Source organism: Xenopus tropicalis, chromosome 8 (assembly GCF_000004195.4).
Source record: "Xenopus tropicalis strain Nigerian chromosome 8, UCB_Xtro_10.0, whole genome shotgun sequence".
NCBI lineage: Eukaryota > Metazoa > Chordata > Amphibia > Anura > Pipidae > Xenopus > Xenopus tropicalis.
The window spans coordinates 95,376,078-95,437,025 of NC_030684.2; the positions used below are offsets into that span (position 1 = coordinate 95,376,078).

Consider the following 60,948-nt stretch of genomic DNA (forward strand, 5'->3'; position numbering starts at 1 on the left):
CACTAAAGGTCACTAGAAAGACATTGGCACAGAGTGGCCACTCCTCCATATGCTTTAAGCTACCACCCACTGGCCATTCCTTTAGCCAATTTGCTTGTGTTCTGCCAAACAGATGTGCTGTGAACAATCAGATTTTAATTGGGCTGTCGGGTTTAGAATGTCCCTTGGCTAATGGGGCTCCCAGTGATCCTTTCGTTCAGCCCAGCTAATAATCTGATTTCTGCCATTTGGCTACATGTGCGTGTGTGACTGGACTGGCCACAGATCTTTCAATTTAGATTCATCTAGCCATGTATGACCATCTTAAGCAAGTTTCCTTGAGTCGGTGTCCATGCTTGTAAAGCCCTTGACACCATTTAGTAAGTCTTGGCCATATATTGAAGGAGTTTATTTTTGAAGGTGCTGAAAATGTTCTAAAAGAAGTCTAAGAAAGGAAAATGGAAGTGAAGAATAGAGGATAAGAGATTTTCTATTAAAAAATTAAAAAAAAAGTTTTCCATAATTCAAATGAGCCGCATAAAGTCAATCAGTTTTTCTCTTTCTCAACATAGGTTAACCGAAATACTGAATTTGGCATTGAAAGTCATAAAAAAAAAATTAAAAAAGGATTTGTGCAATCTCCTATTCATTATAGTTAAGTTTGAAAGTCATGTGACTTTATATGTTGAGCTGAGTCCAAATCCTGCAAAAAGTGTGGGAATTTATCTGAATTTTGTATTCGGTGTATCTGTACTTTTTTAACAAAGTACTTAAAATTCTTATTAAAGTATTCATGTTCCAAGGCTATGCATTTTGGGGCTTCATGAGTACTTTTCTGCATTAAAGTATATGGCACTTATCCTGAGTGGATGTTAACTGATATTTTGTCTTGAATAAAGCTTAATTATTCAGACCTTTTCATAACTGTAGAGTATGCAAACTCCAGGGCACCAGTGTCAAATGCATGGCCCTCCAGCTTTGTGTACTGTAGCAGAATGCTGGGATTTGGGATTAACAAAAGCTGGAGAGCCATGGGTATGGCTTCTCTGTTTATGTACAAAAGCTATCAAGTTAACATTTAAAGGGAACTTGCAGATGTTCTACATAATATTTTGGCCTTACTGTACTAAAGCAGAGGCATAGTAGCCCTTTAGTTGTGTAAATATCTACCTCCAAAATGTCCATGTAGTTTACCTAACCTATTGTCAACAGGAGCTGCCTCTCTTTTAGGGTGTACCTGCTGGCCCGCCAGCTGCCAGCACTGAACTGGAAGTGCTGCTGTAGTGGAACCACGATAGGGGATTTATATAAGAAAAATAAAAGGCAAGTGAGTGAATAGCATTCTCCTCTTTTTGAAGGTACTCATACTATGGCAAAGTTGCCAGGCATTCTTTATTTGCCATTTAACATATACATAACTGCCAAATCACTGGGTACTTGTAAAGAACTTCTGTTTTTGAACAGAGACATAGTTACCAAACACAGGGTATTTTTAAAGTACTTCTATTCTTGGTCTGATTAGTAAATTATGTGAACCCTGCATGGTTGTACAGGAAACAAAGCCAGTATATATCTGGTGTGATTAATAGTTAGCATTATGTATATTTTATAGAATACACCCACAGATAAACCCTGTAATTAGGGGCAAGTACAATAATGTTATTTATTGGATAGCACTAGTTAATATGCTTCCATCCAGCAATTATCTTTTATGTTTCCCAAGGGGAGATCTGAAAAGTGTAATTTATGTGCATCCAATGGTAACCATTTTATGTGTCAAATCTAAGTTACCTAGGACCAGCACAACCTTACTTTGTTCTCTACCTTATCCTTTTAACACTAGCCATATATATAATGAATACAATTACATAGCCTAATTGCCCTTTTTTTCTAAGAACCATGCAATATTGTCTTCAACTAATTACTAGTAGCATGTAGTGTGGGGATTTCACATATGGTCAGTACTATTAGGTGAGGAGGCAATTGTTCTGAATGCAACAAGATAATTAGCTTTAATATATTGAAAGATAAGCTTATCAGATCTTTAGATTAAATGGAGACACCAAAATCAGTGCTGCAGGAAAGAATCCATTTTTAAAGTACAAGGAGTGATATCCATTTCCTCAAAAATTCCCCTTTAAAGAGGATCAGTTTTAAAGACCTGTGAATGCAGTATTAAAATCTCTGAATGAAAGTATGAAGTATGTATCATTAATCTTAATTTCTGGCCTCACCACATCTGAGCAATTAGAATTGGATATAAAATTGGATGCTAGTTCTTGCAGGGGCACAGAGCACTTAAAACTGCACCACAAATTCTTACTGTGAAACTGGGCAAGCTATGAGTCTCCTCAAACTTACAGCGTACTGTGACTTAAGTAAAAGTTAATGGATGCTAGTGCTCTGTACAGCTGCAGACACGTGCCCAGTTTTATATGCACACAGTTGGAACTTACAGAACACCGGTACACACAGGGCTTAAATAGGAATGTTACCAGGAATGCACCTGATACTGCACTGCAGAGACCTGATCAGAACATACTCTGCTCCTTTCCTGAAACTGTACCCCTTTAAAGGTCAGTGTTGGGGAGAGCAGTCAGATTATATATTTTCTTAACTGGAAAGATATGAGGTGAAACCGTAAGATACAGCAACAGCGAGATTTTATGCAAGTTAGGCTTCCCAGATCAGTCCTTAAAAATTAACTCCTATAAAATATGACTGGTTCACACCTTTACATTTAGAAATATGGTCTACAGATTGTGGTACAAATTCCATGGAGGGCATTTTATACTGCTACAAGTGCTAAAAGGCTACATGCAGCAGATCTCTGGGCTGGTTCAGTAAGACTAACATTTGCAAGGCTTTCATTTCCCTTTAATGTTTAATGCTGTGAAACACAGCAATTATCCACATACCTTGTGTTTGCTTCTGCCTTGTCTTGGTGTATTTTCCCTTAATATTTAACTTTCTATTCTACTGCTTTAAAACTGACATTTGAAAACGGAAAGCAAATTAAATATGAGACAATATATTTAATTATTATTTTTATGTGTATTCAAATCCTTTCCATTTCTAGTTCGTCTCATGCAAATCTGTTCCTAGTCAAACTGGAGAGCTGTGGAATAAAAGTTTAGTGGCAATATAACACAGGTTGCAAAGTTTGCACTGGGTCTAGTAAGCCATAGCAGCCAGTCAGCATATACAATCTACCAACTGTATTCACATTCAGATTAAAAACATTCAGTGCTGTTCCTCATAGGATGTCAGGCCACATCCTTAAATACAATTCAATAAACAACAAAGAAAAAAAGCAAGGACTCGCACACAAGAGTTTGCAATAGGTCCAGTAACCCATAAGAATAAACCAGCAGGTAGCTGGTTGCTGAGGTTTGCTAGACCTGGGCACATTTTGCAGCTATTGGTACATAGTACCTTCCCCTTTAGTACGTTAAATACAAAAAAAGGACTAATTGGTGGTATTTTAGATTTGCTCTGGTTACTACCTACTAATTTAATTTAAGGTAAATGTAATGGAAATTTCTTGTATCCCTCCTGACCCAGTGCTCCATGTAGATATGTGCTTATTCTGCATAAAAAATTGTGCTACATTTCTCCTGTATCGACAGTCAGATTAATTTATGAAACTTGTTATATTGAAATCGTGAGCTGAATCAAAATGAGGTGCTAAGGTACGTTTGAACTTAATTTTAAGATTCTGGAAGAGAGCTGAACATGTGGTTGTGGGAAGTCGGATATGAAGTACTTTGTCAGTGTTACGTGCTAGTAGTTGATATAAGCAGATTTGTAAAAATATATATATGATTTTGTTTTGCCATAATAAAGTGTGTATTATGTGCAGCAAAGGACTATGGGAAGAAACACATTCCTCTGATGCCAAATGAGGAAATTATTCATCAGTTAAAATGTTTTATTTATTCCTTACCTTGTTTATCTTAGAATCTGAACATAAATATATTATTTTGTGTATGTTTCATAATGTGCTATGGCTGGTAACCATAAAATAACTTTTCATTAACTACCATACAGTTTAATGTAAACCTTTTATTAATGGCTATTTTGTAGATATATATATTTGTGTCTCTACCTGGTCAGTGTTAAAAATGCAAACCCAGTTTCAACACATTAACCCCTTGTCCTGCACAGTAAAAGTGTTACATTTGTAGTGTCCCCTGTATTGATTGCAGGTCTTGAATTCTACTCAAAGGTGATTAACTTATAGAGAAAATAGAGTTGCTGCAGGAAGCTGTGAAGTTCTGTTGAGAATTGGCAGTGCCTTTTTTTATTTTGTGTTATTGCTCCCATCTAATGGAACTGTTTTTATACATGTTATCAAAGCTGAGAGTGAGTTCTGTTTCACAAATGTGTTGTGCCCTCCACCCCTATTCACTGTGTAACTGCCGCCATGGAAAGCTGTCTGTGCAGCACGCCACCTCTGCTGGCTTTTCCAGATCCTTACATGAAGATATTTTGCCTTATCTATGGTGCTTTTTCCCCATTGTGGTTTAAATCAATGTAATCCGTGTTCTTAGATGTACCAAAAATGGCATCTGTGTGCTCCATCATGGATCTTTTCACTTTTTTTCTGAAGTTTATGGGGTTGGCATAGATTATCTGTGGAAATGAACACAATGCTCTGAAGGCCAAGATTAATAAATGCTTACATTATTTTATAACAAGGTAACAGCCCTAATGTGAGCTGCTAATGTTACATATTGCAACCCATGAGTATTTATAGCAGCTACAAGAATTAAAAAGAGCCTTGAGTAATATGTAATTGTGTGTATTTCCCGCTAAAGCTGGCCATACATGCACCGATGATAATGTGCGAAACCTAGTTTTGTATGATATTCGGTGCGTGTATGGCGACTCGGCAAGGCGATCGATATCACAAAAGCTTGCGGATATCAGTCGACTCACCAATCGGCTTGGTTAAAAGATTTTGAGCGCCCATTGAAGGCGCCCAAGCAAAATCTACGTTCAGGGCTGAATCGACAGAAGGAGTTACAAATCCTATTCTTTCTACCTCCATATCTGACAATTCAGACCTGAACATCTGTGGAGGGTGGGAATGATTGACCATCGGTCGCACGAAAGATCAAAAATCGCTACGTGTGCGGCCACCTTAACAGTTCATATCTGCAGAGGCTTTTAGTGAGCCTTGTTAAAGGCATACTACATTATAGCAGCAATGCATTCTTAGATGCCTGTCATGACACACTGGGCCTCTTGTCTTGGGCCTTGCTAAGATAAATCGTTCCACACAAGTAGTTCTGGTTTCTGCCAAATCCTTTAGGTCAGGCGTTCCTAGTCATAGTATAGTTAAAAGTAGGAAATATAGTCTGTGCAAGTTTAGCACTATTTTCCAGCCACCTAGCTCAGTGCATGAGTAACAGAGGAAAAGACAGTATTACTGCGTTATGTTCAGTGTTAGCTTCCAGCTAATGTCTGCCCATTACATTTCATAAAAAGCGCTGTTAGTCATTTTTAAGAGCTGTGTGCTGTACTAATTATGAACCTTATAAAAACATCACTGTTTTGGTACCTGTAAGCTAACATCTTAGAAGCCTATGTGGACCAGTGCCGGTGAGTCCTGAGGGGACTTGGAAGGGCATTTGTGCAGCGCATGACAAGCTGCCCTTATATTAAATAACCTAAATGAACACGGCTCCAACAGATAAAAGAATCGAGACAGCCAACAAATTTCCCTAGAACTTGCATTTTGAATAAGAAAACAAAGTATAATTTAATTTCCATCAATATACAATACAAGTGTTACTGCGGTTTCTCTTTAGACTGGACCAAGATACTTGTTAGTTATAATCCTTTTAAAGCAAGATAACAACCAATCAAAAATGAACAGGCACTTTTTCTGAAATGTGTCATTTCCCTTTGGCTGCGACTATGCGATTTAGGGGTGCGTTTACTAACATTTGAGAGAAATATCGCTGGTGAAAATCACTGCTCAGTGTGTAGCATGAGAGACTTATGTTAAAGGTTCCATCAGCATCATGGTTATTCCAATATATATAATGGTGTATTTAGTGCTGCATTGTAGATGTGTTTGTGTCCAAAGATGACTGCTGTGGAATTTAGTTCTATGGCTTTGTCAGTGCCTTCATTGTACTTGTGACCGTTCAGTTTCATCACCCAATGTAATGTCTGTGTGGCTAAATTATAAAATATGTGTTGTCCTACAGGAAATAAGTGCCTCTTTTAGGCTATTCGAGTTCTCAAACCACGCTTACCATGCTTGTCATGCATACAACACCAACTCTGCACCCTTGCTTGACCATTGGTAAGTCATTCCATTGCCCTCTACCACAGCTGCAGAAACCTGTGATCCTATGATGCTTTAAGAAAAAAATGCAAATATTGTTGTTGAGGTTAAAAAAAAGTCAGGTTCAGCTAGCTGCTCAAGCAAGAGATCAATGAAAACCGTCATTTGAGAAACTCTATTTATAAGTATAAATACTAGCAGCTTTGTGTATTCTCAAAATTCATTGGTTCCTTTATTGAAAATATCCGCATCAGGCAGAGAATTCCCCACTGACACAGATCTTACAGTAAAAATTTTTCACATGTTATGATATGGGTCACATTTTTACACAGTAGTTATAACCCCCCGTAAGTGCCTCTTATCTGGTGTAAACAATCCTTACTGGTCCAGCCTTTTTTTCATAACTGGGCCCAATACCCTTTGATAGCTTAGACACCCTTCTCTGGACTGTCTCAAAATGATATCCCTTTGGATTGGATACCAAAGTTGCATTGCACATTCTTCATGGGGCCTTAGCAGTTCTTTGTAAAGGGAAATAATTACTGTATATGAATCTATACCCCTTTTTTAACAGGGCAATATTTTGCAGGCCCTAGCTACTGGTGCTGCAGGCTGGCATTTCTTTCTACAGCTAAGTTTAATATCCATAAATAGTTGTAGATCCTACTCTATTAAGCATCTGTCTGTCTTAATTTCATTAAGGAAATAAGTATAGTAAGCTCATAACTAGCCACTACCATTTTGCAAGTTTGCCCACAATAATGGCACATCCTGTTATTTGCTTTCTCTGTAGCATGTTCTTTCATTACACCCCCCCCCCCCCCCCCCCCCATACACACACAGTATTCTTTGCGCAAATGAGAATGCTGGCAGGTATGTTGTAGATTGGTACCAAGATGAAGAGCTACAGGTTTTTATAGCATGACTTTATTATAAGGTGCCCAAGGCAGCTTGTAAAATATTTCAAAGAGGGCTATGCTATTTTAATAATCATTTTATTTTTTATATGACACCAATTTTTTTCTCACTATAACCTATTGATATTTGTGAATAATAGCACTTACTGTTATGCAGTAACAGCAACCTCTACTACTAACATTTAGGGCTACCAAACCTAATGGTTTTTGTGCAGATACTGTTTCAGTATCCTTAAAGGAAATAATTGCTCAGAACATTTTTCTCTTCCAGCAGCTCATGTATTATTAAAGTATCCAATGGAAGGCACTTTTAGTAGTGTATATAGGAAATGAGCTGGACATTAGAAATCTGAGCAGGTCACCGTGTACCCTTAACGCTTGCTAAAGATTGGGTTATAAATTGAAACTTTGATAAGACCCCTGGTGGCTTCAATATAATTGCAGTCACACAGGCTTTCTCATTAGAAAACTCACATTAGAAACCAGTGAGTGCTAATAAGGCCAATAAGATGATTATATCTGTTCCTAATATAGACTGTAAATGGATGATACTACAGGACTTTACTGAACAGTGCACATTTGCTTTACTGGCAGAGCAACTAATTCATGCATGTGATGAGTACTGCTATTTGATACTGCCAATAAATAAAAACTCTTTATTGCCAGAGTTAATTTTCTGTCGGCTGTTGCACATGTGTAGTTGGGTGATTACTTCCTTTGGCATAAATTTACCTAACAAAGGACAGGATGGGATGCTTTTAGTAGACTGCTCTGTCTGGAAAGGAAATCCATAGAAATAAAACATGCGGTATCCCAAGTCTCATTCTTGTTGGCATGTCATAAAGCTCTCCTGCATCAGCCAACAAATTCCCATGCTAGCTTTAAAGAGCAAATTGCTGCAGGAATATATGAACTGTAATTGCACATGTGTAAAATGGGGTTTTAAACTTCAGCATTGCAGTTACTCTCTGGCCTTGGGCAGTCAAGTAGTAGTTTGCAATATAGATATAATTGGCACAGCTTCTGTTTGTTTTGAATATTGTTGGCCAAGACCGCCACATTTTGCACCATCCATATTATAAAATGGTTGGCAAATGAGAGTTTATTGAAATGCTTCATCCCAAATCCAGATAAAATAGAAAGAGTTGTTCCAATTAACAAACAGCCACAGTTTCCTTTTATATAGTAGAAGTCAAATAAGATGGTAGATTTTGTTTAATATTTACCAAGGTATTTTGTATTGTTAGTCCGATTGTGGAGAACATTTTTTGTGGAATATTGCAGTGATACATGCATGTGTAGGTATGTAGAGTGGAAGGTGCGTACAAATGTACAGACGCTGTTTTGCACTAGCGTGGCGCAATGCATCTCTTTCTGCTCTTGAAAGGGGCAATTGGAAGTGGGCCTGGGCTGTTAAATCCAGGGTACAGGTTGTATGCCCTGAGCAGCACAAAATGTTGTACTAAAATAGCCAGGTGCTAAATTTTTCACTGATTTTGGTAGGCACAATTACATTTGGAGTGTGTCATGACATGCATTGTGGGGAAATGGGGACATGGCATATCATCTTTGTCTTTATTCCACGGAAATTAGGCCAATTATGTTTTCATTAGTTCTAGTTCTGTGGGGTCCTAAGATTTCTTGCTTCTAATAATGCGAATGTGCCCACTCCTGCTCATATATTTGATTATAAATATATGGTGAAGGTCTGCTCTGTGAACAAAATACAACAAAAGGTGACTTAAAGGACATGTTAACCCCCAAAATAATTTTTGCCTAATAAAGAAAACATGATTCTAAGCAACTTTCAAATATGAATTAATTAAAAATTTTCAGTCCTTCAAACGTTATTTGTAAATGTAATTGCTATTGAAAGCAGCATTTGCTGAACTCCTGGTTGTTTCTTTTTAAACAATGTTGCAAAGGTCAGTCTCCTCCAGCAAGGCAGGTCTGTCAGTCTGCTGGCTTGTGTTACATTGTTTCAAGAGTCAGAGCCACCAGGGCATGGAATAGAAAAGGACAGACACTGCTTTAATAGCAATTATATTCTGAGTTGACTTGTCCTTTATAGGTGACGAGTACCACGTGTGTACATATATTTTCCCTTTAATTCCAAAACACCTAATTAGTGCCAATACAGGAGTAAGCCGTGGTTATGTAAAACCGCAGGTAATTGGCTTAGCTCATGGGTTTACCTGGAGCCTAAATGATTAGGCAAAATTTCCGATCTGGGTGTGCCCACATAGGCTTCCCATTCCATTGCTAAGCTGTTTAGTGCCATGGGGTATCGTTTTAGTGAGAACGTTACACGTTCAAGATTGGATGGTCTCTGTGTTTGCCAAAAGGGGGTGGGAATGCTGAGAAGCTTCCATGAGCTTTATGCTGTATGGTACACATACTGTGAGAAACTCATTCTAGGCTTTTCTTTTAATGTGCCTAAAAAAAGCATAGACCATGCAAAGGTAGCAAATTGCACATGGCTGTACTAACACTAAACTTCATTTTATAGAACTCATCAGACTTTGCAAATTGAGTTTTATTTTTTTGTATTTCTTTACTCAACCCTTTTGCTGCTAGAGGGTGCTATGGCCCAGCTCACAGTCGCCGACCCCTCGGCCTACAAAAGGGTTAAGAATGAATGTGTATTCCTCTGGGAGGAATAGAAAGAAAACAGGAGCGTTACTAGTATTGAACAAATGATTCCTCCCTTATTAATATAACACCCCACCCCGTGTGTGTATTTATGGCTATTGTAAGCCTTCTTTTTAAAAAGGAAGAAAAGCTTTTGAATATTATTTTCTTTCTTTTTTTTTTTTTTATTTCTTTTTTTGTTTTCTTTCTTTGCATGCTGAATTCAGGCTTACCTCTGTTGTAAACGCATGCAAGTCCTGGTTTCCTGTATAAAAATTTAGTGCACAAAGAGATATTTTTGGCTAGTTAATGTTGCCATGCAATGCATATTTTTTAAACTTTGTCTTTTATGAAGTTAGCATGTTTGTTACATGTGTTTAAGCTTAAAGACCTAAGGAAAAAAAAACACTAATGTTTGGAGATGCTGTTATTTGCTAGTGTACAGTTTTCAGATGTTGTTACTGGTGAAACACCCTTGTGATTTCAACTTGCTACAATGTATTTATTACTCATTTCCTCCCATGTAATTACAAATCATGGCTATATTTCACATTATATTGAAAGTGAAGGGAGATGATTAATACAAAGTTTTGTAACACTGCTGTGTGCGTGTCTTTTTTTATTTACATGCCACACACAATGTGTCCTTTTCAACATGTATTTAAGTGCTGCTGATATTTGGGTGCAGTGGTTATGTGGTGGACACATCTGGAATTTACACAAATGTCTGCAAGTCCAGATTGTCAGTGCTCATATACAAGCTACATATACAATACAATTTTGTTGATAGAATCACACAGTTGTAACATGCATACATGAAACACATACAAATGGATTTGCAGAGACTCTGCAGCTTCATCCAGATGAACTGAATATAGAAATTGTGGCAGCCCCGTACTTTCCCATGCTGTGTGGAGGAATGTCAGACACTTTAGATGTGGTACCACCGGTTCAAGCAGTCGGCTATATGCTCTGGTATAAATCTGCAATAGATTCTAGTTACTTCGCAGTTAAACTGGCGCAATCAGGTGAGCACTTGGTATTACATTTGTTGCCTTGAATGGGCATTACCTCAGCAACTGGAACTGGATTTAGGTAAATGCAGAGTATTCATGTGCACTGAGGCCGATTGGCAGTGAAGGAACCAGACAGCAGGTATTGGAGCAGAATGTTGAGCTTTGATTTAATTGGAGTTTTTGTACATCAAACTACAGGCCGCCCCTTTAAGGCTCCCACAAAATAAAATAAACAACAGAATAAATCCTACTCCTGTCAGGAGGCTAACTAAACACAAGGTTTTCCCTCTCTAACACGCCAGTCAGTTGTTCTGATCCTGACATAAAGTAACACAAAGTCAGTTCAGTATTTACCTGGTAAATTGTGGCTTTTAGGTCAGAGCAGTTTCTGAGGAGCTGCTCTTTCCTCTCACAGGCAGCCTAATCAGTTGGAGGCAGACCCTTTTACAAAACAGCAGCTAGGTTAATTGGACACCAATGCATCTGCTTGCCTGAAAGCATTAACCCTAGTACTGCTGACAGAAATATTGCTTCCCTTGTCCACAAAATCCCCAATGTGCCTAATGCCTGGTGTGCCTATTGCCTGGTGTGCCCAGTATAGGGTGTTCATGAACCTTCCAGTTCGCTTGCTCCAAGCATTCTTGAATCAAGTTACAGTTTCACATTCCATTAGACATTTCTGAACTGTGTAACATATTTGTTATGATTCACTTTGAAGGGTATAATGAGTCAGTTAAAGAATTTGCCTTTGTATCATTTTATGACTTGTCAGGTAAGTGACCTTCACCACGTCCAGTTCCTTATTCTGGATATCTGTTTTCCAGATATTTTGTAATATGGGCTTCCAGTATGTGCACAGTCTTATCTATGTGATCCCTTGCATGTGATTGTTTGCTTGAGGCAAAACAAAGAGGTGGTTATCTTTACTTGTTTACGATTATAAATTTCATATTAGTTTTATATTTATTTTATAGCAGGTGGCTTAGAATCCACTGTTGCACAGATCTATAAAGAAACTACTACTTCAGAACCGCTGCCATATATTACTGTATATAAATAAGCTGAAGTAGCCCAGAAGGCAGCCATTCCAGTTGAACAGGGCCATGCGGCACCCGTTTAGCAAATACCTGATAAACTATGTAGAATACAATGAGTTTAGGTCTTACACAGGTAGATAAACGGGGGCCAAATGTCATTCATGTCTCTACAGGACTATAAAATAAAATCCTGTCATATAAAACAACATTTTTGTTGAAAAACCATATTTACTATGATTTTCCTGCTGGGGTGCTTTGTAGTTAATTTGGCTTCTTTGTTGAGGTCTAAAGCTGGCCATACAGGGGCAGATTTAAACCAATTTTAATCCTTTAGACCAGTGCTGTCCAACTGGTGACCCCCCCCCCACTGTGTGGCCCCCCCACCTATCTGGCTGCTTTATTGGCTTACCTATGTGTAAACTTTAAATGGCATCAGTAGTGAGATAAACTGGCCCCCTGCATGGTTCACACCTCAGATTCAGGCTGTAATCCCTCTGTATTGTTCAAACATGTAATCCCCTGTAGTGTTCACACCTTTTAATCTCTGCATTGTTATACCCTTGCATTGTTCACACATCAGGTTGAGACTGTAATCACCCACATTGTTCACCTGTTCAGACCTCAGACTGTAGGAGCAGTGCCAGCATTGTGTCATTGTATGGCACACACAGGTAGCACAGGGCAGACAGAGCATGGCACACACAGGCAGCATAGGGCAGGCAGAGCATGGCACACACAGGCAGCATAGGGCAGACAGTATGGCACACACAGGCAGCGTAGGGCAGACAGAGCATGGCACACACAGGCAGCGTAGGGCAGACAGAGCATGGCACACACAGGCAGCATAGGGCAGGCATAGCATGGCACACACAGGCAGCATAGGGCAGGCAGAACATGGCACACACAGGCAGCATAGGGCAGACAGTATGGCACACACAGGCAGCGTAGAGCAGACAGAGCATGGCACACAGGCAGCGTAGGGCAGTTAGAGCATGACACACACACAGTCAGGGCAGACAGAGCATGGCACACACAGGCAGAGGAGGAAACGGCATATGGATTTAAGGGTGTGTCTTAATATGACATAATATAATTCTTTCACATATGAATGATGGTTGATATCCCCGCAGTGAGCACCAAGTATTTGGGGTTTTGCTGTGCTACCACCATTGGGTTAACATGGGTGTGGTTTGAAGTGGGTGCAGTTTAAAAAAGGGGGAGTAGTCAAAACTGGCTTCCATTAGTGGCCCTTCACTATGTATGCTAGAGAAATTCTGTCCCTTGGCACCACAGAAGTTGGACAGCACTGCTTTAGATGGATTTGGCAGCTTATCTGCCTGTGTATGGGGTCTGCTGACAGGCCTCCCCAATTGATATCTGGGCAAAAATCGGGCAGGTTTGATTTTCCTCTTGAATCAGGGGCCACATTAGCTCATTGATACAGTCCTCAGTCAGGTGGCTTCTATGCCCAGTGTTGTAATTTTGATCATTTGACCATAGGGCTTATTTGCTCATTTAGTGACCTCACCAAATGAGCAGTCCCTTACATGTATTGCCACCTTTAGTCACTTATTTTATTGCATCTTTGATGGTTCTACAATTGTTGAGTGGCCCTGAAGACCTGTGTCCGTAAGTATGTCTGGTCTGTTTGATCTTTGGGTTTGAGATGGGAATGATTAACAGATATCTCAGAAAAAAACACACCCAGCTTAGCAACAAAGATATGACAAAATCCAAATCCTGCAAAATTGCTTGGATTCAGCCAAATCATGACCACTTCCATCTACGGAGTATTTTGTGTTTAAGGCTTTGTACTTTTTATATACTGTGTAAAAAGCAGCAGCACCCTACCTGTATTCTATCAGCCCAGCTATCATACTTGACCCCAATGTTATTGTTGGTTAAGAACGATAACAGTACTTTAACAGCTTTACTAGTCCTGCATAACTGAATGGGGCATGAAAGGTAGAGCGGAGAAGCTCCTTTAAAAAACCTACAAATTATTACCATGCAGCTGGCAAGTTGCTACAGCAGATGCCTAAAGGTAAGTGGCAAAAACCAGGGAAATAGAAAATACTTTTTTGGACTTGGTTCTCCAACCATCCTTTAAGAAAGCAATATGACATGATGGTGCTGTGGCCAACTTTAAAGCCACAAATCATTATTACTAAGGCAGTGACCCCCACCCAGTGGTTCGTGTGCAGCATGCTGCTCCCCAACCCCTTGCTCTCAGTGGCCTCAAAGCAGGTTCATATTTTGAGTTCTTGGCTTGGAGGAAAGTTTTGGTTGCATAAAAAACAGATGTACTGCCAAACAGAGCCTCGTGTAGTCAGCCAGTCCATATAGGGGCTACCAAATAGCCATTTACAGCCCATATTTGGCAGACAGATACTTTTTGCTTACTTATGCTTGTGTTGCTTCCCAACTCTTTTTACATTTAAATGTGGCTCAAGGGGGAAAAAAAAGGTTGGGGATCCCTGACTAAGGGGGTTTTGAACCTTATGAAATACAAAAAATACTTTAATCAGTCCTTTTGTACTGTACTGGCCTTTCAGGGCATAATTTTTGTGCACAACCATGTACAATATTGGGCTGTTGGATATTAAATTACATATACTGTATTGGCATTTTTTTTTTTTACACACTCAAGTTACATAAATTTGAATACAGGTCTTTCTGTAAATAATAATTTATGTATTATTTATATTTAAATAATATGTTATTATGTAAAGTACTGTGCTGTCTTGGGGGTGATCTGCACATTCATGCCTAGGCATACTGTGCAATAATATTTTATTAATTGCTGGTCTTTTTAAGTTACTATACATCTTGTACTGCACTTGCCAGCCTGTAATAATTTGCAAAGCCCATCTCATACACTGTACTGTCTCAAAGGGTGCAGAGAGCATCCCCCTATACTGTATGTTTCTGTCTCAAAATAGGAAGTAGGCATGTGGATAAAATAATCAGAAAGTTTGTTTAACCAGATTGGCCAGAACTTTTCAGGTGATCAACTCTTGGTAGCACTATCCACACAATACATTTTATTATAAGAGCTATTTCCTGCATGCAAGGGGAAAGGGGTCTTCTAATACCTTGTCGAGTCTGGTTAAGCTCTTGCTCTGAGACTCGTGCTAAGCCATAAAATGGGACCTGCCAAGCTAGAACTAGCTATCAGATTGATGATTGTCTCATTAGAGAATTACAGGTTGAGCCCAAATGGCACTGCTAGGGGTCACAGCCATCCTTTGCCCTAATTGGCACTGTGCTTTCTCTGGGGCAGGGCTGACCATCTGGAGACTCACAGGGGGGAATTTACAAAAGTGGAGGGAGCCATTTTTTGGAGTAAAAGAGGTGGAAAAACTGGTGGAAAACACTTTCTCCAGATTCACAAACAGAAATCCGCCTAAATTCCGACTCAACCGCCACTTTTCCGTTTTTGGTGAAAGAAAGACAGTTTACAGACACTTTTGTGAATTTGTCGTTTAAACGACATTTATACAACATTTTTGCCCGACATTTTTCCCTGACATTTTCAAAATGGAGTAAAGCTCAGTGTAACTCTGTTAGACCAATTCTAAGCTCTTCTGTTTTGTTTGGTTTCACCCAGGCTCCATTTCACACCTAAGGTAGGGGTCCCATTAGGGGATCATTAACATATTAATGGGGATTAGCAGCCTATTGTTAGGGGACAAGTTTCTGTCTAACCCTAGAACAATAGGTGCAAAAAGCCTCATTAACGTTTTATAAACAAGTAAAACACTGATTAAAAAAAAAAGTTCAATTTATATCTTATGTATAAAAAGTTTTTACCTCACATTTGCATGATTATGCTAGTTTTATAGTTTTGGCTTAATCAATGAGGCAATAATAACATTTTTATTAAAAGGAAAAGTAAATCCTCCCAGGCAAATTTTTAGTTTTAGCAGCAGTGCCCCCTCTTTAATCACTTCAATTTTGCCCCAACTTATCTGTGCCCCCATAGCATGTCCAGAACTACAGAGCTGCCTGACTGCATTGGCCCCCACCTGTTCCCAGCAGCCATCTTGGTGATCAGCAAACAGCACATACACACTGGCACCCAAACTGGGATATTGGGGTACAGGGTTGGACTGGCCCAACAGGACATTGGATAAAAACCTGGGGGGCTCTAGTCCTGTTGGACCCCTATCACTGGGCATGTTGGTGTGGGGGCCGGATTGCTGCTGACCAGTAATGAGTAGGGGCTAGAGAAGACAGTATTTAGAATCTTGTTAGAGAAGTGGAATTACACAGAAATATAGAAACCATATGAAAGCCCAGATTGTCCTGAAAAAATGATGTATAGTTTCCCTGTGCAAACTAAAATTACCCCTCAGGAAATGCCCCTAAAGTGAAATGACAAATGGCATATGAAATGCAAAATCCTGCTGGTAAAATCCTTACCCCAAGGCTCCTGTAGCTGTGGGACTGGGTTTGGTGGCACCGACAGATTTACGAACAGCTAAAGGCAAATTCATAAAAAAAATGTTTGGAAAATGACAATCTGAAAACTGTCTGTTTAAAAGACAAATTCACAAAAGTGGAGTTTGTGAATTAGGTGGAAAATCCGACAAATCTGTCTCCACTTTTATTTTGTCTCAATATCACCACTTTTGTGAATTCCCCCCACAGGCTTGATATGGGCCTTTTAGAGGATTGTAATGGCCCCAGTCTGCTCAGAGGTGCCACAGCCTTCATTATATGACATTTTAATTGAATTTGTCCCTCTACTATCATGTACAAAATAAATCTGGCCCACTACATGTAGTTGGAGCACTGCTCTAGGGCACTGAAAGCTTTACAAGAGCATTTTTGGGCTGAAGAGGGCCAGCACCAGCACTGTATGGCAGTTCCAATTCAAGTCAATGGGAGAAAGCAATGTAGTCCATTTTTCAGCCAGTTATGGGCTTATTTATGAAAGCAAATTTGAGAGGATCTAGGGCAGGAGCTACACAAGCATGAAAAATTGTTTTGGTGATGCCAAATAACTTCTGTGGCCCTGTGAGCAAGATCAATGAGGATGGTGAGTAATATGTTTCTCATGAGCCAATGGTTTGGGATCACTGATCAAATGCAATCAAGTTTGTTAGGTACTAGCTGCTAAGCTGTGTATATGCATAGAAGTCTGATAGACATTGATCAGTGGGTGCGACCAGTGGGGGAAAATACAGTATATATGTCTTCATTGTTTCTGTGCTTTGGTATGACTTCCAAGGCAAAAAGGGCAGACATTAAGCTGGAGAACTTGCTCTTAAAAAATGAAGATCAACATGCCCATGCCATTATGCAGAATGGTTCTTTTGCCAGTATATGAATTTGATGTGTAGGGATTACCTGCTTGCTGCCATCCCTGTGGCCAGTGGGCTCCAGTTATTGCTTAGAGTGGTGTGATGGCTTCCATACAGGTTCTAAACACCTTTGCTCACCAATTCTCTGAAAAAACTTTAATGTGCATTAAAATTAAGGTAGAGATGTGAATGAGTCTAGTGTTCAGCAGCTGAGAAGTTACAGTATCATGCTGCTTTCATATGTTTAAAGCCAATACATTCATGGCATAGCTTCAGCCGAAGTATCCAGCTGACATGGGTAGTGTTAAAATACAGGGCAGACCAGCAGTAATGTGGCCATTTAATAGTTGAGTGTGGAAACAAATCCTAATGTCCTGTTTGGCTAGTAGCCATCATTACTAGTGAGGATTCCCGGAATTGGAGGAAGAGGCTGAATTCCTGCACTGAGGCTCCCTGCAAGTGAAAGGTTTTTTGGTGTTTTTTTTTGTTTTTAATTGTTTTAATCAAACTTTCCATGGTATAAATCTGACCAATCCCCACTAGATGTATCTTGATGAATCACTTAGAAAGAATCTGTCTAGTTTACTAATCTTTTTTTTTTTCCTGATTACTCCATACTTGATTGGATGCCAGTTCTTCAGCCTGGGATAAATTACTCTTAGCTTCCTTTACCGGCCTTGTCTTTTTTTAAATAAATGTTTGTGGAGGGTTTTTGAAGTGGGTTCTCAGAGAATCGTTTTCATTCCTGTTTACAGGCAGAAAGTAGAGAATTGGAAGATACAAGAGCAGTAGTTCTACTTAACCAAAAGGCATTAGGATTAGCTGCTCTCATTAACTAACAGAGGTACAAGTTTGTAAAATCACAGGAATCTGTATTTGTCTCTTGCAATTTGTCTTATTCCAACTGCCACTGTTACAAGCTTCATATCATCATTTTTAGCCCTCCTCTTTGCCTGTGGCACACATGACGTTCCTCTGCTGAATTATTTTACATAGAGGAGCAATGCCCAATATGCCTAATTACATCCTCCCATTGATAATGGGGGGGGGGGGGGGGGGGAGACGACCTAGGAACCCTGACCTAGGGAAATAAATTGGGCATATCCGCCTGCACATGTGATAGTGTATAACCCTAGCCTACATCCGATACTGCCCTTCCCAGAGAATCTGATAATTATACAAAATACTGGGGCGGGGGAGTGTCCTGGAAATAAAAAAAAAAAAAAATTACCAATTCATTATATGTTTTACTTTTACTAAGCATGTTTTACCTGAAGGATTTAAACGTGCATGCCCTCTTTGGTCAGTTGGCCACCAGAACTTACTGCAGAGACACAGGTTGGTGTACTTATCCTACTATATGGAAAACCAGGCAGAAAAATGGCCCCTTGTTTAGAAAATGTAATTCTTGATGTACATGATTATATTATTATTAGTGATGAGGAAATGTTTTCATCAGGCTTGGATTCACTGGTGAATTTTATTTAGAAAACTGCCACAAAAATTTGGCACAACAAAAAATTTGCAGAGTAAGGAAAAAGTTGCGGTTGCGTCAAATATGTCGGGGTTGGGTCAAAAAAAATTGTGTCAACAAAAATTAGTGAGGTTTTGCAAAATGATTCAACAGAACAGATTCGCTCATCACTTATTATCATTATTAATAACACATTTATATTCCAAAGTGCTGTATAACTGAAGGATGTATATATCACACATATAGATTACATAATAAAAATATATAACCAATGCAAGAGGTAAAGAGGGCCCAGCTTCATCTTCCAGTTTAATGACAATCCACGTTATACATTTCCAGCGGGCCTCCCCTTTCTATATTTAGCAATTTATCTGCTTAACATTTTATTTTATGCAGCAGCAGCCTGGATGTTCTGCACTTTTCTTCTTGGTATGTTGAGAGGAGCGCCCCCTGCTGTGGGAATATGGAATAAACTGCAGCTAAAAATATCTCTGTCCATCTGCGCATTCTGTGCATGGCAGAAGTTGTCTTAGCAACAGCATTCGATAAAGTCTCCATAAATAAGAATGTAGATGGGAGAGCACAGGTCGGGTTTGTAACTGCAGAGATTCCCACACCACAAACAGGAGGTGGAATATTATCTGGTGTCTTCAGCTTAAACAGTGAATGGTGGCATTGTACTTTATGGGAGGGTTATATAAAGGCTGGGGGAAAGATCAGGCATTGCTGGGACATAGACATACTTTACCTAAAGGTTTATATTTGGCAACAAAATACATAAACCCCAGAGCCTGTTTACTAAACTAAACTGCCATGGTTGATTTTTTTGGGAGAACATACAGGTATATTTAATTGCATATTATAACTCTCCTACTACACAGTTTAGTAAATTTTCCATGGCTGCCCAGAAAGTGGCATTATATTATGCTCAGGGCAGTAACCCATAGCAACCAATCCACAGGTATCTGTTCACCTGTTTAAAAGCCAACATCTTATTGGTTGCTATGGGTTACTGCACCTGGGTAAACTTAGTGCCTTTTACTACATATGGGGAGTAAGTGGAAATCCTTCCAATAGTAATGTCTGAGTTTATTTCATAGCTCACTTTATCCCCTTTCTACTTCAAGGGATACTGACATGTCCCTGACACATTTATGGCTTTTTTTTACTGGACCATGATGGTATCATGTTATCCTGGTGGTGATTTTTTTTTTTTCATGGTTTCTTTTCCTTGCCATCCTCTCTACTACTGTACCTATCATCTATGGCCGTAGTCTCTTACTTCTCGATCTGTGACCATTATGGCCAGACATAGACTGAATATATGGTTAACATCAGTGCTTTAACCTTTTGGGTCTTGGAATGACCCCCCAATATCCAGCACAGAATGGCTGCAGAATGATGTTGGTGTTGGCATTTGACATACACAGGTAAAGCAAATGGTGGAGGCTCAGTGATACTGCTGGAAGTAGCTAGAGACCCTTGTGTTGCAGAAAGCAACCCCTTGAAAGCCAGCTTTGCACTGTGCTATGAATTAGTTCCTCTAGATGGAGCTCTAAGAGCACAGAACGTTTTGCTACAGTAGAGTAAATCAGCTGCTTCTAAGGGCATATGAAACATTTATATAAAAAAAAAAAAAAAAAAAATTGCTAAACGAGTGCAACATCTATAACCACACTTACACACTCTCTCTCGCGCGTGCAAATAAAGAGCAAATGATGCAAGCTTTGCAGCAGCTGGAGATGGATAAAGGCACTGTAGGGAATCTAGGGGATATAGAAATGACTATAGATTAAAAATGGGTATAAATAAAAAGTGTTGCTATTTTCTTTATCCTCCTACCAGAACATACAACCAATTGAGCTTCCCTGAGCTTCCCTGCTCCCTGCACCTTTCTGCATTATTTACTGGTATTATCCCTGTATCCACACACATTTCATTGGTTACGCTGCCACCTCCCAAGCCCAGACACTGGACAGGCCCTGAATACAAATCCCACCAGTCCTGCCAACAGCAGGTTTACCTGTTGGTGACGGTCCTGCCACTTGCTTAGAGATCTGACCAGCTTCTCCATCTGCATCTTAAGTCTGAGTGCCATGAGTGTTGTTCCAGTCTCACCCATGCCAGCCCACTCCAGTCCAGGGCTGCTTTAATAAATGAGCAAAAGGGGCACACAGAATCTTGGGAAAGGCCTGGTGGGCACTAAAAACACAACACTCTCCCCTCCATACCCGCTCACATGTACTCTCCCACAAGCTGACCCTGTGTTTCCCCCCCCCCCCCCCCCCCCGCTGTCTTTATAGTTACACCACTGGCCCAGAGCCCCCCAGGACTGGAAGAGCTCACCTCTATTCTACTTTCTATAAGAACAAGGCTATTTTTTTATTTTTATTTTTTTTTATATATAAAAAGGTCTCATTTGTGATCTTTGCCCTGGGCACTCCACCCCTTAAGCTGCCTGTGATCTGTATGCAGGCCACTGAGAGTGCCCAGTGAGTAAGCCACCATATGAGTATAGGCAGCAATATATACTTAGAGGCCAGTAAGAAAGTAGCGTTAGTATCTACTATGTGGGAACAGCTATTCAAGTTTCAAGTTTATTGTCATATACAAATAACAATGAAGCATCATTACTGTAATGACATTTTTTTGACCTGTGTTCCTCCCAACTTTACATAGACAAACAAAAAAAAAAATACTACAAATATTAAATATAATAAAAGTGTGCAATAAAGGTACAAGTATTTACAATAATAAAATGCAATGCAATATTTGAAATTGTGCAGTGAGGATTTAAAGTGGCTTTGCTTAAAGTGACACTGGGAAGAGTCCAGTAGTTATGGGGAGTGTGTGTTGGGCAGAATGTCAGCAGTTCAGAAGCCTGATGGCTTGTGGGTAGAAACTGTCTCTGTATCTGCTGGTGCGGGTCTGGATGCTCCTGTACCGCCTGCCTGATGGTAGGAGCGTGAAAAGTCTGTGGCTGGGGTCAGAGAGGATCCGCTGCATCTTCCTCCTACAGCGCTGTCTGTACAGGTCCTGCATGGCCGGCAGTTCAGTCCTGGTGACCGTACATACACTATACAGGTGAAGCTGCATTAGTAGTGACCCACTGAGGGCCCATGTAGGCACAATATGGTGAAAATGGTATAGAGAGCTGTCATGACATTGTACACAGGGGCCTTGAGCAGGTAAGATATTATTCTTTAAAGTGCTACAAAAGTTTAACTTGGGTACTATGTGCATAATATACTATTTATACACGTATTTAATGTATAGATCTCTAAACTTTTGTAGCACTTTAAAGAATAATATCTTACCTGCTCAAGGAGAAGCTATGTAAGAGAGAATAAGGTGTGCACTCTTTAGCTGATGAGAAGGAAATATGAATGATGCCAGAGAGCCCGAGGCCTCCCCCTCAGAGAGGTATAGGGTTGCAACCTGGCCGGTATTTTACCTGCCTAACCAGTAAAACACCTGCCAACACCAGTGCAATGCAGTTGCCTGTAATAACCTTAAGTTCAGTCACTGCCCTGCTCCCAATCCGGCCAGAATGCTCTGCAAACTTAAAGGACCAGTGGTCCAGCTGTACCTTGGGGACCCAATGAAAGAGGGCCTGGGCTTAGTAGGGCCTAGTGACTCAAACACAAGGCTGACTGACCGCTGTGTGAAAACCTGTGACAGTACAGTGTCCCTGAATTGGAGAAAGAGGCAGGGAAGTTAGGCAGCAGGCTAGGGATCAACAGCCTAAAAAAAACTTATTTTATTTCACATTGTAGTAAGGAATCTGTGTGGCAAGTACTACTAAACAGGTTGTGACTGTGTTTCTGAGTCCATTTGCAACATTGAGTGAGCCTTTGGTTTTCTCTCTTCTAATGTGTGTATTACCAGCCCCCTGTGTTGTGACGGTGGTGGATAAACAATTCAGCCAAGCACCATAGGAAGTTACTGGTCACCAGATTGTACGTGGACTTGCTTATTAAATTTACTGTACCTCTGTGTCGGACTGGGGTGCCAAGGGCCCCTCAGAAAACCCTTAGACCATAGCCCTCTCCCCCTTCTCTGTTCACTTACTTTCTTTAGTCTCTTAATTACTTCTTTTTACATACTATTACCTATCCTTTCCTCTATTCCTTCTGTTTCCTCTCATATAGAATTGAGTAATGGTGTAGGTATACATGCAAATGGCTGGGTGAGCAGGAGGGCCCACTGACACCTAGGCCCACTGGGAGTTTTCCTGGTATCCTGGTGGGCCAGTCCGACACTGCTGTACCTTTAGTTCATTAATCCAGTGAGCATCTGGTCATAATTGTGAGGGAATTGTGTTCTTGGATTCTGGTACTTTGTGGCTAAATGCACTGCTCAGTGCCCCCTGTTATATGATAGTTGACCTGTGGGCGTAGAATAGTCACAAAACTGCTTTATTTATTTTTTTGTATACGAATTGCCAAACCATAAAGGATTCTTTATTTGTAATGAGCAAGTCTTACTGAATATGCTCCATTTGATCATGTAAATAATATTAATACAGTGACATCCCAGTATCCTCACAACTATCCTGTATAATCTTTCTTTATTGCTCAACTGATTCTGCAACCTGCTTGTATTCATAGAATTACTTGCGTAAAGCACCTGTCTGTAATTCCAGAGAAACCCAAGGCATGCTTTAATTAGCTTGTTAGCCCGTGGGGATGGAACCCATGGAGAATGCATGTTGGATGGGCAAACTGATTTGCTTGCATACTGGGTAACGGCACAGCATGATATCCCAGCATTTTATCGCCCAAGCAGGTCGGGACTAGGATTCAAAATAGGCCCTGGCAATTCAGCCCAATAGTCACTCTTTATGGCATCTTACATCAGCCTCTCTGGCATTTGCCAGAACCCACAGATTGCCAGTCGGGGCCTGCACCCAAGCATTTTGTAGCTCCATGGGTGGGAGAAAATTGCCCCTTATTTACATTGAGTGGGAATAACCTGCAAGTGCCCAGTGCAGTAAAGTGAGATGTCCTTATCGCTCTAAAATGCATCTTTGAGATATAGGCATCTTGATGTTTGCCTGCAGGGTTTGCAGCATATGGCAATATTATGAGTTCCCCATTTTTAATCATCCAAAAGTGCTGTATTAAAGTGAAGAAGCACCCCCCTAATTGAAATAATGTAAATTGCATGACAAGTGCTGATGATATTAGGCTGAAAAGGCATATATAGTTGATCCTTGTGGCATTCCAACTGCAAATGCCAAGTGTTCCCAGTTTGGAAGGAGCCGCTTTGATATCACTGCTGATTGTGCCTGAGATAAAGCCTCAGTGGGGGTTGTTGGTCTCATCCCTGTTTAAATGGACGGCATTAGTCACAGCAGCTGTTTGCTAATTACCATTTGGTTGTCAGCACTTTTTCTTGGTAATGATGGAGGTGAAAGTCCAACCTTGTTATTACAGATGCTGCTAACTGGGCGCTCCTTTCTAAACTGAGGTTCTGCCAGGCAAAAGCAACTCAGTGCATTGTAGAGATTGCCAGATTTTACTGCAATATGATTGGTTAGATTGATTAGATTATGTGAAATATGCCAACATACAAACTGATGAAATAAATATCACAATCTTTTCATCCTAAGGTCAAACAAGTTAATTGCAAAAGAATGTTGGCACCTACCACATCCCTCATACAAACGGGCAAGGGCCACAAATGTGTATGTATTACACAAGAGCCATGAATATCCCGAAAACTATATGCTTATAAATGATGCTTAGTGATGTCATTCCTGACACAACTCACTGAAACTTGTGTATTATAATAGATAATTTACCCTCTGTTGTACAATATGAGGATATTTGAAATTGCCTCAGAGTTCCATGTCCTGTATAAAAGCTCTCAGCCTTTGTCCTTGTGCATTTTTATGGTCATGGAACTACTTTGTGACTTGTAATATCCTTATATTTTACAGTAGGGGGTACTTTGTTGACTATATATTTAGAGGAAGCACTTTGCTAGTCTTGCTCTACTGCAACAGACTCATGACCTATACACTTGTTCCCCTCCTCATTTTTTTTCCTGGCTGCCTCCTATTCCTAATTGATTGTAAGCTCTTTGAAACAGGGACTTCTTCCTAGCACTTAAGTATTATAATTCATAACTATACCCCATTTGTGTTTATGCGGACAGCATTTTAGCCATGGGGGGGCTGCAGGTCTTTGGGCTATGGACTAGAGAGAGAACAGAGACCTGCAGCAATTCAAATATAGATATGGACTTTGTTATCCAAAATCTGCTGTGCAGCTCCTAATTACAGAAAGCCCATCTCCCATGGACTCCACTTTAATTAAATAATTCACATTTTTAAAAATTATTCCCTTTTTCTATGTAATAATAAAACAGTACCTTGTACTTGATCCTGAGATATAATTAATCCTTATTGGAGGCAAAACAATCCTATTGGGTTTATTTAATGGTCAATGATTTTTAAGTAGACAAAGTACTGGGATCCAAATGATGTAATCTGGAAAAAAAACATGTCTAAAGCATTCTGGATAACAGGTCCTGTACCTGTATAGTGAAGGCAAGGTGCATTTTGTACCCTCTGCTTTCCATATTATAAATGACCCCTTATATAATAGTGTCACACTTAAAGGGTAAGTTCCCATAAACTTTTAATTTGTTTTACATGAGCCTGTTCTAACAGCTTCTCAATTTCAGTGGTTTATGATTTATTAACCTTCCTCTTCAGCTTCTTTCTGACTGCAAAAGCAGTTAAAATACTGTCTGGTTGGCAGGGTCACTGACCCCAACTGTGAAAAAAATAGCTGCACTTTTATATCCATGTAATGTTCTGAATATCTAATAAAATTCAAACAGGCACATTTGTTTATTTTTAACACACACACACACACACACACATATATTCTGACTGGCAGCCTGATGACCCCCTTCCTCTCTGTAGTCACATCAGTCAGATGCTCTTGTGATTGACAGAGAAGGCTGTCTGTGTAGCTGCCGCAGGCTCTTGCATTGGAGCTGATATCCTCGTATGTCAATCACATCACAAGAGCTAAACAGAGTTTTGTTTTTTTCTTTCTTCTAGCAGAACATTGCAAGTAAAATAAAAAACAAGCAAAAAATCAATGTTTCAATGGTAAATGGTATTAGCAGTTTTAACAGGTTTTTTTGCAACAGATTGGAACCGCACTTTGGCTGGTGGCTCTTCCCAGAAAGGTAAAACTGCTAGCAGTGAAGGGGTTAAAGATGAGCCTATTGTCAAAACACTTCATATTCACATCTCAGGATTAAACTGAAGGCCAGGTCCCTTTGTACATCTCCCCTGCATAAGTAGCAGTGTTTGTGCAACTGACAGGCAGGTAAACAGAGGGTGCAGAGGTCAGGACTGCGCCCCATAGGCACAAGGGCAATGCAAAGAGAAATGCAGGTGCAAAAAGCTACATTTTGACGCTTACCCTATAAGCATATTTTGCTTGACACATATTTGTCCGTGTCATTCTATTTTTACCATGCCAAACTTTTCCAGCAACATTAGTGGATTCTAACAGTGTATTACAAAATTGAAAAATTAACCAAATCCCTTTATCTCCATAACTAAGGCCCATGTCCCACCAGGTGTTTTCCCGCCGGAATATCTATGCCAGGTGGAAAAATGCAGATCCGCTTCCCTCTGCCTCAACAATCAGGCAAATTTGGGCCCAAAATACGAAAGGAGGAGGCAGATCAGCTTAGTCTCCTTTGGCGTAGGGTCACCAAGCAGGGAAATCGCTAGCAACAGGCCAATGAGCATCTGTGACTGCACTTACTCAATTACACAATTTATCTGGCGTGCTTTTCTGGGGTTCTTTAGATCTCCTGTAACACTTAAACTGCACTTTGACAGTTCACTGACTTATAAATGTAATTATTTTATTATCATTATTAGCACATATTTATCTTGTGACAATACATTTAGCAGTGCTGTACAATGGGGGAGGTATATATGTAAACATACAAATACTGACCATTGCAGGAGCTAATGAAGTGTCTACTCATTAGAGCTTACACTCTAATAATTTGTCTTTGAGTAGCTCTAGCTCCGCTGCTATTCTTCTGATAAATGGAAAATGTTGCTGGGAGTGACTTCCAGCATGAGTAGCCATGGCCTTTAAAGGCCCTTTCACACGGGACATTTTGTTGCCCCCGCTTAGGGGCTTATTTATCATACTCCAAAGTCACACGAAGTTGCCTGCAGAAGGATTACTGAAGTGATGTGAGGGGCTTTCCACTGGTGACTTCTATTAGTGCCTGTGGAAAGCCTTTTTCAGAGCGGTTATTTGCCCACGATGGCAGAGATCTCACTCTGTGGGTTCTTACCCTTAAACTGTCCAAAGGTCCTGTCCCACCAGCAGTACTGTAAATTGCCACTGGCTACTTTTTTTATCCCGAAAGTGGTAATAGGGGTAATTAAGGAAGGCACTGGGCAGAACTGTAAGAGCTCTTGGTGATCATGCAGGGACTATTTATCTGAATCTCAGGATAAAACAAAGAATGCTGTGCAAGGTGCCGACCGCAGCTCACTGGGTATAGGCCTGCTCTGTCCTTACCCCCTGCTATAGAGCAGTCTGCCCTGTTTCTGAGTTATAGGATGGATGTGGGGTGATACGATTAATGCCAACAAAATCCCCCTTCCACTCCACATAGTTACATCATTGCCTGCACTCAGCATAATGCATGGCTGCAGCCACAGGTCTGGGTGCTCCAAAATGAAGAACAGAGATCTTTGGCAATTCACCTAGGCTGGAAGGCCAAAATATAGCAGATTAAACCCATTTTTGGTACTTTGCACCCAACCTCCTAAGTCCTAAATGACCCCTCATAAGTAACTAGCATGCTCTATGTTCTACAGTTCAGCTATGCTTTGTTTAAAGGGCAGTCCATTTCATCCAGATTGTCTCATATGCTGCTCAAGTCAGTCATTGGTATTGCTTTTAATTTTGCTCCTGCGTGGGGCAAAAAAGAAAGAGAAAGGGATTTGTTTTCATAGGGCTTTATTATTATACAAAAATGCAGATAAACTGCAGACTGTCTCAGGATAACCCAAAAGGTGAATTACCCCTTTAATTTTCTTTCTACTTCAATTTATAGAGTGCCACAGATGCGCAGACCAGGCAGATATATTTGGTGAATTAAAGGAAACGCAACAATGTTGCTGTATTGAAAATGTGATTTATTAGTTACAGGGTTTCTAAGAAGGCAATTCTGCTAAAGACATTATTATATATACAGAACAGTAACTTATGTCTAAGTTGTTGTGCAGTAATCGCTGTGCTGTAAAGTACAGAATGCTCATCACAAATAACATTTCCTTGGTGCAAAACATGGACATTTTCTCACTAAGCTCCTTGGTTCTCACTTAATGCATCCACAAATACATAACTTTTCAGGTGTCATAAAAGGTGTCATATAGGCAGGTGGTGGAATTAGAAAGAGCTGTCCATTTGAGCTTCAGGCTTACAGTTGCCAGCCACTAACTGTCACTAGTAGTTCCATTGGTTTTTGGGGCAATTTCTGCCCCTCTGGCGCCCTAAGGCAGCTCCTGCAATTCCACCCCACAACACTTACCTTTCCTGCACTGGAGGGGGTCCAGGGGGGCACATTGCTAGTGCAGAGAGCACAATTGTGCTCTCTGTGCTAGAAGAGACAAATTACCTTTTGGTTAATATGATACATTAGGGGCCTTCCACCATGTGGGCCAGAAAATCCAGCTCTTGGTACCACAGAAGTTAGACAGCACTGCTCTAGATGGTCAGTTCCTAACAGTACACTTTAATATGCTGCATTGCTTATACATGGAACCTTTTAAACATTCTTAGGGCTGTGACAGACGGGGAGATTAGTTGCCGCATGACAAATTTCCCTGAAATGCCATCACACTGGCTACAATGTAAATTGCCGGTGGGATGGTATACGCGGCGTGGCGATTTGCCGAAATCGCCGAAGTTGCCTTGAGAGGAAACATCGGCGTTTTCGGCACCGCGTATATCATCCCACCGGCAATTTACATTTTAGCTGGTTGGATGGCATTTCAGGGGAGATTAGTCGTCCGTGACAAGGGAGATTTGTTTCGCCGGCGACTAATCTCCCCGTCTGTCACAGCCCTTAGGGTTCATTTGTAAAACTGGCAAATGCAGGAAACAAATATCACAGATGTAAGCAGTTTAAGCATCAGGCTTCCATAAAACCAAATGTCCAGCCCTGAAGGCCTTACAAGCCAAGTACATTATTATCGCTTCCCTTTTTATCTCATTGAAAGAATCAGAAATTTTGCAAAGAGATGTTTAGGGAATGTCACACCCACACAGCAAATAAATCAAGTCACTCTGGTTACACTTTTGAGACAAGCAAGGTCTTATTATTTTCTAGAGAATTTAAAAAAAATCAAACTCGAAAGTTGATAAATCTCCCCCTGGGACTTGAATTTTAATCATGATAAAAGTTTTTTTGCGCTAAAAAAACTCAATTCGAATTATGTTTCAAAAACTCAAATGTCTGGTATTTATTAAGTGCAAAAAACCCAAAAACTCGAATGTAAAAATTCATCATCCAAAAACGTCCAAGTTTCTATAAAAGTAAATGGGAGTTGTCCTCAGTAAAGTCAAGCATTTTCAAACTCAAATTTTTCGAGTTTTCTGAGTTTGGAAACTCTATTGAGGCCACTGGGAGCAACATCAAAGGGGTTGGTGAGCAACATATTATCCCTTAGCCACTGGTTGGGGTCTGGGCTGCCAGATAATGATCATTAGCAATATGAACAAATGCAAGGAAGTCCTGCCCTGAAGGGCTTATCAATTAAGTGCTTCATTATTGATTATTGTTTCCCTATTACATTTTATAGAGAGCAGCAGAAAACTAATATACGTGAAACTCTTGTCTGTAGGCACCTTGCAGTTGTAAATAAGCAATAACTTACTAACAATGACATGTATATATTATGACATTGTGTTTAAACTTAGGATATTTTATTTTTAGTTTTTATTATGCCAAACCCTGAGGCCTTTTGCTTTCATGGTGCAGCTTCCAGCAGACACTTACAGCTAAAGGCTGCTATGTAGGTACAGTATAAAGTCAAACTATGATATCTTTTAGGAACTGCAGTGATCATGGTAAGAGAGAGACCTTTGTCCTTGTTACAACAGTGCGTTGCTCAATGCTCAAATTAAATATCTGGGCTTTTTTTTTTTTTTTTTTTTTTTTAATCCTTACCTTTAGGATTCTGAATCACTCCCATGAATGTTTCTGATAAAAGACTGAAAAGTTAAAATGTTGTGCAAATGAACTGCCCCCCAGACATGGAGCCTGGGGATCAGTCATCACTGAAGAGTCACTGACACGTCACGATGGAAAGTTCAGTGCTGCAGGCTCAGAAGGCACCAGATAAGCCACCAGCTGTCATAATCACAGTGAGAAATGTCACTGACTAATTATACAACTGCCATATTGATGGACACAGGTAGCTGATTTATTTCCTGTACATTCAGTAGGCCTAAGTGATCTGCCATAGAAGCTCCTGAATGCTCTCATGTTCTGTATTATATACCAGGAGTTGTCAAATTGCCCCAGGGGACATGTACTGTATCTCCACAGCCCTGCCCTGCTCCTGGGTGGGTGCTTTGTGTCATCTGTTTTAGAGTAATGATGCTTACTGAATCACCATGTATTTTTTTATATTATAATATGCCACAATATGTTGTATGTTGTAAAATCACATTCTGGTAATTTACACATAGGATTATTTTAACTTTATGTTTTCTATGTTGGTGTAGGTTATTTTTATTTATTGGAAAAAACTGAAAATTGTGCTTGCCTCTAAATTGTAAACCCAGCAAATAAATCAAAACGTTCTTACTCGTGAGCCACAGTCCATTGTAAAAAGACTTGGGGAGCAACACAAGCATCATAAAAGCTCATGGAGGTGCCAAATAAGGGCTAAGATTGGCTATTAGGCAGCCTCTATGCACACTATCAGCTTACAGGGGGCTTTATTTGGTAGTAACTCATGTTTTTATTCAACCAAAACTTGCCCCCAAGTCAGGAATTCAAAAATAACTCCCTGGTTTGGGGGCACTGAGAGCAACATCCAAGGGGTTGGGGAGCAACATGTTGCTTACGAGTCATTGGTTGGAGATCACTGCTGAAAAGTGTAGGACTGGCCAGACAAGGGATGATATAGTTGGCCAGTTGAATATATTGCAAAAAAGGGAAAGACATGTCTTAGTAGCTTAATGCACTTGTGAGTTAACTTTTAGTATGTTATTCAGTAATCAGACTTCAGAAGTCCCACCCCTATACCCCAACACACGGAGAGCAAGGGGCTTGTTTTTCCTCTTACATATGTCTTATATCTATGATATATTCCGGGTCTACTTAAGGGGTCATTTATGTTACCCTGTGCTACAGGGCAAAAAGGTACAAAGGTTCACTTAAATAGCAAGCACTTGTGCCGAGGGGAAAACTGCGATTTGCTTCTCGTGTGAAATTAAAAATCTGTCAATTTGGACAATGCAGAACTCACTGCATTTTCCACTTTCAAAGATATTTACAAGATAAGTAAGCCACAAAGCAGGAATTTTAACAAGTAATGGGACCATGGGTAGTTGTCTCATATTTAAGAGGACCTTCCCAAAACTACTATGCACTTCTCGAATTACTCCATATAAGATGAAACCTGAGTATTTCATAGTATTGAAAGGCTTTGCCTAACAAATGGCAGCAGTAACACCAAGATGCATTAGGGAGGGGCTCCATTACAGGTGTTGCTGCACCTCAGGATGATCAAGATTTTTTCTCTTGGATTATTTATTTTACATACTAAGGGGTATATTTATCATGCTGTGTAAAAGTGAAGTGAAACATTACCAGTGATGTTGCCCAGCAAATAGGTTTCAACAGTTATAAAATCAAAGCATCGCATCTGATTGGCTGCTATGAGCAACATCACTGGTAATGTTTTACTCCACTTTTTACACAGCATGATAAATATACCCTGGTCGAACACATACTCATTACAACCAATTAGCCCTTGGGCTGAACGGACACAGTGTCTACCAGGTGCTACACACAATATAGCTGCCCTCCTATTGTTCCAGTCAGATCAGTAGAAAGTGAAGAAAAATAAAGAGAAGCTACATCTTTTTCTGACCTGCTGATGCACTGTGAACTGGCCAACATTGTGCATCAACAGGGGAAATTTTCTAACCTACCTGACTCCCAAACCAACCAATACCCATAGTACATGGGTATCAGTCAAGCTTGGCAGGGCACCATATATGTACTAATAATTGTACCTTTTTGTACATTATTGGTAGAGGTATGGCCATCCTAACAAAATCTCAAACAAAAGCCCACTTGCCCTTTACTAATCTCCCTGCCTTAAGATGGCCGTACACAGCAAATTTTAGTTGCTGATTCAACTCCATCTGGCCTCGGGGCCTAATGATCAGATCAGTCTGATATAGCCCACCTAAAGGTTGGTAAATCGGAAAAATCTGTTTGTTTGGCAACATCACAAGTGGATATTTCAGTGTATGGCCAGCTTAATTAAGGTGGGCACTAGGGAATTAGCTATTTATATATATATATATATATATATATATATATATATATATATATATATATATATATACAGTATATACCAGTGTCATGCAACTGTAGGTACTGGGCATTAGTAAACATATTACAGGTATGGAATCCGTTATCCAGAAATCCATTATCCGGAAAGTTTTGAATTACGGAAAGGCCATCTCCCATAGACTCCATTATAAGAAAATAATTCTATTTTTAAAAATGATTCCCTTTTTCTCTGTAATAATAAAACAGTACCTGTACTTGATCCCAACTAAGATATTATGAATCCTTATTGGAGGCAAAACAATCCTATTGGGTTTAAATGATGTTTAATTATTTTTTTAGTAGACTTAGGGCTCTGGCACACGGGGAGATTAGTCTCCCGTGACAAATCTCCCTTGTCGCGGGCGACTAATGTCCCCGAAATGCCATCCCACCGGTGAAAATGTAAGTCGCCGGTGGCATGGCATATGCGGCGTCGCAATTTTCCCAAAATCGCGGAAGTTGCCTTGAGAGGAAATCTCAGCCCCACGTATTTCGGGGATATTAGATCTCCATTGTCGCGGGCGACTAATCTCCCCTTGTGCCAGAGCCCTTAAGGTGTGGAGATCCAAATTACGGAAAGATCCCTTATCTGGAAAGACCCGGGTCCCAAGCATTCTGGATAACAAGTCCTATACCTGTACTAGACTGGGGATAAATCCATTTGTTTATCAACAGATAAACTACACAGAACAAATTCTCAGATAACTTAATCCCACAGCTCTGCTTAATCCCGTAGATTTGATAGCTAAGCATGCCTACGTTTGTTAGCCACACACATATGGAGAAACTGATATGGCCAGACATGGACTGGGCATACAAAAAAAAAAAAAAATAGGAAGTCAGACCAAAACATTGAATCAAACAATATAATATAATTTTGAGGAGTTCTAGCCTGCTTCAGGATAGGGCCCACTAGAGAGTATTTTAAACTACTTTGTACTTTTAAGACCTCATCAATAACTAATATCCAACCATGATTTAATCGGTCAGATAGCACTAAAACTGGCTTGTGTATGACTGCATGAGCAAACATTTGTGTTATAAACTAGACATTATAGTACATGGTACAAAGATGTAAGATACATAAAGAGGCAGATTTATCTGTGAGTTTAGAGCTTAGTACATAAAAACTCATTCACATTCTATTCATTTTTACAAATGTATTTATTATTAGGTTGGCAGGAATGTATTATTAGGTAGGAAAGTTGGAACTCACTATTTGATAAATATCCTTCTAAAAATCCCATAGAAATGATTAGAACGTTGGTGAGTTTTTATGTATTAATTAAGCTCTAAACTCACATTTGGATAAATCTGCCCCAAACTATTGAAGCTATGTAGGGTTAATTGTATGGTTTCCAAAATGTGTCTCAGGGATGCATAATCCTTTGATCCACCTGACTGGCAGTCTGATCACAGCCTTAAATCCACTCTGTCACTAACAGATTTTCTTTCTTAAAGCAGCAATATACCCCTTTTTTTCAACATTAGGTCGGTGAATAGTGTTGAGTATACATTTGCCTATTATTTTAAGTAAGAAATGTTTGCATTGAACAAGAAAATTAAACCACTTTCCCTTTCCAACATGCAGTGCTTCCTGGTTCTACCGAGTCAATGGAGCTCGTTCATCAACAGTTGTAACTATCTGCTCCTTACCCTGAAGCCTAACAAAGCTGGCTGATAGATGCGAGGGGTTTGTTTATAAGGATTTGTCAGTGGGCTTTTAATTTCTGTAAACCACCTTTTAAGGACCTGGAAGTTGTGATTACTCAGTTTAAATCTTAAGGTGGCCACACACGTGTTGATTTGCGATCTTTCGTGTGACCATCAGCCACAAACTGTTCAGGGCTGAAACAGCAGATAAGGAGGTAGAAACAATAGGATTTCTACCTCCTTCTGCCGATTCAGCGCTGAAGGCAGATTTTGCTCAGGTGCCTTCTATGGCGCCCGATCAAAATCTTTTAACTGGCCCGATCGGCGAGTCGGCCGATATCAGCAGCCTCCTGTGATATCGGTCGACTCGCCAACTTGCCATACACGCACCGAATATCGTACGAAACAAGGTTTCAACGATATTATCAGTGCGTGTATGGCCAGCTTTAGTCTTCTCATGTCTTTCAAACTCTCTGGAAGCAACATCAAAAAGAACTATTTAACTAATGGCAAATTTTTTGTCGTTTTAAGGGCACGCAGTGGGGCAAGCCTAACATCACCATAAGCAAAGGCAAGCATTATTGGAACTAGCATAAAAGTTGTTTGTTGCCATTGGAGACACATCTCTAGAGACAAATTGCACTTCACCATTTGGCAGTCTGACTGATGAGTACGGGTGTTTCGGCCTCTAGTGCAGAGGAGATGCCAGCCTTGCAGATGCCACTCCTCCACTCTTACATTTTTTGCGGCAGAAAGGGCCAAGCTGGGGGCTGCATCACTAGTGCAGAGAGCACTATAGTGCTTTCTGTACTAGAAGAGTTGAAATTCCAATATACAAATCTGAATTTCATATGTTAAAATTACCAGGAGCAGCTTTTTGATGCTCCATTTCTCAACTTGCCTCATGGCAGCAGTGCCCCCTTATTGGTTGATGCCAGGAGTAAACTACTTGTCAGAATGTGTAATGGTAACTGTAATGTTTGGTGGATGAGGACTAATAATCTGGGATTGTTAAACTTAAAGGAACAGTAACACCAAAAAAATGAAAGTGTATCGAAATAATTAATATATTACGTACTGTTGCCCTACAGAATTTGTCTGTTGAGATTGGAGTAGAAGAATATGACTGACCTGCACAAAGCCATGGCTCCATCCTGGCTGCATATGTGGGATCAACAGAAATAGGGGTTGCCAGGGGAAGCAAATCCCACCAACAATCATACATCTAACCTAAAGCCTTTCAGATAAAGAGCAGCTTGTTTTCATAATGAAATGTTGGACAGGCCTATGTCTCAGTATATTTGGCCATATAGTATATTTTACAATGTGGGTGGGGGTCATTATTTCATATATCACATAGAGTATCAGGGGAATATTCAGCTTATCCTGTGCATGGAGCAAGACCTCTTCTCTGTTCCATATCTTCATGCTAGCTGTTGCTGATTTGTCACTTGCATAAAGAAACTACTGAAGCATTCAAGTCTTTGTGATGTGTGTGCTGGGGTGTGTGCATCTCCATGATGCCTCTGATCTGGGCCTTTGTGGCACTGTTACCATAATGTGCCTCAGGCCCCCATGACAGCAAAAAAATTAATAATGAATATTTTGAGATTATTATGGGATGAAACATCCTGATGCAGACATATAGCCTAGCTATAATCACGTTATGTGTTGGAACGCTCACTGGCATGTTCTAAATTCCTTCTGAAAGAAACATCAGCAACAAGAATTATATTCAATTAATGCTCCCTTAAATAGCCCATAAAAACATACGTTATTTCCTACCATAGGCAAGCTTCACTTACTCATGAGATTCAGCTGATTTCAAGGACAGCCAGTGCTGGATTTCTCGGGAGGGCGCCCATAGACCACTCTCATTACCCACCCCTCCCAACCCCCACAGGATCGCGCATGCTGAGCACTGGGGACAGGACGCACTTAAGTTTTCTGCGCATGCTGTTCCCATTGCTTCATATTCAAGCAAATTTAGGTGCGGTGGGGCAGCATGCCGTCCCTAACTTTGTGCCGCCCTAGGCCTGGGCCTTTGTGCCTCGCCACAATTCCAGGCCTGAGGACAGGGCAGGTTATTGTGTATTATAGTTACAGCGTACCTTTTTTTCATGATATTTGTGTATTGCATACATTTATTGTATAAGTGAATTAATAATAGTGTTTATTCTTGAAAATTTGAAAGAAAAAAATACATATATAAAAATACACAAGAGCCATGACTATCCTGTAAATTATATCCACATAAACAGTGCTTGCATATGTCATCAATTATAATCAGTGCTTAGTGGTCACATGACTCTTGTGTATTATAATATATAACGTACCCCTGTTGTAAAATATAAGGCTATTATAAGGATATTAGGAGAGATCGGAGAATGGGCAACAGGATGTGACTGAAAACTCACAAAGTGCTCGGCAATACAGTATCCTAAATATATTAGAACAATAATGAGAAACAACAGCTGTGTGTTCACTGTACTTTATTCATTCTTTCATACATACATTATATGGATGCTTTGCTTTGAAGATTCCAGTAAAATCAGATAATCTGATAGTACAGTACACAAAATGTCATGAAATAACACCAGTTCCATTTACCCTTAAATGACTGCAAGGGCTTTACACTACAGTGAACTGCTCAAAATTTCTATATTCTAAACTGATTAGAAGAAAAATAAATAATATATATTCATGTATATAGCCTGCCTTACTAGGGCAGATATAAAGTAAAGATTATTGAATAGGAAAAAATATAGATATATGGCAATATATAGATATGTATTTCACAATAGCGTATAATACATTTCAAAGCACTTTGTCTTCTCCTAGCAATGCTAAACAGCATTACTACGTTATCCAGCTGCTACAGTACCTCTGTATTCGCCTTTTATGACTTCTAAGTGGTTTCATTATACAATGACTTATTTGGTAGTTTGTAATGCAATATATAACCTAATTCACTGGCAGAGACTCAATCCGTTCCAGCTCTTAAATACAGCTGAATGACAAATACAAATGGCTTCCAAAGTATTTCATTGATAGATCTATGCACACAAAAGGGGTGATTGCCCTCTCTGGCAGAGAACAGTGGCGGTAAAAACACCCCTCCCCACATGGCACAATTTCTAATACAACTGCATGATGGGTGCCATGCAGAGCAGTGACTGGTGGATCTGGGTGCCAAAATGCTGAATTAAGAATTTCTGCACCAGGGTCCATCTGTCACTACTCGTCAGATGGGGCACTTTAAAATTGGAAGTGGTGATACACAAACAGGGGCAGTTTGACCAATGTTCTCTACCAGAGGGTAACAGTGGAAATACCCTACGTGCCATTAGTCTCAGTTTAGATGCATGGTGCAGAAAAGGTGGCCATGCATAGTCCAATTCTACCTGCTGACTTGGCCCCTCAAGACAATGTCAGTAGCTTATTGGACTGTACATGGGGCCAATGAGCTTTATGCTTTGGTGCAATTTATTAATGCTTGACTGTGTTTGCAGATCAGTAATGAGGATTACCATTCAGTAAAAACATATTGAGCATTATAGATTTAACAATTTGTTTTCCTGTCTGGAACAATTCGTTCCAGCACAGAGCAGATTTATACAAATCCTTAATCCCTGCGTGCAATTGGATTGGCCGCAGCTGGGCTTTTAGCAGCTGAACGTAATCTGATGAATTTTACACTTATATCTGCAATGGTAATTGTGCTTATTCATGAAACACTTTGCTGTCAGGAAAAAAAAATTAGTTTAGTAAATGTGCTGAAATGCAAACTAACTAATCTTTCAGCATTTCCCCATCTAAATTTTAGTAAATCTTACACTAAGGGGCACATTTACTATGGGTCGAATCCGAGTCCGAATGGAAAAAATTCGGATTGGAAATGAACGTTTTGCGACTTTTTCGTATTTTTGCGATTTTTTTTCGGCGCCTTTACGACTTTTCGGAAATTATCGCGACTTTTTCGTTACCAATACGATTTGCGCGAAAAAACGCGAGTTTTTCGTAGCCATTCCGAAAGTTGCGATTTTTTCGTAGCTTTAAAACTTGCGCGAAAAGTTGCGCTTTTTTCGTAGCGTTAAAACTTAAAAGGCGCAACGTTTTGCGCAAGTTTTAACACTATGAAAAAAATCGCAACTTTTTGCGCAAATTTTAACGCTACGAAAAAATCGCAACTTTCGGAATGGCTACGAAAAACTCGCGTTTTTCCGCAAAAATCGTATTGGTAACGAAAAAGTCGCGATAATTTTCTGAAAAAAATCCCAAAATACCGATCATCACGAAAAAAACACAAACGGACGCATTCGGCCCGTTCGTGAGTAAGTAAATGGGCCCCTAAGAATTTGACCAATTAAAATCCTGAAAACAGAGCTGGGATTCAGTCAGATCATGAAGTGAATCCTAAACCTGTTCCATTTTGAAAAGGAGAATCAGGGCACAGGAGCAGAGATGGTCCAGGGGAAAATATGATGGGCACTTCCTATGAGGTGTGTGGTTTCCATGGGACTTGCAAGAGGAAAGTACAAGTGAGTTCACAGGAACTTACAAAGTAAGTAGAAAGCACCTATATCTGCTGAATGAATGGGTACACTCATTCAACTAAAGACCTACATTCTCCTACACAAGTCATAAACCTTCCCTGTTCTTAATTATGGTTTTGATAGGTGGGTGGACCAAAAATATTTTTTGGGGGGGTGGGTTATATGTAATATCCTGGAAATAGAGCATATTTCTCTTGAAAGCGAAGCTAATAAGAAGCAGTGCAGTGATGGATAATCCTATTACTAAGCTGTTTTCACTAGGCGAGCAGATTTTGGTTTGGGAACAACATTACAGGGAAATGAAACAAAAATATTGCATAATCCTATTGTATCCTATTGGGAGCTCATGCCTGACCTTTATAGCTGGTGTTTTTAATTTGAGGCATGGTGGGAGCTACTGGCAGAGCAATTATGATTTAAAAGTCCAGTAATAGCATTTAAAGCACCACAGAAGCACAGTTATTGTGAAGAGGAACATTACATTTCAGTTTAATTTTAAACAGGAAATTGTAACACTGATCTGTAAAAGTCATAGCAGCACCTTTTCATACATCACTAAAGGAGAAACTTTTGGATTATTGGGGATCCTGTAAGCAAAGGTTTAGAATGCACCATGCCAAGGGTTTATTATCACTGCTACAAATGGTACCATAACAGATCTCTGGTGGGCACTCCCAGAATCCCACGTACAGGCAAAGTAAAATAACTGTACATGTTAGGATCCATAATAGCCTTACATGTTTCATAACAAAGCACTTGATCATAGGCCCATCACCTTATCACTGGTACATCCTGCCTGCTTTTAGTACCCTGTTTAAATGTGTATTGCAAATAACAAACTGATAATAAACTTAAATGCCACTTTTTATGAAAAAAGCATTTTCTAACATTCAGGATAAATTTTTGGCAAAATTAGAAACATTTTTTTTGTTCACCATGTGTGGGAAAATCCAGGAGAGTAGCAGGGGAGTTGTGCATCCAAGCCCTTGGGAATATGGGGCCTTATTACCTCAGCTTTGCTCCCACTAAATTGCCCAGCTGTGCTCTTCTTAGTGTTTTCAAGCAGGTATTGTATACAAATCTCTATTTTAATTTCATTGCCAATATTGGGTGCAGTTAGTGCCATGATATTGCCATTCAGGAAAAAATACATGACACCTTTAACTTAACCTTTTTGGTAGGAAAAATAAATTAAAATGCTATATGACATGAGCTTTCAAAATGACTCTAAGAGCAAAGTAGCAAGATAAGTTAGTGATAGTGATTAGGTTGGCCAGTTGGTGGTTTGGCCTATTGTTTAGTATCTATAGAACATCGATATTCTTTGCTTATTAACTATTTTACTCCAGTCTCCATATGAAAGAGCTCTTGGATCTTCTGTTTTTGTACATCAGAGTAATTATATCATATTATCATCATTATTAGGGATCAGTTCATGCAAATTAATATTACGTGGGGGGTACTAGTGCTGAAATAAATATTATGCTGGTATATTGCCAGACAGCTTCTATATTCAGCTTACTTGTAAAAAAAAAAAAAAAAAATATATATATATATATATATATATATATATATATAAGAAGATATAAAATATGATATGAAAAATAGAGCCTCTTTAGTATCGGAAGAGTCTGCAATACAATAACAATATTTGCTGTTATGGAAGATATTGCACTCTGACATCTCTTTCTATCTGAGGCTCATCTAAATGCAATACATTTGTAGCTAAACAATGTGACCTTTAGAAAACCATTCTAGAGCAGAATTCTGGAATTATCATACAAAATGCAGAAAATGCTTTAAATGCTGAATTGATGTAAAAATCCCTGTGTGGCTGGAAATACACAAAGTAGGACCTGGCCCGTCTTTTAAATAGAGAACAAGAAAAGTCACAAGACATCACAAACAGTTTTACATTTTAAGAACTGGGGAGGATCCTCAAAACAGATAACACCACTTCATTGAACTAACTACAGACACGTGACAAGAACTAAGCACCGTGTTTGTGGACAAAAGTTCACTTTACACAAAAAAGCTAGACTGGCTGGTCATTCTATCCTTCAGGTTAGTAACTATTTGTAATAACCACTGAAAGTAACAAGCATGTTAGTGTCACCACCTTCTATCTGCTGTGAATTACAGTTCCCAAAACACCCTACAATGATGCTGGGAGATAAAGTATTTAAAGGGCCACCACACATTCTTTTTTACTGATAATTGGTAAATATATAATTTTTTCCCTCACATAATGAATTCTTAAAAACCTAACAGCAAAAAAACTTTTTCACTGCTTGCTGAATTATCTAACCAAAGTCCAACAGTTAGGACCATATCTTACTTAGGCAGCACATTTCATATTTGCCATTACTGGAAGAGGTAGTGGCAGCGTTTTTGTTGCCTGAGGAAAGTAGCAGTCAAAAGGTCCCATTTGCCATAGGCCCAAAGGAGACACTTAGGGGCTGATTTATCAAAAATCATGCAGGCGTTTTCTCGTGATTGGAGAAAAATGTGGAGAAAAACAAAGACGCAAAAAACATATATTTTTGTAAACCTCAAGTAGTCAGTATTTATTAAAGAAAAAACTGCCACAGTTGCCAGAAAGAAACAAGTAAAAGCTTGTGTGTTTGTTAATGGGGATCTTCTATAAAAACATTATTTATTTATTTTAAGTTTTAGCCTCATTGAGTAATTGGAACAATGTGATTCTCACTTTTTCTGTGAAAAAATGCACCTGAGATTATTCTGTCATGTTTTTTTCTTAAATAAGGTACTGCTTGAGGAAAAAGAAAAGCCATTTGCGATTTGTCTGTGTTTTAATTCTGTGCTTGGCACTCGCATTTTTTCCTGCAAACTCCAGTTTTAATAAATTAGGCCTTAGGCTGATGTCCCATGGAGAGATATAGTCGCCCATGATAGATCTCTGCTAATGTCTCCAAAATGCCTTTCCACCGGGAACAATATGAATCGCTGGCAGAAAGGCCAACACATTCCTCCTGCAGGCAACTTTAAGTTGCTAGTGGAAAGGCATTTTAGAGAGACTAGTTGCCTGCAGTAGCACAGATCTATTGCAGGCAACTAAATCTCTAGACGGGACATTAGCCTTAATTCTGCATTGTTTGCTGCCTACCTGGCTACAGTCTTCTTTTTAATCATAGCCCTACTGTAGTGTCATTATCTCCATACAAAAAGTCTTCAGTCAGTATGGCATAGCAAAGAATCACTTGGGTGTGGCCTACTAAAAGTGGTTGGTAAATGGATTCCCCAAGCATATAATAAGCAGTAACAACTCCTTACATTTGCCCAGAGCCTGTACTCAGAGCAGGTATTTCCTAATATTAAGCACAATATGACAGAAAACTTAGTATAGTGGCCCAGGGGACCTGTGCTTTTACAACCTTGGCATATGCTTAATAGAATATGCCAATAACCATAGCACATTAAGAACCATTGGCTTTCCATATAATCTTTTCTTTTAATCTTTCTTTATGACCTGCTAATTAATCACAGGAATGTACACAGATGCTTATCACTCCAAACATTACACATATATATTAAAACTATGTAAACACACATCAGGGGATATGCACAAAGCAGTTAGCAGTTTCTCCAGCTCCCTGCTGTTCTAAAAGCCACTCTTTAATCTGAAGCATTTTCAGGAATAAAAAATAAAAGGCTTGTCAGGATAAGACAGTTTGTCTATTGGAGATACTCCTTAAGCCTTAGTGCCTAGGCGCCATATTTTCTTTAAACACAGACTGGACAAACAATGTAGCTGGATGTAAATAAAATTGACCAATTCCACTGTACAATAAAATGTTTTGAGCAGGTTCAGGCCTTTGGCATGGGAATCAACTTCTGATGAGTGTTAAGAACTCTTCCCGAGTCTTTGGATCTTCCCGAAAGACCCCTAGCATGGTACTCGTTACAGTTTTACTGTTCATTTTCTGGACACCTCGCATTACCATGCACATGTGCCTAAAAACGTAAAAAATATATATTAACAGTAGGAATTTCAAATTTTGTATAATTCTCTTCCTGAATCAGTCATACTGGCTGATACTTTGGATAGCTTCAAGAAGGGGTTGGATAGCTTTTTAGCAAGTTAGGGAATACAGGGTTATGGGAGATACTTCTTAGTACAAGTGAGGGAATACAGGGTTATGGGAGATACCTCTTAGTACAAGTTGATCCAGGGACTGGTCTGATTGCCTGGAGTCAGGAAGGATTTTTTCCCCCTCTGTGGCAAATTAGAGAGGCTTCAGAATGGGTTTTTTGCCTTCCTCTGGATCAACTAGTAGTTAGACATGTTATATTTAGGCATAACAGGCTGAACTTAATGAGCATGTGTTTTTCAACCTGGCTTTTTTTGGTTACTTTATATCACTGATGACTCAATGTATAAAGAGTGGTGAGGAATGGGGCTGAAATATTTCCTTCCATATAAGAAGCTCCTCCATATTTACACATCAGTGTTGTGGGGGAGGACCTTATTATAAGATGATATTCACAAAGAAAGGCAAAATAAAAAAAAGTAAAAATACCCCATGTGGCAGTGCTGTCCAACTGGTGGCCCGTGGGCAACATCCAGTACCACAGAAGTTGGACAGCACTGCCAAGTGGCATTATCGCAGCAGTGCGTTACTAATTTATACATTCAAAAGAAAATGATTAACCATAACAAAACATGTAAATCTGATGTAATGTGATTACTTCTTTTTTTTATATGTTTAAAAATAATGAGCCAACTTACGTTGCTTCAACAACCACTCCAACACCAGAGGGATGTAAGGCTTCTGTAATTGCTATGGCAATTTGTTTTGTAAGGCGTTCTTGAACTGCAAAAATAAATAAATAAAGGTAGTTTTTGCAATATCCTGTATATTCCTGAAGCAGTAATTACTAAATGTATATGTAAAACAACTTCTATTGCACTCTCTGTACAGAAAAAAAATCTTGGCAGAAGTCCATGGTATGAAAAATTTTAAGATAATATCATCAAAATATTAATATTTACATTAGAATAATAATAAAAAGCAAGGTATAATGTTCATGAAAGCCATTGATTCACAGACCAGGATGGAATTTATATCAGGTTATATTTTACCTCTATTATATAAGAAAGGTATGCTGGCAATACAGTTAATAAGCACATCGCCAAGATATGGATAGATGTGTAGTTAGTCTATCCTTAGCATTCAAAGAGAACCTATGCACCTGGACCACAATATATTACAGTAATTCCTCTCAGCTATTCTTATTTCAAGGTATCTGATCAGAACCTGAACAAGAATTTGGGCTGAACATACATGTCCTGGGTATATATCAATAGAGGTAAACTGGTCATTATTTTATCTCTGATATGTTTCCTATTTTCCATGTAGACAAATGAGGCAACAGGACAACTTAGTTTGCCCTTTATTGAACAAGTAATCCATGGGGGTGTGCAAGTATGTTTTGGTAAAATGGGTGTGGTAGGCCTAAAACACCAAGGCTTTAAAATGGCCCTGCCAATAACTCCACTTGCTATAGCCCTCCATCGACCCATCCCCTCATTTTTAGGGCCTAAATAATTCCTCTGATGAGTTCACATATATTTATTTAGCTGTATCTAACAGAATAGTTGTTCAGAATAAAAATCATACTACTGTTAAATGAAAATGTCTAAAATGATTTATTTATTTTTGCCTGGATACAGACAAATAAGAATGTGAAATAAGCGGAGTTTTTTGCTTGGAAACAATAGCATGTTGCCCCTTTGCTGCTGGCAGCTTGCAATGCACTGAGATGTGTCCTCTTTTTAGAAAGAATAAGAAAGGCTCCATGTTAATGGAAAGTGCCAAAACCCATTGACAAGTTCCTACAACTGGATGATGAGATGACCTTTTGTGTCATTAAGGAGATAGAGCATCTGACGCATTACACAGGTTATGAACCGCTGACCTGGAATTTTTATTATGACAAATGAGCAAGTGGCTGGCAGTGTATTATCCATGTCAAAAGCAATTAGGATATATAATGTCAAGTTCCTTACCTTGTAATCTTCTGCTGTATATTTCCACAATCCTTGAAGAAAAGAAATGATTTATCAGTACCATGGCTACAATTATCCACCATGCACACCTATTACCTGCCCCACTAATATACTTCATCCAGTGAATCTGTGCTTGTACAGAGAGGCATAACTAAAAATAATGGGTCCCAACAGCAAAAGCTATATTATACTGTATATATTCATAAATCTATATTTTGGAGAACTGATTTGCACTACACATGTGTACTGAAACTAAAATTGCAGGATTCAGGAATCCCACCAGACCTTCTATAATCCTGAGCAGCCAGCACCCTTCTCTTTATATATAGCTTCATAGTTTTCTTACATTTAAAACCAAAATATATGTTGTACAGACTGTACTAAGACTAGCTGAGTCCTCCACATTAATCAAGCAGTAAACCCATGATGTCAGTGATTATCCAGTATCTTATATTGTGCTATAATCTGAGTTACTGAGGATTACAAATGTTCCAAGCAGTTAATTGACCCTCATACTGATTGATGACATGAGAGAGGTGATGCTCAGTCTTTGCTGATTATGTTTTTGTCATATTTTCCTAAAGGGCTTCTACTGCTTTCATTTAGTTATTATAGAGCACACACAACAAACATTTCATCTAGGTTTCAGCATTCAGTTGCCTCTCTGATGCAGTTCAGTGAATGTTGTACAACTGTGCCCAAGAAGGGTTGTAAAGAATTACCTTAACCCATGATAACTGCATAGATAACTGTCTTCATTTTTTAGGATCATACAGAATAGTCTAAAATTAAACTTTGCTCTTGGAAGTTTAAAGAGGCACTTGTATTAAGATGACCATATGGGTTACTGTGTTAAGGAACCCACTAATGATCTATAGTGCAATTAAACCTGCACTGATCACCCACAAAAAAACAGACCTCATAAAAATGCTACAGATACTGTATATAAAGCAATGGTGGATAATATCACAGGCAAATAAAGTTTTGCCCTAGCTATTGCAACCCATAGAAATCAGTCAACAGTAATGTTTACGGGTATGCTATCTGAAAGCAATATGGTTGGCTTATATGGTTTGCAAGATCATGATCACTAAATGACCTCCAAACTGTGTCCACCTTTTTGAACCTCCTTATGGCATGTCAAAATTTTGGGAGAGAAGAAGTAATATTTAAATGCTGATGCTACTACCACAGTTGAATACTGCTTTATTTTAATGGACATAGAGATTTTGTGTGACTTCCCACAGGCAGAAGTCCTGTTCCACTGAAAGTATAGCCTGCTTTCCACCTCCCTTCTATGTAGAACAGCAGCACAATGACTACTTAACTAATGTAATATTGAACTGTGGTTTTACTCGTCCTTTAAAAAGGCATTCTTTAAAGGGGCCATCTTCTAAAATTTAGCAAATTTTCTAGCTAAACATGTTGATAATTAATTGGGGTTATGAAAATGAGCCCAGTGTCAGTAAAGAAGCCTGACTAATTTCTTCTGAAATTGACTACAAGCTTAAATTCTAAAACATTCCCACTATGTGCTTACTTCAAATACTAACCTACTCTCTTTCCCTGTATGCTACTGTAAGAGTAAATGTCAAATTTAATTGGAAAGAGCCAATACTGAGTAGGTCAAATATAGCAAAAGGGAGAAAATCTCAAGCAAATAATCCGTCTTTCGGCATAAAATGAACTATTAAAGACAATATTTTACACACACACAGAAGATGCGGACCCCTGCCACCTCGTGTGGTTACTGTGGCATTTGCAAACCCTGCGCTGTATGGAGCAGATATTTCCAGCTGTAGCAATATCAGCTAAGAATATTCCATATCGTCTCATATTGGCAATACACTTATACACTCTTTGTAGTGACAGGCAAATAAGCCTGTATCACCTTGCAGTACTAACAGGTTAGAATGCAGTAGTAACACTTGTGGTATAAAAAGAGGTTTTCCATCTCCCTCTTCAACTAAGAGGTGACATAGGGATTATTCTATGTCTTAAATCAAAACAATGGAAATACATATGACCTGGCTCTGTACATGTTTACATCCAGTAAAGCATGAAACTACAAATTATGGCACATTGCAAAGTTTTGAAAGATACTGAAAGTAAGCATTCTGCTGCTGCTTTAATCTGACAAATGTGTCCCTTACCTGGCAAGCTTGCTGAGGCCCAGCACCTGTTTGTTTGGTAGATAGCCTATATGCACCTACAAATGTTACAAAAAACAAATGTAATTTGTATGAATACTAAACCAAATCTGCAAAATTGAAATCATTACATTAATATGCAGGGGTCTAACGCACTTCTCTAGGTGTTTTAAATGAGAAAGAATATTTCAATAGTATGTAGCCACACACACAAATGTATAGAAGAAGAGGACCCTGCCATTGCTGGAGAGCCTGGAAGCATAGGGGGCACAGTGGTTTACTGACTGAATGCAATATGAAAAATGTCTTGCTCTCTTAATAAAAGGCCCAATCCAATGATGCAGTATGTTCAGTTGAGAGTGCCTGTGGCCTGGTGAGTGGTACCTTTTTTTCTTTTCAGGATATCATCTTTAACTAAAATATTAAATTTCCTATTTTGGAAAACAAAGATAATACACTTCACTTGCCATATTGCTTCATACTTGTAGATTGTAAGCTGTTTTGGGCAAGGCTCTTTTCACCTCTTGTATCGGTTATTGATTGCTTTATATTTTACTCTGTATGTCCAATGTATGAAACCCACTTATTGTACAGCGCTGCGGAATATGTTGGCGCTTTATAAATAAATGTTAATAATAATAATAATATTACATTAAAGCAATATGTTTCTCCATAAACAGCTGCATAAATGGAATTCTAGTGGTTAAGAAACAAAAAAGGCATAATTTGTCTGAATATACAAAGCACACAATGAGATATGCCATGCATTTTAAACAGCTTTTAAACAGGATATTACAATGGTTAGTGATGGATGATCACTGCACAGATTCAACCCGGCTTAGGTTGCCTTTGTAAATGTCTGGAAACAGTCAGAGATGCCCAAATTGGAAACAGAAATAGATCAAGCCTGCCTGTGCTAATCTAGTCTAATTTGACCCCTAGATAAGGTCTCTAGAAAGGAGTAATTTGGTTTAATATCAGAGTAAACCCTCAGGCTCTGTTCTCCTTAAGAAATTGTTTCATAATTTAAAAATGTCAGTAGCTATTAGATTAGCCACAGAAAGAAGGAAAGGCCAGGTCACAAAAACAGCAGAACCATGACAGTATTGCTGGTTTCTCCAAAGATGATTCTATCAGTTTTTGCAATGGATAAGTGAAATGCAATACTCGGCAAGATGTTAGCCCTTGCTGCACTATATTATACTCTAATAACAGACTTAAAAAGACATTAAAGGAAAGGCAACACAAATGAATTAAAATGTTTTAAAGGAAAAGTAACATTAAAAAATTTTAAGTAAAAAAAATCTATTCTACCCTGCTCCAATAATTGCCCTATGCTGCACACCATTTATTATTTTGAATGCTTTATTAGAAAAACTTAGCTAAAATTTGGCTTCTGGTCATTTGAAATAAGGCGATACAGCGATGCAGAATCCACTATGCGACGATTGATTGATCGATCCTAGCCTTCCTTCTGTATAGGAAGGAGTCAGGCTAGGATTGATCAATCGATCGCCGCATAGTGGATGCTTCCTCTGCATCAGCTTTTTTCAAATGACCGGAAGCCAAGTTTTAGCAGGTATTTTCTAATAAAGCATTCAAAATAATAAATGGTGTGCAGGAGAGGGCAATTATTTTTAGTGTTACTTTTCCTTTAGAGTGATTAAAATATAATGTACTGCTGCCAAGCACTAATGAAACTGATGTGTTCAGAATTACTATTATAGTTTATATAAATAAGCTGCTGTGTAGCCACAGGGGGCAGACATTCAAGCTGGAAAATGGAGGGACACAAGTTACATAGGAGGATACAGATTCTCTCTGTAGAATATAATGGTGCTTTTACCGAGCTTATCTGTTATCTGCTATGTAATCTGTGCCTTTTAGGGCTCTGGCACACGGGGAGATTAGTCGCCCACGACAAATCTCCCTGTTCGCAGGCGACTAATCTCCCCGAGTTGCCATTACCTGCCATCCCACCGGCGAAAATGTAAGTCGCCGGTGGGATGGCACACGCGGCGGTGTGATTTTGGGAAATCGCCGAAAAAGCCTTGCGAGGCAACTTCGGCGATTTGCCGAAATCGCGTCGCCGCGTGTGCCATCCCACCGGCGACTTACATTTTCGCCAGTGGGATGGCAACTCGGTGAGATTAGTCGCCCGCGAACAGGGAGTTTTGTCGCGGGCGACTAATCTCCCCGTGTGCCAGAGCCCTTAGTCCTAATTCAGTTTAAATAGCTGGCCCCATAGCTACACAGCAGTTGTGTTTTTATAAATTATAGTAGTTTACCAGTGCAGAACAACAGTATATAATACTTTTAAGGAGTGGAAATCATTGTGGCCACTGAGTTTCTTTATCCCTAAAGAGTTCTAATCCTTTTCTTCTGCCGTACTGCCTATGTGTTACTAATACTTGCAGTTACGAGCTGGAAGAGGTGTCAATCTGTATGGGTTTTGGGCAGAATAAATTTTGTGCTTTTAAACTGGAGCTGGCATCACTGCACAGCATTCCTACTGTATAACTACAATAAGGCATATGAAATATATATTGCCATGAGTTAAAGCACTTGTTTTACTTTGCATCTATGCTAACCTATGTAATTTTTCTCTAAAACAGTGCTTTCACTTCAGAGGAAATAAATAATAATTTAAGCTTTGCTTTTTAAACCCCTGACTTCATTCCCAGAATGCAGCTCAATAAACAGGTGTAACCTTGTTTCTTGTAATTATGGGGCTGTTGGGAAAGAGATGTGCAACAAAGAGAGGAAAGTCATTTCTTAATCACATTCAGAGAACTGCACAAATTGTATCAATCTGAAACCTCTCAGCAGTCACAACATTACCTTTCCAATGAATGGGACTAAATGATGCTCACACATGGAAAACATGTCAATGTCTTTAACTATCACCATTTCGTCGTGGTCTTCATCAAATATGGCATCATTCAGCACATCTGCAAAGAAAGGGATATGGGATTAATTATATGTTTGTCATATTCTGTTCTCCTTTTCAGGGAAACACCAAAGTAATAACTGCTTTCCAAAAAAATAAAGATACCCATATGAGCGCAGGTAAGCAGGCTAACCTCTACATAGTCTATTTATGTCCTATAACCCCATATACACTATGAGCAGCTGACACTTATGAAAATGTTTTTCCTTACAAAGATCCTAAAAATGAGTTAATTGACAAGGTATGTAGTACAGCCTCACATCCTCACATCTCAGTGGTTGAGTGAAGGTCTCAGGCTCATCAAGTGATAGTATGTAAGTCTACAGCCAATCAAAAACTGAGCTCACTTGTCGTATAACAGTTCATGAGACCTTGAACTTTCTTTTGTTGACACTGAGTTGGTCTCCCAGATTTTAGCAGATGGGGACAGAGGGAAAGGCTTTTAGCAAACAACTAATATTTTTAAATACCACACCCACTTTAAAGTCATCACAACAAAAAAATCTTAATACAACTATGAGTATATGTCACAATTTCTGCATTAGTGTTTTTGATGCTGGTGGTATTTACAAGTATATACATGTTAGTAAGGAAGGGGTCTATACACCCGGACCTCATGATTAACTTGGTATGAATTAACAATTTATAATTAAAGCCTTTCATATGTACTTAGACACTTCATTCATCTATTTTTGTAATCGGTTGTAATATGGATACTTGTTATCCTGATTTTGAAGTTTAGGTCATGTTAGTAAGGAAGTTCAGAATTACAGGAATACCATCTACCATAGACTGCATATTAATTAAATAATTAACATTTTTAAATGATTTCCTTTTTCATAATAAAACATTCTGGATTACAGGTCCAGTATCTGTATATATTTCAGAAAAGGCAATGGCTCCAAGCCTCCATAACAAACCCAAAGTCTATTCCTTGTAATGTCACTATGTATTCCCTGTCAGTTACAGCATTATGACTCAGCCCGCTGCCTGCATTGTTCACAGCCTAAGGATTAATATCAGGCAAAAGATTTATCTCATTGCACATTTAATAACCTGAAGATGTGTAATATTATTCTTTGGTAAGATTCAGGGCAGGCAAAGAGTTAAGTTGAAATACTGGTTCCTGATTGGTAAAGGCTACTTCAGCACCTTTAATTTAGTTACAGCCCCCACTCCCATATCTTGGAGCCTGTTTTGGGATGTGAACACAATATGATACCAGAAAGGTTTAATTTCCTGTGTGCTATCAGCCAGCCTCGGTAACCGTGGAAACGCAAAACAGCGTCATTTTCCTCTCTTTCATTACATTAATCACGACATGAACGCCAGGTGCTATTTGCCTTTCCTTTTAGAATGAATTAGTGGGACTGGAAACTGAGCAATGAATTGAAATGAGCAGGCAACAAGATAAACAGTTTTCTCTGATGTGGCAATTAGCATGGGACGGGTTATTTTTAGCTAAACTGCTTTATTATTAATCTTGCAATGGTAAAAAGTTGCCAGTTGGGCTTTATTTATTATTTTGTGGATTGTTTTTTCTTTATTGTTATCACAAAAAGGCATTTGTTTCCTTCATTTGCCATATACATGTGGTTTTAAATCTAGAAAACAGACCAGAAATGGATCTGGGTATGGGGCCAATGTAATTCCGTTGATAGCTATAAAGCTGAGGGTCTGCAGTTTGTTACAGATTAGATTATCTTTTAGTTACAGATTTTCTATGCAAGTGCAATAGGCAAGCAAGGTCATGCAGGAGTCCAAAATTCAGTTCTAGCCAGTGCTGCAAGTATATTGTCCCCTTCTTTGTCTGGGTTTCTTCTGTCTACTTTGGTTTTCTCCAGACTTTATAAACATACAGGCAGGTGACAGGTTCCTGATAAAATCTGACCATAGTGTGGGTGAATGCGATAGGGACTTTAGAATGTCAGCTCAGCTGGGGCAGGAAATGGTGTATGATCTAAAGTGCTGTAGAATATGTCAGTGCTATACATGTATTTATTATAATGTGTTCTAGGGGCATCCACTAAAGTGGAATATGATATCTGGTGTGTATGTATTGCATGTCCACTCACAGGGCTGCAGGATGGGTGCATCTTTCTCACATAAAATGATTTTTGTTCTTGCAGATGTGCGCTGCCTGCCAGGGTGTTTGCACACTGATCAAGTGGATGGGCAGTGCAGGGGTATATCTGTATTTGTATTGGATTTGCACATCCTGGACTTCTAAATAAGGTAATGGAGAGGAGAGATCCAAGCTTGTTTTTTAGCCCAGTTTGGTTTTGAATCCATTTCAGTTCAGTAATCATCCCCCAATACAAAGAGTGTCATCTCTGCAAACCAAGAGGCAACATTCCATGTCTAACCAAACAAACACCAGATGTCCCTGGACAGAAAACACATACATTATTTTTATGAGCCTGACAGAGACAGGGGGATAAAAGAGAATATGGAAAGATGGATGGTTTCTCTGCACATACAGTTATTGAGACTGAAAATTAAATGCATCCCTACATAGTAACCATGTTCCTTCTCTTTAGCATTCTAGTACAGCTGTCATGCTTCTATTTGGGATGTTCTTGTGCTTTTTTATCTTTTAGAGAATCTAAACCTGTGTTGGTGGTAGGGGCCCTAGATGTGATACAAGCTCAGCTCTGGAAGGATCTCTATAGCCTTAAGGAAGGGTAACACATCCAATTATATCTCACATTTCCTCTGTTCAGTAATCAGGCCCTTTTACACATGTCCTGGGTGTTATTAAAATGTTGACTGGCACCATGCTAATCCCTATGAAATATTGGCCACAGAGCAAAAATATCTTGACAGGCAGATAATAGAGGTAATGTCATTGTGCGTAGCATACACAAATCTACAAGTGCGACGATTTTATTGTATTGGCATGGCTCAATAATTTTCTTTATACATTTGTGGCTCGAAGAACATAAGGAACAGATATTTGGCAAGCCAAACTACTGTGCCTATGAATTCAACAATTATAAGATTTTTTTAAGTTTGTGTTAGAACTGAAAATGTTTGCAAATAATAAGCATTATCCCATATAATTAATATTTTGCATACTCTATGAACACAGGAGTTGTAGTGACATGAATTATATGTTATGGTTGCATCTGAATACGTGTGCATCTGCAGCTGACCATATCTGATCAATCAGACCTTGGTTGATAAGGAAACATACCATACAATTGTCCATACACATGAATGGTCACATTCTATTGTTCTTTTTATTCATAAACACAGCTGGAACTGCTGGCCATACACGTTAAGATCCGCTTGCTTGGCAAGGTCGCCAAGCGAGCGGATCTGTTCTCCCGATATCCCCACCTACGGGTGGGCAATATTGGGCGAATGCAGGCTAATTTGGTCGTTTGGCCCTGGGGCCAAACGCTCAAATTATAGCGGCACTATTGGGCACAGTCGGTTCCCGATCCAACTACATTTTTTAACCTGCCCGATTGATATCTGGACAATTTCAGGCCAGATATCGGTCGGGCATGCCCCTCGTTGCTGCCCCTACACGGGCCAATAAGCTGCCGAAACGGCCTAAGGGACCGATATCGGCAGCTACAATCGGCTCGTGCATGGCCACCTTTAGTCCACTGGCAACTTAATTTTATTATTAATTTATTGTTGTTATAATCAGTTTGGATTGATCATATGAGATCTAATAATCTGTTAAAACCGACCCCTGGGCACATAGCGCACAGTATCCAATGACTTGGTCTGACAGACACCACAATGAGCAAATTTGCACCTGGGCAGTAACCCGTTGTTTGCTCCCATTGTTTTGCCAGAAACTGACTGAAAAAAAGCAAATTATTGATTGGTTGCTATGGGTTACTGCCAGGTACATATCCCCCAGTGTTAGTTAATGACCCCCTGCGTCTGTACTACTGGCCAGATACATAGATGGATATATCCTATTGTTCCATTAATTTGGTCCAAATAATCAGAACGGTAGAAAATAAAAAGAATCTGGCATAAGGTATTTATACAAGTACTATACATTTTATGACAGGCAGCCACAAATGGGTTAAACTGCAGGTGTTAAAGTGCAGACGACTGTCATTTATTAATATTTTGAATTCCCCTGTTCTGTTATTCACATGCTGGTTCTAAGTGCAGGTATTGCTATTGCTAGTGAGGAGCTGCAATTCCAATGATAATGTTGGACCAAAAAAGCCCAGTGGTACTGTATGCATCAACATGCACATTCCCGCCATATGTCTACTTAGTATTAACAGTCAGCTCACTTCTATAGCACTGCTCTGGGCATCTCAGTGATCTGCAAATGAAAGACAGCCTTAGACAGGAAATTAAAATCTGGGCCTACAAATTCTCTTTATCTTTTTCTCAAGGGACACAAACTATGTCATGGAATTATTGGTTTAGACATAGTTATGCATCTTGTTTTAATTACCTTTGTCTGTTGTAGCAGGGGGATCATGGTGACGCACCATAAACAGTAAAGGACCCATTTGTGGGCACTGACCCCCTGCTCTAGGGAAATGGTTGCTTCTGAGAATGTCTTTCATTTACCATTAGTTCTTTCTACTACTTTTCCTCCTGAAATATTCTAATACTTTCTACCAAAATAGGCGTCAATTAAATGCAGGATGAAATGTGCAAAAAAAGTCACAATCAGCTTTTTGCAATTTGCACACTGCATCCTGAATTGTTTAACTTGCTGCAGGCCTCTGTGCTCCTTTTAAGAGTGCAAAGACCTTCTGCATGTCCTGTTCATCCAGAGCTGTCCAGAGTCCTCAATCTAAGGGATTGTACTCACAAGAGCTTCTCCCTGCGTTTTCCTGTGGTGGAACGAGCTGCTGCACCTAGGACATTGCTCTTTGCGTTCGCTGCAAAGAGCAGTAGAATCAGGCATGCAGTGATTCCTAAATAAACACTAAGGGGCATGCTCTTGTGCCCCCCATATAATCACTATAAGGGGTGCTTTTGCAGTTTAGAATGTGTTAAGAAAGGGTCTGGAAGGAAAAATGATCTGTTTTCTAACTGCCAGCTATCACTGACCATGGCAAATTTATCAGTGGTGAGAATTAGAGTTTACCATTTGATAAATACGCTTCTAGAAATCCCATAGGAATGAATAGAATGTGGGTGGGTTTTTATTTATTGAGGTCTAAACTCACATTTTGATAAATCTGCCCCTATGAGTTTGAACCAGTAAGGAGCAATATCTGCAACAGTTCTTAAAATTAGACAATCAATTTTTTTTTATTTTTAACTACCTCAAAGGATGCTCCTTACTGATGCAAACTCATAGGGTAGATTTATAAAAATGTATCAAAAGCCCAAAATGCCTAAGGCTATTATGCGGTTTAGTTGTCTACAATAAAGCTTCTTTGAATATATCTACTTTTGCCTGCTCGTGGGACCTGTGAGTGCCTGCTATATGTATTGAAAATGGGTGGCACCCCAAATTAAAAAAGAAACTATGTAAACTACTCTGCTCTTTATCTGTAAAATGGAAGAAATAATCATGTATTCCATTATTCAGCCATGCTTTATTATTTACATTTTATATTATACTGTTTGCCCAGAAAATATAGAGTAGGTTATACCATTTACTGTTTGCCCACTCAGTTAATGTACCTTGTTTGTTCTGTTGCCCCAACCATTTTAATCTATACTGCTTTTATACCCTCCATGGGTCATTTTTGTAGCTATCCCTCTGCTTTCTAATAATGTAAATTACTTCCAGATTTTCCCTTCCATTCTTAAAGCAGAACCAAATCCTTGCTGCACATGTTGTTTTTACTGGAAGACTTAATTACCTACTTCTTGTGTAATCTGACATAATATGAATTAAACAAGGCAACCTTCAAAGTCCACCTCCATTCCACAGAAAATACAAGTGTGCAAAAGTTTAAGAGGCACATAACAGGATCTTCTGAATTTAAAGGGGCATACCCATTTTAATATGACCCTAATGAATAGGGCTTGTGCTGAACATAATTTTTGCCTTTTGCTTTAACTAATATCTAAGGAGCACTTTCACTTTCTAACTTCCTGTAACATTTCCTTGTTCTGCCAAGTCACTGAGGAGGAGCAGTGACAATATAGTTCAAAGTGCAACAATGTTAAAAATATTGCCATTTCTGTGGATAGTTAAAAAATGCAACTTTGTAAAAAATCCTCCATCTCTGTGAATATAAATATCTGTGAATATAAATCTCTATAAATTGGGATGTGTTGTACCAAGGGGACTTAACACCACACTGCAATTGAACTGTTTTCTGACAGAAAAGTGATGCCTATAAGGATGTATATTGGTATCATATATTGTTGACCCAAGTACATATATCAGTAGTGTTATGTAATGTATTATATGATATACAAAGTAAAAAATGTTGGATACTTGGGAACTTATGGGTTAACATTATAGGAAACCTCAGACATAAGAGTTAATGTATGGTTACAATTTGTTTTTAAACGAAATTGTTTTAACAAAATTGCACTTTAGATCACTCACAGAGATGGAGGATTTTTTACAATGTTGCACTTTTAAACTATCCACAGAAATGGCAATATTTTTAACATTGTTACACTTTGAACTATGTTGGGACACTAAATATGCAATTTATTTAATATAAATAATACACTTTTTTTGTATTAGGGAAGTATCGATTATTCATACTTATATGATGTCGGGTGTTAATGGTCACTAGGGGTTAATGTGCATGTGTCACTGGTACTCCCTGGATTCATGGGAGGAGGCTATTTAAACAGAGTTGTTGTATGTAAATGTACCTTGAAAAAGGTGCCAAAAGGGACCGAAACATCGGTTGTACATGCAATTATAATACACTAATATTTATTTTAACCACAAGACCCTTGGTGCTGGTTGTGTTTGATTTGGTATATATATATATATATTGGATAATGTAACACATATTGTAAAATATATGGATAGTATAACGTCACCAAGGAGTTCCATAACCATATACAAGCACAAGGCTGCAGGCTGAGTATGTTTATACAGATCATGCAACTCCAGGGTTTTTTCTAATATTCTCATGTTGTAACATACTGCCTCCAGTAACATACCCACACTACTAGAACATTTCTTTTTTTCTTTCCTCAGGACAAACATCGTCTACACTAGATAGTTCATTTTTTTTGTTCAAGCTACAAGGCAATGCAAATGTAAAACAAATGGAGAAAAACAGTCAACTTTCAAGTACCATACTGAGGTCCAGCTTTTTACAACAAACATACAGATATATAAAAAAGATCATTACTGTCACAGTTAATGACTATAGGGTCGTAGGTTTAGATCCATTGTTTTTAGGTCTAATATAGCAACAAGTCCTATTAATGTGACATTAGATTTTCAGCCTTAACTACAATTTAAAGCAAATTTAAGAAGAATCACTTTCAAATGTAGTCACCCTCTGGTCCAAAGGTACTGTCACACATTAAGAATTCTGTTCCCTTATCCTGAGACAAGACCATAGGCCCTTAATAATTCCCCAACTGGTGACACTAAAAGATACCGTTTGTGACTCACTGAAAGGTAATGTTGGAAAATCACTATGGTCAAACATTAGAAGTCCTGGTGCTGCCCACAAAAAAATACCTTACCTTTCTGTTCTGGAAGGCATGAAAAGTCTAAAATTCCCTCCACGCTTTAGGGCTCTGGCACACGGGGAGATTAGTTGCCCGCGGCAAAACTCCCTGTTCGCGGGCGACTAATCTCCCCGAGTTGCCTACCCCTGCCATCCCACCGGCGAACATGTAAGTCGCCGGCGGGATGGCAGACGCGGCGGGGCGATTTGCGCAAAATCGCGTCGCCGCGTCTTCCATCCCGCCGGCGACTTACATGTTCGCCGGTGGGATGGCAGGGGTGGGCAACTCGGGGGCACCATGCATAAATTCCGTTGCTATAATTTAACCATCACAGTATTGTTCTGGCTTAGTATAATACAAAAAAGCAGCAAATCAGGTAAAATTATTTGATTAAACAAACTCTTGGGAATGGCATTGGCAGTTTTGGGTGTATTCTGGATAACTATTTTCCAAATAATGGATACCACATCATAGGGTTGATTCACTAAGGTGCGTTAAAACGAGCGCTATTTATAGCATGCGGTAAAATTTTTATTGCGTCATGAACTGCAATATGAACTGCAAAGTTCATATTGTGTTGCCAAAAGCTCATGAACTGTACTTTTCTATAATTACCGCCTGCCCCAAGTAGGTGTTAATTTTCGCACAGACTAATGTGATATTTAGCGCGTCTAAGTGTTTGTGAATTATGCGTTAGTATTATTTCTGCGCGAGAATTAACGCAATGCGGTAAAATTAACACATGCGGTTGATCGCTATTTAACACACACAATATGCGACTTAACCAGGGGCAGGCCATCTCGCCGCCGCTGCGTCTGCTTTGGCGCGCATGCGCAGTCGCGTGGGGGGGCGGGACAATGCCAAGCGGCGGGGGCAGGAGAAAGGAGCGCCGCTAGGGGTAGGCAGGAGAGGCTCCTGCCTGGCGCCCTCCAATCGTTGCGCCCTAGGCAGCTGCCTCTTCTGCCTACCCCTAGTTCCGGCCCTGGACTTAACGCATGCAATAATACTTTAGCGAATCGCACAGTTTTTTTTGCGTCAATTTTAACGCAAAAAAGCATGCAATAACGCTTAACGCACTTTAGTGAATCAACCCTCAAATATTTTTTTAAATGATTGCAATTTCTGCTTGACATAATATATGTCAGACTTCTGTGGAACTAATATATTAGAGCATATGAAAATTTCTTAGCACTATTTGGCAAAGTGACAGCTTCACCTGAGCCCTTCATCAACACTATTTGTTATTCTAATAGAAAGCCAAAGAAACTATACATGTGAGGAAGCCACTAAATATACCAGTGGAAAATACAAGGTATGTAGTCTTTGAAATATTACAGAACTACAGACAACAGGTTCACCGCAAGTCACACATCCTCACGGTCATTAGGACAATCAACAAACCTTTGGCCTTCATTTAATCAAAGTGTACTCTCTCCTGATGTCACTGTTCTAGGAACTGATCTGGCTTATTGTAAATCCTCCACACAATGACTTAGGCTATAAGTTCAGTTCTGGATGGTAAGGGTGCACCTTTAACAAAGCTACAAAATAAGTGAATGCTGACAATGAAAACACTATCTATAAATGCCATATATCCTTAAGGCTTTGGGGTTTCTACATAACTTATTTTGGATATTATATCTGTGCTGTGGGGTTGGGGGTTGTGTGTGGTGTACTATTGCAGACTGGAATTAACGCCCCCATCCGATTGGCCAATAGCAAAACACAAAATAATGGGTAAATTTCCCTTTCAAAATTGCTGTCTCTGTAACGGATATCTCGCAATGTAGGCAACTAAATTCCACACACATAATGTCAGATTGAGGGTCCTGAAAAAGTTAGCAAGATTTAGTACACATAAGATTATTGGGAAAAATGAGGCAAGTTAAGTCTGGTGGTAAAAACTGTCTAAAGAAGAAGTGAAAAATAATACTTAATTTACAGCTTGCTAAATAAGCAATTTTTTTTTTTACACAATTACATTGCGGTGTGGATTTTTAAATAGTTTTATAAATAAGCCCATGACTATTTCCCATTGAGACACATGGATAAAATAGTAACCTTTCTTTTCTAGCAGTTTGAGAGCTGCCCTTACCCCCCACTCACACACTTTGCATAACAGGATCTGTTATCACATGGACATAAATCAGGTGCCCCGCTAAGTACTCTATATGCCAGGCACTGTGCCTGCTTCCCCTATTGCTGTGCCCTCAGATATCCTAATGCATGGGTGCTGAGGAAACCAATTCATTTTCATATTTCATTCATACAAACTAAAACATGTGCAATCTGATGATATGTGATTTATATCAAACACTGGGGTATATTTTAACTTTAGCTTATTACAGGAAGCCATTAATACATACAAATATTCAGATATAACTGGCTATCTGTGCAGAATATTCTATGCTCACATGATACAATGAAAGTTCTACACCTGGATGATGCTGTTTGTTAGTACAGACAAGAGTAGTGAGAAACTGTGTGAATGAGATGCCAGGAATATAACAGCAGTGGCACAGATGTTCTCCATCATGTCAGCCTCCCACACGCAGCCCCACGGTACGGCAGCCCGGTACAGCCCCACGGTACGGCAGCCCGGTACAGCCCCACGGTACGGCAGCCCGGTACAGCCCCACGGTACGGCAGCCCGGTACAGCCGCACGGTACGGCAGCCCGGTAAGGAACTCACCTGATATCGTTTCCTGGTAGCCCTTAGTGAAATACTGCATGGCGGTGGCTGCCCTCCATGGGGTTTTGAGCAAGCCCTGCCTGCCTGGGTCCTCTCCCAGTGCCCGGAGGATGGTGCCATAAGCTGTGGCCAGGGAAGGCAGGTTGAGCTCGTTGTCCTCCTCGCTGCGGGCTCTCTCCTCTCTCCAGGTATCTACAGGTGGGGTGCTCATGCCTGCCCTGCCCACATCCCCCCGGCTCCCCGCCGCTGCCGGCTCCTTCTTGTCCTCCCGTAAGAACCCGTTGCAGTTCAGCGCTTTCTTTTCTAGCAGTGGGCGAGACTTGGCAGGATCCATGGGTGCAGGCTGCTTGGCTGGGGGCTACACCTAATCTGCTCCCCTGGGATTTCTCGATTTGCGGACAGTGATCGGGAGACGGGCTCTAACTAATCCCTATAATGCCTTAAACTTGCCGTCATAACAGAGAGGATCTGCTTGTAGGTATCGGTAATGCCCGGGCAGGGCAGTCTATGGGAGGTCGGTGCCCTCTTCTCCCTGCCTGCCAGGCTATATGCCCACCTTTAGCACTTTGTTCTATCCCAGGACTTAGAATTATACACTGGGAAATTCTGTGGCACAAGGAAATGAACTGCTGGTAAACTCCTACAAAATAAACTCTTACAAAATCCCAAGTTGTAACGGGAGTTTATGTTATGCTAGCGAGTCCTGCCCACTCTCACACACTCTGCACTGCTGTAACCCTCCCAGGCTCCCGTGGTGCCAGACAGCCGCCCTTTCACTGACAGCGCTGTGTGTAACTCTCCCAAGCCTTTCCTACTGACTATAGCGCTTCTCTATCCGACCCTCTGACCAACGCTCCCTTCCAGCCGCTTTATGCAGCTCCCGCTTAGCCCTGCCTCAGGCGGCTGTTCATTGGTCGCGGCACTGTGTGCGTCACAACATGACTGCGCCTCTCCCATTAAGAAGATCAGAGGGAGTAGGAGGGAGTGCGGTGTCAGTGTGACT

The 60,948-nt window shown here is 39.6% G+C and overlaps 2 protein-coding genes across 4 annotated transcripts in view; one reads left to right on the top strand and one right to left on the bottom strand.

The window, feature by feature from the left end:
- The window catches only part of samd4a (sterile alpha motif domain containing 4A), a 99,023-nt gene extending 94,999 nt beyond the window's left edge, over positions 1–4,024 (top strand). For all 3 annotated transcript variants that reach the window (XM_012968628.3, XM_012968630.3, XM_012968629.3), the window contains exon 13: positions 1–4,024. This exon is cut by the window's left edge. The gene's annotated coding sequence lies outside the window, so the exon portion shown is untranslated.
- Positions 4,025–41,055: 37,031 nt separating this feature from the next.
- gch1 (GTP cyclohydrolase 1) lies at positions 41,056–60,375 on the bottom strand. Its single transcript, NM_001006788.1, has 6 exons — positions 59,946–60,375; positions 49,540–49,649; positions 46,702–46,757; positions 44,549–44,580; positions 43,268–43,352; positions 41,056–42,492 (listed from the first exon to the last, which is right to left on the bottom strand). The coding sequence occupies exons 1-6, from the start codon at positions 60,277–60,279 to the stop codon at positions 42,366–42,368; spliced, it is 744 nt and encodes a 247-aa protein (NP_001006789.1). The 5' UTR covers positions 60,280–60,375; the 3' UTR covers positions 41,056–42,365.
- Positions 60,376–60,948: the final 573 nt, after the last annotated feature.

Bases quoted from the DNA above. Each gene is read 5' to 3' on its own strand.
- gch1 (NM_001006788.1), bottom strand. From the start codon at position 60,279: ATGGATCCTGCCAAGTCTCGCCCACTGCTAGAAAAGAAAGCGCTGAAC. The intron at 44,581-46,701 runs GTAAGGGACACA...CTTTTCTTCAAG, and splicing joins GGCCTCAGCAAGCTTGCCAG to GATTGTGGAAATATACAGCA. The intron at 43,353-44,548 runs GTAAGGAACTTG...TTATTTTTGCAG, and splicing joins ATACAGCAGAAGATTACAAG to TTCAAGAACGCCTTACAAAA.